Here is a 72,089-nt window from a genome sequence, read left to right as displayed (position 1 = left end):
GACCCCCATGGAAATAAAGCACCCATGGTTAAATGGAGTTGGTTACCCTCCCAACAGGGCTTGGCAATTTGGGCATTGTTAGGTAAAATTAGACCTTATGGTCCTAAAACTCAATCCTATTTTCCAAGAATTGGTATCATAGCAGGTTGCATCCTCTCGAGCTTAGTCTCCATCATCTCCAACACACATCTACTCACTTTCACCAATTTCAATGAGGTTTGGTGAGTATCAGCAAGTTGCAAAATACTTTGGGTAAGCTTGTAGAGCTTGGCCTGCTCAAAATTTCCATTTAGGCTCATTTCGACCTTCGTTTCCACTACATGCAATATTGTGTAAGCAAATTCGTCCTTTTGTGTAGAATTTTTGTTGGTGCCATTTTTTGCATAGTAGGTCCCTTAAAGTCTTCTTTGGGTTGTTCTATATATCATGCATTAGTTTTTCTTTGTTTTTCCTCTTTTTGGGTAGTATTCACATTAGGCACAGACATTTTCCATGGTTGACAACAAAAAAAATGTGTTCAAGATGTTTGTTGTTTAGGATATATTGGATGGGGACAATTACCCGATGCGGGCTTACATGATGCAACATGTTCTTGTGTCAAAGAGAATTTGGAATCTTGTGCAAGGCATTGATGTACGTCGTGGTTCTATGGATACATGCCGTGTTGAGGATGTTATAGGTTTTGGTGGCACAATTGTTGCTTCTAGAGTTTTTTTGCCTAAGGATGAGCTAGCTCGTTGGAATGTAAGAGATGCGTAGGCTCATGCATTGATTGCATTATCTATGAATTTGACTATTACTCCTCACATTTGTTCAACTAAATTTGCAAAATAGGCTTGGGATATTCTGCATGATCTTTATGCAAATCGCAATGAGGCTAAAATTGCATTGTTGTGTAAAGAGATGGAGTCAAAGATTATTCATGAGGAAGATGAAATGGATACTTTCCTTGCTAGTATCAAGGATATCAATGAGAAACTTATTTTTGTAGGCAAAGTCATTTCCGAAACAGTTTCCTTGTGCAAACTGTTCTTGTTGCCTTGCCAGATTCTTACTAGCTTTTGCTAATACTTGGAGACTTCTGACCCAAGGAGATCTTGAAGTTGTCAAGTTTGATGCATTATGCAAATTGCTCTTGCAAGATACACTTTCAAGAAAAAATAGGGCTAGACAACATACAGTTGAGCATGCCTTTATTGCTGCTCAAACAAAAAGTGGTAACATCAATGTAGCCACTTCTCATGGTTCTTCTACAAGTTGAAAGGCACCTATCCTAATGCTTCTGCTAGCAGCACTTTGTGTGAAAATTCTGGTGAAAAGGGAAACAAGAAGATGTGTTTATAAAGCTATTGATCACTTGATCAAACATTGTCAAAAATTGAAGGCAAAAGAGGCTACGAAGAAAGAGGTTGGTTCCACTACAAGTGCAGCTATTGTAGACTCTTATGTGAAAGGAGATTGTGATGTTGATGTAGATGTAGAATGGGATTTTAGTGCAGAGTGCACTTATGATCCTTCTATCCATGATGCATGTATGTTAATTGTTCTAGATGCTCATGTGTGGTACTTTGAGAATGGTGCTCAAAAGCACATTACCTCTCATCGTGAGTTGTTTACCTCTCTTGAGGATGTCCCTCACACAAATACAATTACTTGTGCAAATGATACAAATGATAGTTCTTTCACACTGTCAATGCACTTTATGTAATTGGGATAAAAAAGAACCTTTTGTTCGTATCTGCACTTGCTAGACTTGATCTTGTTGTCAAATTTGTGGATGATAGATGTATAGTTCATGATCTCAGTTTTAGTGAAATTGTTGCATCTAGAATTTTATGATGTGGGTTGTATAAGATCACTTTCTATGACAAGTGTGGGAAAAAAAATTGCAAATGCAATTGTTGATTTAAAGACTATTTCAAATTCAAAACTTTGGCATGCACGTTTTGGGCATCTGAATTTTTCCAGTTTGCTACGTTTGCAAAAATATGATATGGTTGTTGCTTTGCCACCTCTTGAAGCACCTTGAAGCATATTTGTGAAGGTTGTATTTTGGGTAAGATGAAATGTTTGAAGTTTCCAAAGGATGGTTCAATTAGGGCTACATGCAAGTTACAGCTTGTGCATGGTGATGTTTGTGAGCCCATGCAAACTTTGTCCTTGGGAAATTACCTTTACTTCATGACTTTCATTGATGATTACTCCAAGCATGCATGGTTATATATCCTTAAAAATAAGTCCAAAGTTGAAGGTTGTATTTTGGGTAAGATGAAATGTTTGAAGTTTCCAAAGGATGGTTCAATTAGGGCTACATGCAAGTTACAGCTTGTGCATGGTGATGTTTGTGAGCCCATGCAAACTTTGTCCTTGGGAAATTACCTTTACTTCATGACTTTCATTGATGATTACTCCAAGCATGCATGGTTATATATCCTTAAAAATAAGTCCAAAGTTTTTATGTGCTTCAAGAAATTTTTGGCTATGGCTAAAAATGTCTCTAACTGTACTATGGACACCCTCCGTTCTGATTGAGAGGGGGCCTGTTGGGAGCTCACAGCCCTAACAGGTAATCAATACAAGAATGATGCAGTGTAAAGAAAAACGAGTCAGGAGAATGCACATTAGACCATGGCTAATTAAGACAAAGTACTGCTCTACCCTGTATTCATCATCAACGTCCAACTACAGGCCCAAAACAGCAGTATGGTTGCAGGAAGACTGCAGATTGCAAACTGCAAACTACAGGGTAGTTACATCCAAAAATTGCTACTCTCCATGTGATCCTTTGGGTATTTCCAACTACATAGGCATAAAGACCTTGTGTAAACATGATCCTAAGGTTTAAAGCTAAGACCTTAGTTAAAAGTCCAAAACGATAAATGCCCTAACAGATGAGGCCCTAACACCTGGCACACACAGTGGGCAATGTTTCTCAAACATTGTGAGGACCCACAATTCCTTGATAAAAAAATTCAACATCAAGATGATCTTTAACTTCAGGCTACTTTGAACTTTCCCCTTCAATTGTAGTTTCCTTACTATCTTTACCAAATCCTACATCCACTTCATCTTCAGGTGCATAGAGTATCTCATCAACAATAGACAATACTGGAGCTTTAAAATGTTGTGGTCCACCAGCAACATCTGCTTCTTCAGCTGCAATTGCAACTGGAATTGTGACTGCACCTTTAGCTAACTATACCTGAACTTCAGTACCAATTTGCTCCATTATTGCAGTATCACCCTGAGCACTCTGTTGTTCAAGTTTATCATGTTTGTGCTGATCCTCTCGCTTTTGCAACTACTCAAACTGCTGTTTCAACTCATCATACTGCCTCTGTAGTAACAAATTCTCCTCTTTGGCTTCTTCTTCTTCTGCAAAGATTTAATATGGCTTACTGACCACATCATACACCATGACTTTGATTTTCTCCCAAACTCCCTTCATGTACTCCATCATTTCAGTCTTCATTTTCTCTGCAACTCTTGAATTGAGATACCTTCTACAAAGTAGAAAACTCTCCTCTTCTTCAAGTGATTTCAGGTCTTTTAGGCCCATTTTTATATTCAAGTACATATCCAAATTTAGTAGCAGGTTCAGGTTCAGGTTCATGTTCAGGGTTAGGTTCAGGTTCAGGGTCAGGTTCAGGGTAAGGTTTAGGGTCACGTTTAGGTTCATGTTCAGGTTCATGTTCAGGTTCAATTTTCCCTTCAAGAAGAATGAAGAAATATTCAAGATAGGATGCAAAATTTGCAACCATTAGACACTGCCTCTCGAACACATCCATTATCTCTACATGTAGATGCAACACTCAAAAACCCGATTTAGACTCCGCATGCCAAAACAATTGATTTCCCTGAAAATCTTGATTCAGAAAAAACCAAAACTGATTTTCTTCTTCATCAAACTGATATGATTCAAGGCTTAAGAATAACAAGTTGAACTCTCCTTCATAGATTAGATAAAACACCAAGATGGCTTGCTCATATCCCCTCTCAAAAATAGAAAGAAATTTACTTTGTAGTAGCTGCAAAACTGTCCAATCAGTGATATCTCCCTGAAACTGAAAACTTTTGACTTTTGCTCCTTGAAAAGCTTCCCTTATGTCATCAAGCATGAAGACATAAAACCAATGAGATATAAGAATATCAACATCATATCCTCCATCAACAACATCACATAGAAATGTAGAACCATTGTCAGGAAAAGCCACTTCACCATCGTCAAAAACTTCCAAAATACTTGCATAATCATCAGTCAAAATCATCTCCTCAGCATCAACAACACCATTCCCAACATTGATATCAGGATCTTGACCACAAGAAGAATACAAATCTTGAATAATACCATCAAGAAATTGAACTTCCCTGGAAAAAGGTTCACTTCCAATCTCCTTCACTGTATTTGCAAAAGCATCGACATCATAAAGATCATTGATGACAACATCATTATTCAAGAAGCCATTTGTAGCATCAAGATTTGAAGAAGACTTCAATTCTTAATTTGAGTAAGTTGAAGCTTCAAGTCCTCAATTTTATTATCCTTATCCAAAACAACTTTCTTAAGAGCATCATGAACTTCATAACAGTAAGAAATATGCAAGCCGGCTTCAATTTGAACCTGAGAAATCTTCACCATCAATGATGCCTTCTCTTCTCTTGAAGTTGACTAATTTTGAAAAGTGCTTCATTTGCTGCAACCATACTTGAATTCCTCTCATTCTCTAGCTCTAATGAGAGATTATTGATCATCTTCGCTTGAGAAAGAACAAGACTTTGAAATTCAACAAGTTCAAGTACATAATTTCTTTGCAAATCAATAATCTGCGGATTAGGGACCTGAATTCTGAAACTTTGCAAATCAGGGACCTTCGGTATCAAAACTGGTAATTCAGGGATCTGAAAGTCAAGATCCTTGCCTTCACAACCTGAATAACTCATATCCACTCCTAGAAATTGGCTTTGAGTCTTCAAAACTCCAAAAAACTCTTCTCCACCAACACAAACATCTTCCGGACTGTCACCTGTCAAATACTCCTCATCAAGATTCATCAAAAACTGATTCATCACATCATGCTCATCAGTAGCACACACTATGTCTTTATCTATCTTCAGCTCTTCCACTTCATTACACTGAAATTTGATGTCTCCTTGAATTTCAACCTCTTCAAGGTTGATGTCAAATGTTGGTATATGGGTTTGTATGGGATATTGGTGGCTTCTCTTGCTCACTCCCACTTGTATTCCCTTCTACTCAATTAGTAATTCTTCTTTTGGGCAACTCGCCTTCTCTTCATGCAAAGAGGCGAGTCTCTTCGATGTGAGGTTTGGGGATAGCTGGCAATCCTCTTGGCTCATTTGGCTCATGAGTTGCTCCTGGCTTCCTCCTTCTTCCACCAAGATCTTTTGGACTTCATCTCCCTTGCATTGAACAAATTCTCCTTCTTGAATCAACTTCTTCTCTTCAATAATCTGAGTATCTACAACTTTGATCCCATATTCAAAAACATCAAAATCAGGTTGAAAAACTTCAGGTCTTGAAAAATCAGATTCAGGCTTTGAAACTTCAGGTTTTGAAGCTGTAGGTGCCTGAAAAACTGTTGGTAACTGAAAACTGACAACTTGAGGTTGTTTTAGGTTGGAAACAATAACAGGTTGTTGAAAACACCGTTGAGAATCATCACCACTAAGTTAATCATCAAACTCATCTTCATACTTTTCTGAAATACATTCACACGCTTCTTGCAACCTTGATATTCGCCGAGCCGTAGAGCATGAATTCCTCTTCTTACCAACTCGATTATTATGCCATTTGTGTGCATCATCAAGAAATCCACAATACCAATCTAGATCCTCTTGAGCATCACAGATATCTTCATGACATGATGCATCCTCGAAACTCTGCATAATCTGATACAACTCCCTGCACAACTTCGACATGCAATACTTGACACAAACAAGGCTTACACATATAAGGACATCGCTTTGCAAAGTGTCCATCTTTTTGACAAATAGCACACTTTTTCTTCTTCTTCTTTGCCATTAATCACACATCAAAAGAATAGAGAGCATTTGTACCTCTTTAAATCCTGAACCTGCTTAAACTGCATTGCAAACTGAAATACCTGAAACTGCAGTCTATAAACTGAAAGACTGAAACTGCATTCTGCAAGCTGAAAAATTGAAACTGTATTCTGCAAACTGGAATGCTATAATCTTCAATATATAAACAGTTGAACTGCAAATTGCAGACTGCACATTTCCTAAAGCTGCAGCCTGCACAAAAATTGCACAAAAATTGCACAGAAACTGTCAAGAACCTGCAAACACCTGCAACTTGTCAGCAATTGTAGTTTTGATTTTCCCTGGCAGATTCGAAAAGAAATCCCCCAAGAACTTTGTTTCATACTCCTTAGACACTTCTTGTGGGGTTACCCAATTCAGGATTTCCTGCAAGTGGTCGAGGTCGACTAACATGTCAAGAACCTCTTGAATTCTTGGGTGCCATATGCTTCAGGCTGAAATCAAACCATTTGCAAGAACCGCTTTAGAGAGAAGGTGGTGGTTAGAGCACGAGAAAGAAACTTGGCATCATAACCGACTCATTGTTTGCTTTGAGAATACTGTAATTCACTCCCATGTTGATTAGGACACACACAACAGGATTGCCAAAGTGTTGGGGGCTCACAGTCCTAATAGGTAGTCAATACAAGAATGATGTAGTGTAGAGAAAAACGAGGCAGGAGATTTCACATTACACCATGAAAACTGCAGAATGTATGAACACAAGAGACCATGGCTAAGCAAGAGAAAGTACTGCTCTACCCTGTATTCATCATCAACGTCCAACTACAGGCCCAAAACAACAGTACGGTTGCAAGAAGACTGCAAACTGCAAACTGGAGGGTAGTTACCTCTCATAATTGCTACTCGCCATGTGAACCTTCGGGTATTTCCAACTACCTAGGCATAAAGATTTTGTGTAAACATGCTCCTAACTTTAAAGCTAAGACCTTAGTTAAAAGTCTCAAAAGATAAATGCCCTGACAGATTAGGCCCTAACAGGGACTATATGTGTCATCAATTTAATGCATTTTTGGCTAGTCATGGGATAAAACACCAATATACAGTGTTGTATACACCTCATCAAAATGGTCTTGCTAAGAGGAAAAATATGTCACTTATAGAGATGGCACGATATATGGTCAAGAGTCAAGCTTTGCCACATTATTTTTGGCTTTGCCATCATGTGTGCTACTTATGTACTTAACAAGTATCCTACAAAATTGTTGCAGTCTATGACTCCTTATGAAAGATAGCATGATCTAAAGCCATCTATCGATCACATGCACGTTGATGGAGCAAAAGATGTGGAGTGCACACTCACACACCCAGACAACTCCACACAACACAAGAAATTTACTTAAATTCCACCCCACGTACACCACCACTCAAGAGCTCCATGAAAATTCTACCCACAAGCTCAATTCAAACTCCAAACACCCCGACCTACAAGCCCTTGCCTGCCGGCAGACACTACAAGGTGAGTCGAGTTGATCAACACTTCAAATCCCACTTGTATAAGAAAAAGCATAAAAAAAAACTCCAGCCACAAAAGGCCTCTCTTACACCATTGCAAAAGCTTCACCAAACTCCACTATGTTGGACTCTTTGGAGTAGCCCCAACCCTAATGGCACTGATATAGGGTCAAATAATCTTGCAAAATGTCGCAAATTCTTCCCTCAATTCCTCGCAAACACACATCCATGGAAATCTCAAAACTTCCATACACTCCCCCAAGTGTAAAACTGAAGAGAAAAATCTCTCACTCACTCCTCCACACACTCTAAAACAGGATGTGAACGCGATGGTACTGCACAAGACCACCTGTGGAAACCTTGCTTCTTCCCACACACGGAGAGGTGAAAGTGCTGATATTTTCCTCCAAAAGTTCTCCCTTGGACCAAACCATCACGGAACCATGAATGATGTGTCAAATATCAGCATTTTCACACCAATTTTGACCATTTTTTACTTTTTTGGACCCAGTTTTGGCCAATTTTGACCCTCGACGGGCATTTTCGTGTGAAAAACCCCAAATAGACTCCAAAATATCACCAAATTTTGTAAGCTTGATTTTTGATATCCAAAGGTCTTTTTCCACATCCCTAAATTCCATTTTTAACCACTTCTAGGGTGGTGCACACATCACCGCAGATCAGGCACAACAAATAGACAGTTACCGCATGTGTCAAACTTCTCAGGTGCGATGAGGGTTCCCACACTTGTCACTTGCATTATTTACATTCTCAAAAGCTTAAACACATTCCCTAGAGACAAAAGAAGCCATTGGGACCACATACCCTCTCCAAGCACGTGCTTGTGCCCGACTATTGTTGCCATATATTCATCGTTCGCCATACTTGAAACCAAGTATCACATAAAAAATCTTTCAAATGCATGTAAGAACCTCTTTATAGACACATTTCCATAGATATAACCACTACTATGTACATACCAAAAGTGGTTTATCATCATTGTCCAACCCCAAGTTGCGCATTTATGTTCAATCCTTGCATCAAACCGTGACAAAAACCCTCAAAAGGTGACCCAAAAGCTCCTCTTGGATCATATGGAAACTCACCCACTTGCATAGCACCACCTATGTTTCCAAGCATGTTGCACACGTCAACAGAGAAAGAATCTATTTTCTTGCCAAAGTGCCGCCACCCAACTGGATCCCAAGCATGATATGAATCTTCTCCAAGGTTGGCACATGCCATGTTGTACCATACTTTGTTCCAACCAACCGAACCCCACAAATATCTCAAAGTGTATCTCATAATAACTAGATCCCACTTGATCGACAACCATAATCTCACATTATCTTCCTGATGCATTGACTAGTCTTCATTTCCCACTTCCAAGAGATCATCATTCCAAACATTAACATCTCCATCCCAAAATTGAAAATACTCTTCAAAAACACTATCACCAGCATCTACTTCCTCCACAAAGGGCATATTCCACTTAAAAATCTGAAAACATGAATACAAAGCCACACAAGACATCATAAAGAAGTCCTCATCATGCCAATCTTCCCCAAGAGTTACCAATAGCCAATCAGGATCTTTACAAATAGACGGATATGGCCCAAACATACATTGAAGAATTTGAAATGCATCCATCAAATCATCGTGCAAGTAAAATATCACTTTAACCTCCTTGTCTATCACATCCTCAAGATGTTTATACTGAGCAACGGAATATATTATATGTTTGGCATGGCGAATGAGTATAAATTCAAGCAAGCCCGCCAAGAGACCCCTAGCACAATTAGAATTCTATTTGATAACAAAGATGTAGGTTTTGAGCATAACAATTGAGATTGACAGATTATGTATAATCGCTACTATGAAGCATTGTATATGATCAAAACACGTTGAATACCAAATCTCTTTCATAATGGTTTTTGACACAATCCTGATTCTACTCTCAAGCTATATTGAATCTGTGAAGTTATTATCGTGTACTGATTCTGAGTATTGTGGGCCTTCTTGTAATTCAACTTCCACATCTATCATCAGATTCTCTTGTATTTTGTCTATAGTGCATTGAGATACACCAACATTGAACTCTTCTTCGTCTTTGTTTTGACAATCATACAACCAGAATTGCATTTCCTCCTCGTAACCATCACTTTTGATGTGATGCAATATCTTTTTGTTGCAAAACATAAACACTAATTTTTTTGCTATGTCTGCTAATAATCTATATTGCGAATAGTGCTATGAACATACTTGTACATACCCCAATTTTCCTCCGAACTTGAGTTTGTTGCACATTGCACTAGTAATTTCATTGGAAGGGGACATAGGGTTGACTAATTCTCTCCACCACATTCATCATCCACCACTTGCATGCAGGTTGCTCTTTTTCCTACAAAATCATTCACAAAAGGACCTTCTTTTAGTCTAAATGCACTCATTTATTTGATACAACCAATTCGATCCTGAACATTGGAGTAGAACGTGTTTACTACGTGATAGAAGACTCATTGACCACCTTTGTATTGGACATAAGTTTTAAATTTCAATACTCCGGATCGAGCATGTAAGCCACACTATAAAGTGAACTATGAGCGCTCTTCTATCTTGCATGAGAATACTTGGCCAAAACTCTTTGTTGTTTAATAGAGAATGGTAGTCGCCACTCCTTCTCTATTATAGACTAATCGCTTTGGGGAGTGCGGTTTGTGCTTCTTCTAGAGACTGTATTCAAAAGCTTTGATGCAATGATTTTTGACACATTTTGTCCAAGTCCACCCTCATCGTGACGCTTAAAAAAAACGCTTCTTGACATTTCCTCTCCCTGCGTAGACTATTCTGCAAGGTTAGTTGATATCACCAAAGGATCAGCAGAGTTAATATTTGGCTCTGACTACTCTTGACTTGCATCCATAATAGAGCTATGTATCCATTGTCTCTTGCCACCCTTTTTGGCGAGCTCTTCTCTCAAATGCTTTGCAAATGCATGTGCCTAAGGATGTTTATATTTCTTACAATTCTTTTTAATGCTACCCAAAAAATGATCCCTAATTCATGGTGCACCGCTTGATTTTGTTGTGAAGCAAAATTTACATTGCCACTCCATATATCAACCGCATGATATGTTGTGAGCATAATCCCACTCTTTTCCAGGGGCTTTTTTATTCTTTGCCTTCTTTGTACCACTTGTGCCGACATTTTGTTCCATTGCTTTCAATTTAAAGCTAAAGGCATATTAAGAACTAGATGTTCAGTTTTTAAAATATTTTTCTTCTTTTCAATATACATTAGAAAACCAATCACTAAGAAAGTAATCAAATCTGCATAATATGAGATTTACAATGCACTCTAGTCAATCCACATATCGATCACATATGTTGTGAGCAAAAATATATACATTGCAATGCACTCTCTACACGCTATTATAAATACAACAATGCTATGAATTTCTCAATGCAATTATTATTATGATGACTATTTATACATCCTCATCGATTTGCAAACAATAAGACACCTCTATTTTTAAATGCTACAAAGGATAATCAACTTCTACACTGAAACGATGTCAATTATTTTCAAAACTCACACGAAAGTAATAATATCTATGATTGATCATGTCATGCACTAACAATATTTCATAATACATAATGCACTCCCTATAATACAATCACACAATTAAAGACTACTTGTATCCAGTCAAGGATTGTAGCTCCTTTATGTATCTAGTTCAATATATAAAAGCTATTTTCACCCAATTAAGGATTACAGCTCTTATATTGTGCAGTAAAAATGTATATCAACTCAAATCTATGATGGTTAAAAATGCAAAACTTCAAGGATCTTTATATACTCAGTACACTAGTATGGAGCATCCAACCCTTGACTATTGACTCGTCATTTACATATGCTTGTCTTCTAAAACCAACTTGAGTCCTTTTATGGACCAATGGCTTCATCGCAATGAGCATGACTCTCCAAATTCTCAATTGTTTTGGTTTTGTACCTTTATGTTTGGTGCAGGATTTAAATATTTTTAGAATTGGTTACTGAATTAAGAATCACATTTGACCCAAAAAATGACCAATGACTCTGTAACCTTAGGTCAATTCACAAGGAGATGATTGTACCCGACGCTCGGATACACTCCCAAGGGATTTTCCTAGTCAAAGCACCACAATTAGCACAGGTTTTACTTTATAAAATTACGTCCACCAGGTTTTTTCATTTTCCTGAGAGGCCCGTTGGGCAATGTCTTTTTCCTTTCGGCCCACCAAGATATATAAAAACCTCGGTGGGCCCTGAGAAAATATATTGTTTATACTCGTCGGGCTAACCAGCTCTATTGTTTTTCAGATCATCATTAGGATCACGTTAACAATTAATGTGATCATGTATTCTTCTTGTGTAATTATTGGTGTTATTAACGTAGTCCAATGATCTTGATCACATCAATGAAATCCCTAGGTAGGAAGATAAAGTGTGCAAATGTAAGAGATCTTTCTATGGGTTGAAGCAATCTCCTTATGCTTGGTATGAGAAGGCTAACACTGGTCATTTGGTTAAATGAGGCTTTTGTAACAGTCCAATAGAAAGAACCTTGTATGGAAAATATGAGGGTGACATGTACTTCTCATCATTGTTCTACATGTAGATAATTGGCAGATCACTGGTCCAAATGAGACACAAATTGCTGAATTCAAGGCTGATTTGAATGCTAATTTCAAGAAGAAAGATTTGAGGTTGTTGAATCATTACTTAGCCATATAGTTTAAGCAGTGTGATGGTGGTATTGCCTGGTATCAGACATGCTACAAAGAGACATTTCTATGTAATTTTGAACTCAAGAATTGCAAATCTGTTTCCACTCCCATGGAAATAGGTTTGAAATTGGTTCTTCATGATGTTGGTGATCCTACGGATGTCACTCTTTACCAAACTATTGTTGTATACCTTATTTATGTATACAACACAAGGCCAGATATTCGGTTTGCAGTCTCAGAGAAGATTTATGCATAGCATCGGGTCTAAGCATTGGCATGATATCAAGCACATATTTTTCTACTTGAATGGAAATTTACATCTTGGGTTATTTTATTCCAAGGGGGGATCATTGCCGCCAAATTTACATGCTTTTTTGGACTCATATTGGGCTGGTTGTTTTAACATGTGAGTGTGCACAAGTGGTTTCTATTTCATTTTGACAGCTCATGCATATCATGGTTGAGCAAGAAGAAACCTACTGTGGCCACTTCTAGTTGTGAGGCTGAGTACAAGGCAACCTTCACAGCTATGGTTGGGTGTGTATGGCTCAGAAGCCTTATGGAAAATTTGGGTTTGCATAGGACAATACAAACATCATCTACATTGACAGGGAGAGCACATTGAAAGTTCCAAGGAACCCAGTTTTTCATGCACAAAGACCATTGAGGTGCATTACCACTATGTCAGGGAGAGACTCTCAGCAAGAGAGTTTAGCTTGGCTTATGTTCCAACACATGACAACTTCAGAAATATTTTTACAAAGGCATTGTCTCATGGAAAGTTCAAAGATTTTTGTAAAGATTTGGGCTTACTCCCCTTTGTGGACTGATCATGTCTTAAGGGAATGGCACTTCCCTATACTTTATGTGCCATCTTTCGTTCACCACATCACTCCCAAGGGGGATTTGTTACCATATACTTGTGGTAGTGATGTGTCTGAACACACTTAGGACCACCAAAGCATTTTTTCCCTCACTAGGAGATTTTTTCCCCGTGCATTGTATATACATCCATCACTATAGGGCTATCTTGTCTTTCCATTGAACTCTAAATAATACTACTCTCCGTTGTGTGCCTTGAGCTTCCTTCATCTTCTCCAAGCTGTGTGCATTTCTCTACAACCCTATTTCCAACAATATGAGCATCTAATTGAAAAGTAAAACTAGAGCATGGTTGAGAGGATCCAAGCCATGCATCTTGTAGCTGATGAGCAGAGACTAAGTTGTACCATGTGCCCCCCTCATCTCGATTCATTACCGAACCAATGGCGGTGGAGTCCTCCTTTCTCAAAACCACACTAAAGTCCCCACCAAGAATGTCCGCATGCAATTGCAAAGAGCCCAACCAATCCCACATCTACATGTGCTGCCTCATTCCATTAGGGGCATAGGTGTTCACAATGTGTAAAGGCCCTAACTCTGTTTCCACAAGAAATTTAGAGCATCTACCTAATGCATAGTCAAATAGCCATTGTGGCTTATATTCAGCTTTAACACATGTCAATACACTTAAATATCCATCGGTACCATGTGAGTAAAACTTATGATATCCTCTGTAGTGCATCATCCTACCAGATCCTTTATGCAATTTATGCTCATGAATACAAATAACATTAGCATTCATTGGTAACTTCCATCATGTGAAGAAGGTGAATTTGTGTGGGCAATTTAGACCCCTTACATTGTATGTCAAGACCTTCATGACTTAAAACTGGTAGTGTATTTGGGGGTGTAGAAAGAACAACTTGTGTTTCCTCTTCCATTTCATTCATCCTAACCTCTAGGTTAATAGGGGGGATCAGGCATCTTAGATGGTTTGTAATTACTAAGTGTGGAGTCGATGGCAGCCAATGTTTTAGGAGAGGGGATGTCATGTAATCTATCATACATGGTGGGTGAGATATAGGAATTATGAGCATGCCGATCTTTGAAGGTTCTTTTTGCGAGTTGAAACCCATCCACACCAACTGGCCGTTTCTCCATATCAATAGTTTTGGGGGGTTTTGATGAGGATTCTTGGTTACCTACATGCAATGTAGCTTTATGTACAGGTTTTGCGAATGTATTTCCTCCTGGGGGTTGAGCATAAGAGACTAATTTTTTGCCAATGGAGGGTGTATGAGAATTGAGATTCCCAACTGATATGGTAGCATGTTTACCAAAGATATGTTCTATAGGAACAAGATGCTTGCTTCCTGGCCCTACGAAGGGATGAGGTCAACATTGGGGACCATCCAAGTGGGACAATTATGTGGGAAGTGCCCCACTTGTTCACAGTGGAAACAACTACCTCCAACATCTTCACCCTCAATCTCAAGGGTGTTCGGCATGGGCTGATAAGTTTTCCACAGAATGCAAAATCTATTGTGGTTGAGGCAATGCAATGTAGGTGCAAACAATACCTTTCTAAGATAACCTTCAAGCTCCCCTATACACGGCCAAAGAAATGCAAGCAATTCCACAAAATCCACCCAGACTAGGCACTTATACATCAGTTCATCCTTGATGGGGAGAGATCAACTGTGATCCTCAATGCAGATCAAACTGTGATCCTTAATGCCTATGGGATGATGTAGCAATTACCTGTCGGGTCTTACCCCACAACAGTATGTACATAGACACTCCGTAGTGCTATAGAGAGAGCAGGAGACCCACACAAGTGAACTACCGATCTCGTATGGACAGCCATGCTGTCACAAATGATGGCTACGTCTATACTCCGTGTAGAGAGCAACTGATGTGAGTTTAAGATTATCAAAAACTCAACTTGAGTGTCGCATTGAAAACATGTAGTGCAAAAATGACACCTTAAACATCCGTAATGACAAGACTCTTGCTTGTCCATTAACGTCGATGTGTACTTCCGTGGGTATATCTTGAAAACAATCGCCCAAAGAATGCCAATAGTTGGGTCTTACCCTTATCCTAACATCAGCTCTTAGCCCTTATGCAAAATAGTGTTCAGTTAACGAACCGATGAAGACTAATTTGAGTAGCATCTTAGCCACATGTTAGCTGAGAGTTAGAGCACCTTGGCTCAGGCTGACTCATGAGCAAAACATGTATCAAAAGCTTCTTAGAAGATTTTCATGTTTCCTGGAGAGAGAGAGAGAGAGAGAGAGAGAGAGAGAGAGAGAGAGAGAGAGAGAGAGAGAGAGAGAGAGAGAGAGAGAGAGAGAGAAGAAGAGCATGCTGGGCTGAGGAACTTGCCTTAAGTTTTAGAGTGTGCACCCAAGCTGTGTGCTCTTACGCATCTTATGCCTGACTTGCAGCTTATCGTATAAGCATTCCACAAGTGTCCGGTATGACTTACTCATTGAGAGAGGTATCACATCTTGATCTACCTTCCATGTAGGGGTCGTGATTGTATGAAAATGACTTAGCATGGTGAAATGAGTGTTGTTGTATGTTGACAACAACCCCAAAAACAATCCAAAACGTATCTTATCCTTAACCATTTGTGTGCCTGGATAGCAACCGAAAATTATGGGAAACAATGCATAACTAATAGTGTCCTTGACAAAGTGATTTGTAAGAGCGTACTCTATACCATCTGGGTAGCATACCTTGCATACAAAAACGAGAGCCCGTGGCTACCATGATAACCGTTGAAGTCAACATCCTAAGTGCCTTGCACCGGTTAGACTGGTAAGGATTCGATGAGATGATATCCTGAATAATGTATGTGCCCCAAACTTGGGTACTGTCCGACGTAAATGCAAAGGGTGAGTTGTAGGACACGTGTATCATATAAACTCTAATTCAGTGATCTTGCCTGTATCTCAGAATGTTTTCGACAGATCATATAAGCCGAGATGATGTGACTAGTCGTGCCAAAAATGACTGTGGCAGAAAATAATTGGGGTTATTAACAGTACACAAATCAAAAAAACGTACAATACGCTGAAAATTCCAGTATGAGAAAATAACTACACATAACATATTGAAAAAGCCATATAACTACGGTGCCGTGCACCAAAACTGGAGTTTATGTCAAAGCACAAACTCATGCATCATGCTGAAGTTTTTCGACATGTGGGCATTGCTTTTTTTGATGTGTTCCTAAGCAAATAAAGCATAATTTTTGACTTTTTGCACGTTGAAATTCGGATGGTGATAGGCGCTTCTTGACCACTTTGGTCGTGCCCCAATGTGTTCCGACAACCGAAGTATTGTGGACATGTTGGACCTCTTTGGTCATAACTGGTAAATTGGCAACCCCCTCGGTTGCTGGCAAGTGGAGAGTTGATTCTGGTAGCATTCTGTAAATTAATTGTGTAATATTTTCTACTTGTGTAACCAAGATTTGAACCCTGACAGCGAGCTTGCGAAATCAGGCATCAAAAGTTTTCCAGTCCTGTCGAGTGACAAACTCCCTGGTATCTGGCAATTGACTATCATGCTCTAGAATGTCCAACACGCTCTGTGGAGGAGGGGTTGACAAACGAGGAGACATAGATGGATCACCCGGGTTTGCACCATCCATCCCTGTTGCCATGAGGGTACTCTCCGTGAGAGTATCTGGACCCATGACATCCACAGGTGGAGCCCATTCGATATATTCAAAGTTGAACATGTGTTGATCATCAATTTCCGCACTCATGGCGAATCTATGTTGTGCAAACAAAGAGAAAACAGTACCCGATGTCAATAGTACTTGTAAAGTATAGCTACTTCGTGTCGTAGCAGTGAATCGTCGTGCTAAATCGGCCTTGTTTTCCAAAAAAATACTCCCGTAGTTGTAGCTTACACCGTAGCCGATAATTAGCCGTGCTAATTAGGTTGGTCAGCAAAGCTTTAAGCAATCCGTGATGTTGGATACTTGATTGAAAACTTACAAGTTGTTGTCGACGAAGATTGACGTCCTATCGAAGAAGCTCTTGGCCACTCGATTACTGAATTAGTCTTGCCGAACAACGAATTGTGGTTGTTTACCTTTCACCCGAACACGCAGGTTCTGGAAATTTCTGCAGTATTCGAGTACAATTTGAAGCCGATTCGAATACAATTTGAAGCTGTGACGATCGAGGGGCTTTCCTCGACGGGTGTAGCTTGCTCGACTACCTTGAGTTGCTCGACTACTCGTGGGAAGGGCCGCTGAGAATGGCCAAGAGTCAATTGAATGGCCAAAGGCCTTTGTAAATGTGAATACTCAAGCCTTTTAGGCGCAGGCAGCGAGCAATCTTCAACGACGAGGGTGATGATGACTTGGTGGCTTGCACAGGCCGGCTATGGCCGCGAGCTTGTAGGTCTTTCCCCTTCTCCACAGGGCGCTCCGTTCAAGCCAACTCCCCCCGTTTTCATGCACCACACCATAGTTTCCAAAACGAGAATAACTACCCGATTAGGCAAGAAATCCGGCTAAATTTGGAAAAGGACCTTAAAAAGCAGCGGTTCTCACAAAAGGGGCATGTTTTTAGGGGCCAAAGATGACCACGCTTAGAGAGAGAGTGGAGGAGAGTCCCTGGCTTTGATACCACTGTAAGAAACTAGGCAACTAGGCTCTACTGGATCCTCCTCCTAACCTCCCTTTAGAGGTGGGCTCCTAGCCCCTTGCCCTAGACGGATCCCCTATCCACACTGCCTAGCCCGGCCCTTGGCCGTAGTCCTTGCCTAGCCTAGTTCTTAGGGTACAGGACCAGTGTCCTGACAGCCACAGTCCCACCAATTTTAGCGTATTTTTTTTCTTATTGGCCATAACTTGAACAAATTACTTCAAATTTGTCTGACAATAGTGCACTTGGATTGCATTGTTGAACACTTTCCATAGATATGCTACATGATATAGTTTTGAGGTACATAGATATGGGCTATCCATGCCTCCCCTTTTATACCCTATTGTTGGTTGTAATGTGATTGGTTTCTCTTACAAGGCCCTTTAGCGGTTCATATTTTTCTTAATGCCTTAAGCATGCTATCATGATTGGGCAAAGGTCAAAAAAGAAAAAAGACCATAAACATACAATACCATCGTTCTTGCACAAAATCTATGACCTCTCAAGCCAATTTCACTTACTTCGTTTCTAACACCCACAATATAAGAAGTACAAATTGGATATTAGCAAACTGCTAAAATTATTCAATAACCTATAGCTTGAAGGAGAAAATTATCCATAAAAATGGTGTGACAAGCTAAAATGCAAAAGGCATAATTAAAACACCTTTAAGTAGGAAAGTTTGGTATATATATGGCAAACTCAGCAGCACACACCAATGTGGGAAAGACATTATGTGCATAATCTAATTACTAGATCTCCAGGGATGCATCTCATTTCAAGGGTTTGTATGCCCATCAGTGGAAGGACTCCTCCCTTTTGCGTTATGGCTCACATTCGGTTGTGGATCTTCATAATCTATGTGGGAAATGCCTAATACTCGAGGACGAACTTCAACAAAATCCTACATCATCAAGAGCATCATAGAAGTTGATTAGGTGACAAAGAAAAAAGTACATCAAAAACGTCCTCGGGGACTTTAGGCCTCATTCTTGCTTTTGGTCCACAAGGCATCCAATAATGAAACTCACCATATTAAGGTGTTGAAGGTTTCCAACATTTGAATTTAAGCGTTGACGTGGATCATTGAGTGTACCTTTAGCATGCACATGAAGAGTGTTTAGAAGTGTGTGAGGTGCCATTAATGGTCACTTATTACAAAGGTCTCCACCAACTCTCTCTCTCTCTCTAATGTGTTCCTGCAAATACATAGGTATACACGTATCCAAGATTTTGGTCATAAATTGTTTTATAATGTTAAACATGGGCCTTTTCATGGTTTTGTATAGAGACTTAAGACCAATCTAGGCTTAGAAATGCTTTAGAATTAAGGTTGTTAGAAAATGTACCTGTCTTTGAGAGGAGAGATCTGCTGCCGTCGGCGATGGAGCACAACACGCAGGCTTGAAGCAACAACATGAGTACAACGAGAGACTCGGTCACCCTCTGATCCACCATACTTTCTCTCTATGCGTTGTTGTGCATGACACAGACGCGCACACCACAGAGAGAGAGAGAGAGAGAGAGAGAGAGAGAGAGAGAGAGAGAGAGAACATGGGCTCGTACTATATATAGGACAGGTTGTGAGTTTTCTTCACACAAATCACTGTAGTTTATACAAAATGACGGCAGAGTATGATTGAGGCCCGAGGGTCTCTCTCTCTCTCTCTCTCTCTCTCTCTCTCTCTCTCTCTCTCTTGGTTGAGTGTGTGAATAGTTCAGTGAGTTTCGACGAAAGGGCCGCTGCTTGACCGTTTGGCTACGGCGCTCACCAGTTCTGAGGTTTCCTGCGAATTGAACCCACATCATATCTCTCTCTCTCTCTCTCTCTCTCTCTCTCTCTGTGTCCAGCTTTGAACCGTCCAAGTTTGCTTCCTGCAACCTCACTGCCCGCAACTTTGAAGTGATATTCTATAATGCTTGTGGGTTCTTTTCCGCTTTCTAAACTCTTCGATGCGCACCCCTGTACTTGCAAGTAGTGGCTTGCACCCCTTCGATATCATCGTCAAACATACGCGGCCTTTGCAAGGCCTACAAAGAGGTGTCTGCCCGCAGCAGCTAGAGTCTCTCTCTCTCTCTCTCTCTCTCTCTCTCTCTGCGCCTCTGGGCCTCTGTGAAGCTAATCCGCATGCACGCATGCAGAAGCGTGGTGCATGTTACCTTGCGGCTCGCGTAGCTGTACTGTTCCCTACGCAAGCGCTCTGAGCTCCTCTTTCTCTCTTTTTGGGAAAAATCATTATGTTACAACATCATAATCTCTCCAAGATAAGGCCCCTGTCATGCAGGGCCCTAAAAGGCACCTTTGGGCGCTTTCGCTGGGCAGACGGACATTAAAATATTATTTATTATTGAATGCATTCATCGAATGGGCATAGCCCAGCTGGTATAGCGTGTGCATCTGCTGCGCGACATCGGTGGCTTAACTCCGCTTAGCTCTCTTCGCGCTTCTGTTTTGGAGCATGTCCACCACATGAAGGAAGGATGGGCAAGGGGTCTGCCTCGGGTGATTTCACAGTCCAACGGGCACATACTTCCGCGAATCGCTTTTTGCCACCTCAATCTCACACACGATACGGCGTATGTGTGACACCAACCTAAGCTGGTAAGTGGGATGGCCCTTTATCAACTGCTATGACGTCCTCGATTATGCGAGTTTTCCACAAGGTCCAAGGTAACCTATATGGAAAGGGCGTAATATGATCCATGGCTACTACTGCATTCTGAGTGTTCCATATGAAGGACACGAACCTGACCGTTGGAGAGGGGGAAGGGAATGGGAAATACACCTAGCACACATGTAAATGCCTCTCTATAGCCTAGGGTATTCACAACACCGAGCTATCCTCTCAAAACACCTCAAAAAACACAGTTTCCACCAATAGAATTCGGTATGCACATCACTCAACACGTACCCACTTGGCAAGACATCATTCAACACAAATGCGCCATAATGGTTCATTCCACCTCTCCGGACACACACAACACCTCTACCTCACTGTCCTTGCAAACCACAAAACAGTTCATGGGCTCACACATCCACCGGCACCGGCCCACATAAAAAGACCAAGAGAAAAGAGGGCAGGGGGGAGGGGAAAACAACACCAGGAGGGGGGAATGGCTTGATCTTACTTAACAGAACACTTACAATCAAATGGCGAGCATCACAAAAAAACAATCCCTAAGGCTCCTCACTTTGGCTCTCAGAGATCCCCACCATGCAAAAGGCCCCTAAAATGATAAAAAAGGTTTGTTTTTAGGAGTTATCAGTCCATTTTTAGCAACTCAACGAGCTCCAAACACTTGTCCATCCTTTTGAGTAACTTTGCATGGGAACTTCACATTGTGTGGCGGTGGCAACTTGGTAGACCCTTCCTTGCTCTCTCTCTTTCTACTCATGGGACGGGCCCCCTCTCCGAGGCACTAGCGCGAGTGCTAGTGGGGGTGGGCCTTTGCCTTCAAAAAGTGCTTGGGGCCTGCATGTCGTGTGAACCAGACCCTGGGTGGCAGGGCCTACCATGTCATCATTGTGTCTCATTGTCGTGCCCAACGATGCTCGGCAACAACAATCACCGTCAGAGCGCCCTCATGGGCCATCAAGACACCTACACACAACGTCAACAAGCAGCGCCATAGCCCAGGCCCATGAGGAGCTCTCTCTCCACTTTGGTGCCTTTGTGAAGGGCATATGGTATTATTATATATACCCTTCATACCCCCTTAGCAACCCCGCACGTGGGATTGTTCACGTCCACGTGGCGCTCTCTGAGTTGCGACACCCTCCAATGTTCAAAAAGACCCTATAAAATCTCATTAAATATCAATGCCCCCCAACTTTGGAGAGCTCCAATTCCATGTCCATAGACTCAATGACTAGTCTGCAAAGCCCAAGTGAAAATCAACTTGACTAGCCTCAAAAGCCTCAAGTCTTGCCATAATTTCACTTTATTCAAAACACAAACCACCGTTCTAAAAAGGGGCAAAAAACATATAGCTTCGTCTCCCTAGCAAATGCCCCCAACTTTGACTAGCCGTATTTGGACAACTATGCTTTTGATTGACATGTCGTAACTTCATATCACCTTCACATTCCTCCAAGGCTAAAAAGATCCCTAATGGCACGCCTACTGTGGCAATCAAACCGGCACATATTTGGCCCCCCACAAAACTTCAATCACTTTATAACTTTCCCATTCAAGCCTCGATTAACGATCCAAAAAGACTAACATGCTCCACAATTTGAGCACTATGCATTTTTCCAATGACATCAGCTCTTGTCATCTGTCTCCACTGGCCATGTCCATCAAGGATATGTAATGCCTTCCACATTTGAACTTGAATTTATTTCAGTATAGAGCTCCGCTCGAGGAGCCGTTTGGATCAGCTCGTGGAGTACTTCGAACATCACATCCTAGGATACAATCCCAGCAATTAGATATTTGGCGTAATCACTCTGATTGGTCCTCTGTGGAACTCTCTTGGCCTAAACAACCACGTCAAGCATACATTTCCATATCCCAATGCTTAACGTGGCTCTTCTTACCTATTTTAGCATCCTGCCATACACCTATCAGCATATATACCCATGCTTGTGCCCACTCCTAACACAGACCAACTTTGGCTCCGCCATCATTGCCCAATGCCTTGTTGAACATTCATGTTCAATTAGAAAACAAGATTATTGAATTCCCAAATTGCACAACTATTAAATGAAGACTCTGTACAAACAAAACCTGTCATATGAACAAAAACTAGCCCCTGCTACCCGTCGCCCTGCCTGAAACAGGTTGCCCAACCCCCTGCATTATAGCATAGCTACCACCTGGGTCAAATACATGACTTTGATGACATCCATCCACCTACAACACCTTCCTTTAGTGATGTACCATTGCACATAACCAACCACACACCCAAACTACCCACGGTGTACCTTCTCTGCTCCAAGAATCCATTGGTATACTGCCCACTCTAAATAAAGCATCATCAAGGAACCTAGTATAGTCCAAATATATACCATCATTCTCTTGACATAATTGACCCTCCCTCCCAACCATGAAAAACTAGGTCCTTGTGAAGCGAACACTATACTCGATAGATTACCACTGCACACTCGCACTCACCAACATAACTTTCAACCATGACTCACGTACCTCCATCAAAAGCCTGGATAAAGCCTCTCAACCTCGGATTCTCCTTCATCCACTATAGAACATACATGTTGCTCCGAACACTCTTCCACTTCCTGCTCCATGATTATGATCCACACTTGTAACACACTTAATCTCAACATATTCAAGCCCTTCCTCATCAACAAGCCCATCAAGTTCAATCAGCACCTCTTGTCTATCGACTTCCTCTACCTACCCCTTCTATCACATGTACTTCCGCTCCATGCTTAGTCAAAGAAGGGAGAAACTTACAACATTATCCATTTGCTCTTCTTCCATACTCGAGGCCGCGCTATCCCTCCTGGAAGAACTTCATACCTATTGCACCATTGTAGCACGCTCCACTGCACAGCTTCGTGTGCATAGTCATCAACATGTCACCCACACACCATCTTCAGTTGCACGTCTTCACATGTAGGCCTGAACTCCTCTATTTGGCTCATGTCCACCACACTGGCATGCTCTTCCTTTCCTGCTTGTCATAATAATCAATATCTAATTCTCCTAAATGATTTTCTCATATTAAACTGATCATTTAATGTGGGGAAGGCCAGGGGAGAAAAAGCTAGAATATTGGTTAAGCTAGCAGACCGGCCACAGTAGGGATCCAAAGGAGGGAAAATAGGGATCCAAAGGGCGGGCCATCTGCAAAAGAGCCATGTGCAACAATGGGCTAAAAAGACCCTAAGGTTCAGCCCATTAAGACTTCCAAAATGCTAAGGTTCCAAAATTCAAAGATTGTGCCCAAAGGTCAACCCTAGGGAAAATTGGATGCTTTGTGTGTGCCCTAAAAGTCTTTGCACCTCCCTACAGGCGAGCCCTAAAGGTAGGGGATGAGAGAGAAAGCCACACACACACACACAAGCTCCCTTTACACAAAGGGAATGAGGGACACATGTCAGCTCCCTAGGCCAGATGCCCACAAGGTGTGCCCAATTTCTATTGGATGACCCTTGAAGTGGACCAATGAGAATTAAGCTAGAGTAAATCTAGTTTAATTAATTTAAAAACATTTAATAAAAGAAACCAATGAGAATTAAGTCTCCTAGAAGACTATTGGGCAGTCTCCCAAAAGGTCGAATGAGCATTCAGGAGCCCCATGGCTTGCCTGATTCCTATTGGCCAGGAGGCAAAGGGGTCCAATGAGAGTTTAGTTTAATTATTTAATTACCTAAAGCTCTCACAAAAGGGGAAAGGGGGACACATGTCAGAAGGCTATCACTTATGCTGCTTAATTGTAATTGGTTTGACTTGGGGAGGGCCAATGAGGCTTCAGCAAGAGCAATTAGCAAGAGGGCTCACCCAAGAGAGAGAGGGGGCTGATTTTTGCAAGGCATTAACACACACACACGCACACAAGCTCATGTGTGAAGAAAGAATACTCTATCTCCTCCCAAGCTTTAATGGAGAGCTCATCACCTACTCCAAGCTTGTGAGATAGAAGCCTACATCAACACTCTCTTGGCATGTGGATGCAAATCCAACCAAGATCCAAGCTTCAATGCATGCTCATCTTCTCTACCAAGCTAATTACTAATCTAAGCTATGCTAATATGAGTGATTATGTGAGGAGATGCACATCTTTCTCGTAAGATACTCCTTCTTCCTCTCAATCTACTCTCATACCCTACTTGCTCTCACCATCTTCGAAGGTGTATGAGGTCTTGGGTCTGAGAACGGGGATAATTCAAGTTGTGTTTGATTAAGTGTTTTGCTTAGTGCATGAAGCTTCCATCTTCATTGCACTAGCTAGTCTTGAAGGAACACAAAGAATTGTATTGTACAATGTCTCTCTTGATGGGAGAAACCATAATACAAAGCCTTTTGGAGGGGGGACCGGCTCGATGCAAATCCGGTCCTCAACTGTTGTCAATAGCTTAATTTCTCTCTCTTTTGAAAGCAGCTTCGTGCTCATGGGATTCTCCAAGCTCATCACCATGACGAGAGAACACCTAGCAAGCCTCCTTGTGAGACTACCAAAAGAGGTCTCTCTCCGATTCGGGAAGAAGAAGAGAATCCATATGAAGGGCTCAAGAATTTACTTCTTGATGATGCATCTCCTTCCCAAAGGAGAACTCAAGAGCCTCCACCGAAGGAACGAGAAAGAAGCGAGTCTCCCGCCACCTCAGCGGAGATGGCTCCACGAAGATGGCGGGCTAAATGCTCTCCATCACCACCAAAGCGGAGAAGACCATCATATTCTTCTCCCCACCACAATTCAAAGAGGGATGATAAAAAGCAAGAGAAGAAAAAGGCGAGAAAGAGGACACCCTCTTCTCCATCTTCTTCATCCTCTTCCTCTTATGAAAACTATGATGAAGATGACAAAGATCAAGACAAGAAAAAGGCGAGAAAGAGGTCACCCTCTTCTCCACCTTCTTCAAATTCTTCACCCTCTGAAGAAAGTGATGGTGCAACCTTTGAACCATCAAAAAGAAGAGGCCATAGGAAATCCTATGCCGCATGGAAGAGGTCGTCCAAGTTGAAGAAATTCAAAGAGGGAGGGAAGAGCATCTCTTTCCTTACCTATGATGGTACCTTTGGTGCTACGGACAAAGTCTTGGCCTTTATCCAACAATTCAATGCGGCGTTTGGAGATGAGGGCTTCACGGAATCCTCTAAGCTACGCCATGTAGCTATACACTTTCAAAAGTCCGCCAGACAATGGTGGTCTAGCCTACGAGCCAACGGTGAAGCTCCACGAACATGGAAAGCTTTAAGAGCTTCCATTATGAAGCAGTTTTTGGCCACCGATGCCAAAGACAAAGTACTCACCGAATGGCGAAGCTTAAAGCTCTCTCCCAATGAATCTATCCACAAATATGTAGACAAGTTTTGGGACCTACAACTCAAAGCCACTGTCTTCAAAAAGTTGGATTTTGGAGAGAAAAAGCAACAATTTTGTGTAAGCTTAACCGAAGAAATGGCGGAGTATGTCAACTCCCAAAGACCACGTACCATATCGGTGGTAATACACCACACTATGGTCGCCTCTCGAATCAATTTCCAAAAGGGGGCAAAAAGAAATAATAAGCCCCCGAAAAATAAGGGTTCCAATGAGCCTAAGGGGAAGGACAATGTCCAAAAGTCTCCTAAGGGCAACTCCAACAAAGCTAAAGAGAAGGGAGTTTACAAAGGTAAGAATAAACTCTCTCCTGAAGAGCTTGAGCGTTATCGTAAGGATAACCGGTGTTTCAAGTGCGGCGAACAAGGGCATGCGTACCGCGCTTGCCCCCAAAAGAACAACCGCCAAGATCCTCCTAGAGCTTCCTTGGTTGAAATCCAAGAGGAGGAGACTCACCAAACTCACCACAAAGGATCTCCTCTATGCCATGCTTGGGGAAAGGTAAGAGAACATGATGCTTTTATTCTCTTTGACCCTGGTTCTACTCACAATTTTATATCTATAGAGTTGGCCACCAAGCTTGGAATACAATCCTACGAGATGGGAGATGTCCTACCCGCAGACAGTGCCTTCAAGGGGCAAGAAGCTTCAGTCACTCCCTTAATCGGGAAATTGAGGATTCATGTCCAAGGCTATGTGGACAAAGAGTACTTCTTTATCTCTCCTCTCAAGCATGAGGATGTAATCCTAGGGGCACCATGGTTTGACCGCCTGGCTGCCGATGTTAAATTTCCTGAAAGGAGAATCTCCTTTAAGTTCAGGGAAAAAGGCATGTATATAGATGCTAAGGAAATGGGTAACACCATCCCCATTGTACATACACCAACTTTCAACAAGTCAATAAAGAGCTCTATTTCCGTGTACATGATTTTTGTTAAAGACTCTCAAAATGAACCTAATGCTTTAGCAAAAGAAAATAAAAGCAACCAAAAGGAATTAGAGTTATCCAATTTTCTCAAGGGGTTTCAAGATGTTTTTATTGACGACATCCCTTGTGAGCTACCTCCTAAACGAGGTAATGATGACCATGCAATTGAACTTCTTCCAGGAAGTTCACCGCCTAATAAACCTCCTTATAGAGTTTCTCAAGCTCAACAAGAGGAGATTATGCGGCAAGTGCATGAGTTAGTTGAGAAGGGTATGGTTAGGCCAAGCTCATCTCCATTTTGCTCACCTGTGCTATTAGTGCAAAAGAAAGATGGCACATATCGTATGTGTGTCGACTATAGAGTACTAAATAGGATCACTATCAAGAATAGGTTTCTCGTTCCACGGGTAGAAGACCTATTTGATAACCTACAAGGATGGACCTACTTCAGTAGGATTGACCTAAAAAGTGGCTATCATCAAATAAGGATAGTTGATCAAGACATTGTAAAGACCGCATTTCGTACTACATTTGGTCTTTACGAATACATTGTCATGCCTTTTGGCTTGACCAATGCACCAGCCACATTCAACCGCTTGATGGAGAAGCTATTCAGGCCTCATCGAACCTTCACTGGAGTGTTCTTTGATGATATTATCATCTACTCTAATTCATTGGAGGAACACAAGCAACACCTCCAGGTAATATTTCAAGTTTTAAGAGAGAATAAACTTTATGTTAATCGAAAGAAAAGTGAATTTTTCTTGCAAGAGATTCAGTATTTAGGTCACATTATCTCTCAAGATGGCATCCAAATGGATCCATCCAAGTTAGAGGTAATAAAAGGATGGCCTAAACCAAGGAATCTTCATGAACTAAGAAGCTTCATAGGTATGCGTGCATACTATAGACGCTTCATAGAAAAGTTCTCACAAATTGCGGGACCATTACATGACCTAACAAAGAAAAGCGTTAGGTATACATGGTCTGCTAAGGAGAACAATGCTTTCGAAAAGCTTAAAGAAAAGCTTATCGCTCAACCTGTGCTTACACTATCGGATCTCTCAAAACCATTTGAGGTCCAATGTGATGCTTGTGGTGATTGCCTTGGAGCTGTTTTGCTCCAAGAAGGGCACACCATAGGCTATGAGAGTCGAAGGCTCGACCCTGTTGAGCAAGCTCTAGGCATATACGAAAAGGAACTCCTTGCAGTTCTACATGCCTTAAACTCATGGAAGCACTATTTATTGGGGACTCCTTTCATTCTGCGAACGGATCACCAAAGTCTTAAGTACTTCATGACACAGACCAAGCTCTCCGACAAACAAATGAGGTGGGCAAATTTCCTTTCGCAATTTCATTTTCATATTGCTCACATTGCTGGCAAGCATAATCAAGTAGCTGATGCACTCTCAAGACAGCCAAGAGTGAATGCGGTTTCCATAGCAACTCACAATGATCTATCTTCAGTGATAGATGAGTATGCTATTGATCCCGATTTTAGAGATGTGATTTCAGCCCTTGCATTAGGGAAGAAAGAAGAACCATTTACTTTACAAGATGGTTATCTTCTCTATGGCAATAGACTATGCGTTACTAACTCACTACGTGAGAAAGTAATGTATGAATCTCATGCTCCACCTTATGCGGGGCATAGAGGGATTCAGTCTACCTTAAAGGGAATTGAAACATATTTCTATTGGCCTACCATGAAAGTGAGCATACAAGAGTATGTTTCCAAATGTGTGGTATGCCAAAAGACAAAATTTGATAGAGGGAAGCAACTTGGATTGCTTCAACCCTTGCCAATCCCTAATTCACCATGGGAGAGCATATCCATGGATTTTATCTTTGGATTCCCTAAGTCTATCCATGGGAATACGGGAATATGGACGATAGTAGACAGGTTCAGTAAACAAGCTCATTTTATACCTGTCAAAAAGACTATCAAAGCCCATCAAATGGCAACCCTCTTCATTTCACAAATTTTCAAATACCATGGCTTGCCAATGTCCATAGTGTCGGATAGAGATCCTAGAATGACCAATAATTTCTGGAAGGGTCTCTTTGAGAATTTAGGGACAAGGCTAAATTTCTCTTCGGCCTATCATCCACAAACGGATGGCCAAAGTGAAATAGCTAACCTAACCATTCTCGATCTACTAAAAGCCTATGTAACGGAAGTAGATCAAAGATCCCAATGGGAGAAGTACTTACCCTTAGTGGAGTATGCTTACAATAACACTGTACATACTTCCACGGGAAAAGCACCTTTCGAGGTAATTGAGGGAAGATCAAAAAGTCCCTTGCTACTTAAGGTACATGGGAAGATCTTCTCTGCAGATGAGTATAGCCGAGACCTACAAGACTCTTTCCAAAAGATTAAGGATGCTATCTCTATCTCACAGCAAAGGCAAAAGGCTGCTGCTGACAAGCATAGAAGAGCCCAAGCCTTTAAAGAAAACGATTGGGTCTTGTTAAAGTTTCCCAAGGCTCGATTAAGGCACACGACGGGCAAGAATCCTACGGGCCACCAAAAGTACTATGCTAAACTAGCAAAAAGGTACTATGGTCCCTTCCAGATTCTTAGGCCAATCAATGACATGGCCTATCAACTTAAGTTGCCCAATCATTGGCTCATACACAATGCTTTTCATGTGAGCCTATTAAAGCCTTACAAAGGAGAGCCACCTCAAGAACCAACTATTGAAGACCCACCGGAGATCGAGGACCAAGAGGAGGTGCTGCAGCCCGAGTCCATTCTCCGACATGAAGACAAGGTATTAAGAGGCGGTAAGACTATCCGATGATATCTTATTAAGTTTAAGAATCATCCTTTTGAAGATGCTAGATGGATGCAAGGCATAAAATTAAAGGATAACCTAAACCTTGTCAATGCTTACAATGCTTCCCAAGAGTAAGCACATGTACAAAATGTTAAAAATGAACAAAGTTTTTGTCTTATAAGACTCTCTTTTTCTTTATTTGTGCACAAAAATAAAGTAGTATGCATGCTTAGATCAAGTTTGTGGAGACGACGTCTCCCAAACACCAAGTAGAGCTTGTCACTCTACTATGGAAGACTGATAGGACTGATGTGCAGACATGCTTGCGGCAGCCTCAGGCTCTCAAGCGCCAAATGGACTAGTCATCCATTGTGGAATGATGTCGTAGGGTAACATAGGGATCCTCTACCCGCTAAGAAAAGGACTCATGAATATGCTTTATCTTCTCTACACCATAGTCGAGGACGACTATGATTTCAAGAGAGAGGTAATGTCATAATAATCAATATCTAATTCTCCTAAATGATTTTCTCATATTAAACTGATCATTTAATGTGGGGAAGGCCAGGGGAGAAAAAGCTAGAATATTGGTTAAGCTAGCAGACCGGCCACAGTAGGGATCCAAAGGAGGGAAAATAGGGATCCAAAGGGGGGGCCATCTGCAAAAGAGCCATGTGCAACAATGGGCTAGAAAGACCCTAAGGTTCAGCCCATTAAGACTTCCAAAATGCTAAGGTTCCAAAATTCAAAGGTTGTGTCCAAAGGTCAACCCTAGGGAAAATTGGATGCTTTGTGTGTGCCCTAAAAGTCTTTGCACATCCCTACATGGGAGGGGGCAAGCCCTAAAGGTAGGGGATGAGAGAGAAAGCCACACACACACACACACACACACACACACAGGCTCCCTTTACACAAAGGGAATGAGGGACACATGTCAGCTCCCTAGGCCAGATGCCCACAAGGTGTGCCCAATTTCTATTGGATGACCCTTGAAGTGGACCAATGAGAATTAAGCTAGACTAAATCTAGTTTAATTAATTTAAAAACATTTAATAAAAGAAACCAATGAGAATTAAGTCTCCTAAAAGACTATTGGGCAGTCTCCCAAGGGGTCCAATGAGCATTCAGGAGCCCCATGGCTTGCCTGATTCCTATTGGCCAGGAGGCAAAGGGGTCCAATGAGAGTTTAGTTTAATTATTTGATTACCTAAAGCTCTCACAAAAGGGGAAAGGGGGACACATGTCAGAAGGCTATCACTTATGCTGCTTAATTGTAATTGGTTTGACTTGGGGAGGGCCAATGAGGCTTCAGCAAGAGCAATTAGCAAGAGGGCTCGCCCAAGAGAGAGAGGGGGATGATTTTTGCAAGGCATTAACACACACACACACACACACACACACACACACACACACACACAAGCTCATGTGTGAAGAAAGAATACTCTATCTCCTCCCAAGCTTTAATGGAGAGCTCATCACCTACTCCAAGCTTGTGAGATAGAAGCCTACATCAACACTCTCTTGGCATGTGGATGCAAATCCAACCAAGAGCCAAGCTTCAATGCATGCTCATCTTCTCTACCAAGCTACTTACTAAGCTAAGCTATGCTAATATGAGTGATTATGTGAGGAGATGTACATCTTTCTCGTAAGATACTCCTTCTTCCTCTCAATCTACTCTCATACCCTGCTAGCTCTCACCATCTTCAAAGGTGTGTGAGGTCTTGGGTCTGAGAACGGGGATAACTCAAGTTGTGTTTGATTAAGTGTTTTGCTTAGTGCATGAAGCTTCCATCTTCATTGCACTAGCTAGTCTTGAAGGAACACAAAGAATTGTATTGTACAATGTCTCTCTTGATGGGAGAAACCATAATACAAAGCCTTTTGGAGGGGGGACCGGCTCCATGAAAATCCGGTTCTCAACTGTTGTCAATAGCTTAATTTCTCTCTCTTTTGAAAGTATTGTTGATGCTATCTAACTAGGTGTTATGCTTTTTGTTGCTCTCTCCACTCAAGCACTCTTGTAATTCTCATTAGGAATCTATTCTAATGAAATTCCCACTATGTCCATGCTAATTTCCTCTACACATAAGTTATTAGGCCATTAATTGTTACAGTGCTCCTCGCACACATTCACCAGATCCCCATCTACATGCAAGAGAACAAATTCCTCATACCTTGAGCTGTATGAATCCGTCTTCCAAGTCATATCCGCATCCATTGAACTTCTATCACCCGCTTCTACCCATTAGGAAAAATATGAACCCCAAAAGGTCCCTTTAGCTTAAGGGGTGTTTGAGCATAAACCAATAGGAAGAGGGTGGTGGCCATAGCTATATCCTCTCAAAAGGTAGGGTAGTAGAGGGCATGGGGGCTTATTTGTTCATGGAGGTAGCCATGAAATTGCAAGAGGAGTGGAGGGTTGGCATTGCACTGTCTTTAAGTTGATGTGATAGATCAATGTAACCGGCTCTAATGCCATGTTGTAAAGCATTCTGTTTAATGGAAATTCAAAACTTTTTTGTCGTTATAGTATCACCTTCATTGATTAATTTTTATAGATTTTGTTTGGGTGTTTGTGTGTGCACCCACGTGTGTTTGTATGTATATCAAAGAGCTTTGGGATGGTATCTTTTTCTGCAGTGGGCCATGGCAGGGTGGGGAAGAAGGGGGGGTGTATATAAAGGGTAGGGGCTTCTTATTTTTATGTCAACACTTGAGAGTGAGACGGAGAGAAAGAGAGAGAGAGAGAGAGAGAGAGAGAGAGAGAGAGAGAGAGAGAGAGAGAGAGAGAGAGAGAGAGAGAGAGAGAGAGAGAGAGAGAGAGATTGCCATGGCAGCACATGCTAGCGCATCCTCCTCCCATGCAACAACATCGTTGGAAGAGCCACACACCCCCTTTTGTGGTTTCTTCCTTTCTTAGAGGACACTGAATATGTTGGACACAATGATATTCACGGCTTCTTTACCCGCACAGTGGATTTAAAAAAACATTCAACTCCACAATGACACTTTTCATGACATTATAGAGTATAAGCATGTGCATATACTCAAGTATGTTGTGAACTTTGAAGACAACACCATATTGTGGTTGCCATGTGATCTGCTTTGCTATGCAATGTTGAGATAGGCATGTCCTTCTTCAACGACTATGGGAAACACCTCTACATGTGCATACCTTTTGCTGTTGACATTTAGCCTATGAGTTGTAAGCTTCTAAGAAGGGCTACATGGAGAGTTGTCAGTTATCCGTGAACTTTGAAGACAACACCATGTTGTGGTTGCCATGTGATCTGCTTCGCTACGCAATGTTGAGATAGGCATGTCCTTCTTCAACGACTATGGGAAACACCTGTACATGTGCATACCTTTTGCTATTGACATTTAGCCTATGAGTTGTAAGCTTCTAAGAAGGGCTACATGGAGAGTCATCAACCTGATAGCCACTCCAACTTTGTACATAAATAAAGCCCAAGCCTATGTTGTATATACACTATGAAAAAGTATTATTATCCCCTTTTTTGTGTATTGAGTCTATCTTTTCAAAAGTGTGTGTACTTCTCTCTCTAACTGTGTAAGCTATGTCTGCGCACACACACACAAACCTCCTTGAGCACACAGACACACACCATCAGTCCCAACAATTGGTATCAGAGCTAGTGAGCATCACAACAAGCTTAGCAATCCTATTAGCATCACACAGAAGCCCAATTTGTTGATTTTCAAGTGTATTAATCACTTGATAAAGAAGCCCAAATCAGCCCCTTAACCGAAGAAAATTGAGAGCATGGCTTGAAGTTGCTTTGATCCGAGCTTGAGGATGTTTTTCCCTCACTAAGGTGCTCTCTTCTACAACTTAGGATCATGCAAAGCTGACTCATTTCAGCTTATCACCTTATTCGACGACTTCGGCTTCGCTTTGGAATCTCTTCCCGGCCTTGGAGATTCGCCGATCAGCCCCTTCGGATGCACTCGCAGCTCAAAAACGACCTCTCTTGCAATACCTCATCGCGGGATGGCTTCAAGATCACCAAACTTCGCTTTAGACGGCAACTGCTCATCTCAGCAACTCTCAAGTCTCGTTTTCTTAGTACATAATGCCTTTTTTTGAATTATAGTAGCCTTTTGAACCTTTGATTGGCTAGTGGAGCTTCATACCAACATACTACAAAAATCCAATAATTTGCAAAGCTCCCATTATAGTCGTTTTGTTGATTTAAACCTGCGAGTTTACGCACACTCGAAGTGGCAGCCAAGCTCGACATCGACAACAGGCTCGACTTCGTCACCCAGCTTGACATGGTCAATATTTTATGGTCGTTTTGTATTCGATCAAGCTTCTAAGCTGTTCGAACTTCAAAGCGTGATTTTCCAAGGCACATGCACACTTCCACACATGTAATTTAATCACCACTTGTGAAGAGAGGGTTCACGCAAGTGAAGAGTGACTTCAGACTTTCAGCTTCCGATCATTGTGTACAGGGCAAGACACTGCCATAGAGAGAGTCTCTCTACTGGGAAGACCAAGTCCCTTTCTGTGTATAACCATTTTGCACCATGGGAGAAAAAGGGATTGAAAATTTTAATGGGGATGGTTTCCATACATGGCAGACAAAGCTACGTGGATACCTTATGAAAAAGCAGTTATGGTCTGTTGTAAAACCGAGAGTAAGCGAACCATCCACTTCTGCTGAAGGCACTCTCACTAGGGCCCAAATCGCACAAGAACAAGCTAAAGATGAACAAGCACTCATCATAATTATCACATCACTCCACGATAATTATGTGCACTTTATAGATAGTTGCACCATTGCAATCCAAGCATGGGATACTCTGGAACATAATTTTGGTGCTAAACAAAAGCAAAGTAAGATTAGCTTAAAGAAAAATCTTTATAAACTTACTATGCTTCAAGAGGAGAATGTTTTAAGCCTCATTAACAGACTAATGAGCACAATCACTCAACTCACTTACATTCAATGCCAAATCCCAGAAGAAGATCAAGTCGCTGTGCTCCTAAGTGCTCTACCTAAAATTTTTGACAACATAGTCACAGTCTTAGAGCAAAAAGAACCCATACCTTCTCTACAATATGTTACAGGGGCAATCCATGAAGAAGAAAAGAAAAATAAGAAGAAATCTAAATCAATGGGAGGAGCTTATTTTACATCGTCGTCATCATCATCATCATCTAGGGTGTCATCATCATCACCTAGATTAAATAACAAGAAGTGTATGAGTGTGGAAAGCCTGGACACTTCTCCAAGGACTGCTACAAGAAAAAGTATTGTAGCAATTGCGGCATCAAAGGTCATCCACCATCAAAATGCCAAGGAAGAAACAACAAAGACAAAAGGAGAGTCAATCTTGCAGAAGAAGAGGACGGAGATGTAGCTCAAAAACCAGAGAATTGTCTCCATGTGTGTGCCGCCCCCAACTACTTTTGCGAGTGTAAATGGTCTTCCACCTTCTTTGTTTAAGGGGAGGATCTCTTAGTCTGTGTGACACCATGTGATAAGACCACTCAGTCTGTGTGACTACCATGGTCTGTGTGACTATTAGCATGTGTGTCTTTAGGTCTTGATCCAGCTTCATTCAGTATAGTCCATGCCTAAGGGGAGGATTGTTGAGATAGGCATGTCCTTCTTCAACGAATGTGGGAAACACCTCTACATGTGCATACCTTATGCTGTTGACATTTAGCCTATGAGTTGTAAGCTTCTAAGAAGGGCTACATGGAGAGTCATCAGCCGGATAGCCACTCCAGCTTTGTACATAAACAAAGCCCAAGCCTATGTTGTATATACATTATGCAAAAGTATTATTAGACCCTTTTTGTGTATTGAGTCTACCTTTTCAAAAGTGTGTGTACTTCTCTCTCTAACTGTGTAAGCTATGTCTACACACACACACAAACCTCCTTGAGCACACACACACACACCCCATCATCCCCAACACGCAACACTACATTTTCATAGAGACTATCCCGCTTTGAGGCGATTGCAAAAGAGGCGAACCACTTTCGCCAAGTGGCAAAGGAAGTTGCAGACTCCTTCAAGAAGCACAAAATTGGGCAATATTTCTTGTCCAACATTGCCACTCTCTTCTTCTTGGTCAATGAGGAGCCCTCCTTGGAGAAGATGGAGATATCGCATTTGGCATTGGGTGGGGTGTTTCTGGATCATTAAAGATCCCAAGGCCACTCTATACATGTCCAAAGTGAGCGAAGATTGCAAGCTGCCAAATATCCCCATGGCTTGGAAGAAGCAGCTGTAGTAAGAGAGCAGATTGCTAGCACCTCTGAGGTGCCCAACTGTGAGAGTCGTGACCCTGCTGTGCAATTCCCGAAGTGGAGCCATCTCAGCATCATAATTATAGAAGATGAAGATTATTTATTCTTACATGATCTGGAAAATGCTTTTAGTGTCCAACTAGATGAGTGTCTTAGCCTCATATGCACCAACATGGAGTTCCCCCAGAAGCTACAAATGACAACCTGCTTCCATAGGGGCAATTTGTTGCTGACACAATTGCACTAGTGACAGCGGATATTCTAGCTGCAGAGAAGAGTGAAGTCACGGATGAGGAGTTCATTGCTACACAAGCTAGGGTTGTTGCCAACCAAACTCCTATCTGCCCCGATTCGCATGGTTTGCGGATCCCCCGTAGGTTGATGAGAGAAAATCCTCTATCAAACTTGAAGCCACACCAACTATGGATGATGAGGATAAGCAACAAGAGGTAATGCTAAGCATCTTGTACGTTGATAATTCAATCTTTCACTACAACACGTCACGCGAATACCGGCGCGTGTACCGACGGGATTGAGTTTATTTTTAAAATGAACTAAGTCGGTATACGTGTCGGTATCCGCCTCGGAATCAACACGCTTATATACGCGTCAGTATATTAAGCGTCGGTATAAACGCTTGTATACACGTCGGTATAAGCGCTGAAATACGCGTCCAAATAAGCTATTATATATGTGTCGGTATAACCCTCTGAATTGACGATTATATATGCGTCGGTATGTTCGTCGAAATACGTGCTGGAAATTATAGGTCGTTTCTGATGCGTATATCGGCGCCTATACAAACGCATATAGCAGCGCCTATACCGACGCCAAAACCTGCAAATTCTTTTTAGGCAGAGAGGACTGGCTGTTGCTGCTGCATATACTGCAGCAATAGAAACCAACTCTCTCTGCCCAAAGGAAGAGTGCAAAAGCAACCGCACTTGTAATGGAATTAGCCTATTCAACTTGAGAATAGCGGAAATTAATGAGAATACTTTCGAGAAATAACTTTGTGAGCATAGCGGGTAGACATAATTGAAGATAGCAACATAATCATAGCAATTAGTTAACTTGGCATGAACAATACTTTTGCAAGAGAGAGAATTTAGAGAACATGACAACAGTTGAGGACCGGATTTATGTGGAGCTGGTCCCCCCTCCAATAGGCATTTGTATTATGATTTCTCCCATTAAGAGAGACTTGTTACAATACATTCTTTGTGTTCCTTGTGACCTAGGTGATGCAATGAAGATGGAAAGCTTCATGCATCACAATCATAGCATAACATGAACTTGAAGAAAGATTTAATTGTCCCAAGCCTCAGTCCCAAGACCTCAAACACCTTCGAAGGTGGAGAGAGCTAGCAGGGAATGAGGGTAGGGAAGAGGAAGAAGAAACATTTCATAGGAGAAAGAACTAGTTCCTCACTTATCATACTCTTGTTGCTAGCATACATAATAGCATAGTAATGAAGAAGAAGGAGATGTCAAGCTTAAGCACTGAAGCATGGCTCTTGGTTGGATTTGCACTCCATAGCCAAGAGTGTTGGTGTAGGCTCTCAACCTCTACTTGCTTGGAGAAGGAGAGGGAGCTCTTGCACTTTGCATAGTACACAATGAGAGTGCTTGTGAGTGTGTGTGGGTGAGTATACCCCCTAAGAACCCCCCTAGCTTGCTTGGGTCGACCCCCCCTTGTAGCTCATGCTTGAAGCTCATTGGACCCCTCCAGGCCTAGCCAATCACAAGCAGGAGCCATTACAAGCGACATGGGTAGCCTTGGGACAAGTGTCCCCCTTTCCCCTTTGAGAGAGAGGACTTGATAAATGCTAAAACAATTAGATAATTCATGTAATTTATCATTGGACCCCTTTGAAGCCTAGCCAATAGGCTTCAAGCAACACATGAAGGTAACATGGGTAGGGGCCTGACATGTGTCCTTGCTGCCTCTTCAAGTTGGGGCTTCCCTTGTGTGTGTGAGTGGGTGTTCTCTCTCTAGCCCCTAGGAAAAGGGCTCGCCCCCCCTCTTGTAGGAATGCTTTTGACTTTAGGTGATCAAGCACCTTACTCACCAAGCATGACAAAGCACTTGAACTAGGGGGTGTTCCCACAAGCATCTCAGGCAAGCTTCTCAAGGCACCTCAAGTACCTTAATCATGCAGCAAGTCAAGCACCTCAAGCATGGAGCCAGTCAAGCACCTCAAGCATGACAAACACCTCAAGCACGACAAGCACCTCAAGCAGGACGAGCACCTCGAGCTTGGGCCGGGTTCCCACCTCAAGCTCAGCCCTGGCTTACCTAAGGTCAAAGGACTTTTACACACATTTATTGGAGGTCTTCAATGAAGCTAACCCTAAGGTCTTATGCTCCATTGGTTAGCCTTGCTCTTTGATAGACCATCTCCCTTTTGGGCCCCTTTACCATTGGCCCCGTGTTGAGATAGATCTATAAGCACATATCTATATCTTAACACTTGTTCTCGTTTATTCTCCCACATTAAGTGATCAATTTAATATGAGAAAATCATTTGGGTTGGTTAGATATTAGATTTTATGACAGCACTCCACCTTTTCGATTTTTGGACAGAGAGAAGTAATGAATGTTGCCGCATGTGCTGTAGGCAGCAAAAAGCAACACTCTCTATCCAAAGAAGAAGTGAAAAATCAATTGTACTCCACTTATGTGCAGAGAAAGCTAGTTGCTACTGATACATGTACTGAAGAAGCATAAACCAACTCTCACTACTCAAAAGAGGAGTGCAAAAGCTACGACACTCCACCACTCTGTTTCTCGCTAAAGAGCGAGTTCAAGAACTGTTGATCAAGTACTTATTCAACATTACAAACCATAAGCATAACCATAAGCATAAAACAATAAGCATAACCATAACCATAACCATAACCATAACCATAAGCATAACCAAATCTTTGTCAACCCTACATAATAAGCATAACCAAGTTTTTGTCAACCATAAGCATAAAACAATAAGCATAACCAAGTCTTTGTCAACCATAAGCATAAAACAATAAGCATAACTGTTACCATATACATGTGGTAGTGATGTGTGTGAACACACTAGGACCGCCGGGGCATTTTTTCCCTCTTTAGGAGGTTTTTCCCCCGTGCATTGTATATACGCCCATCACTCTAGGGCTATCTATCTTTCCATTGCACACTAAGTAACACACTCTCTATTGTGTGCCTTGAGCTTCCTTCGTCTTCTCCAAGATGTGTGTGTTTTTCTGCAACCCTAATTCCAACAATTGGTATCAGAGCAGGTCACGTCCTCCCGGGCTTAGTCGCCAGCTGCTCCAGCACACGTCTGCTCACTTTCTCCGATTTCAGTGAGCTTTGGCGAGCGTTCATAGGTCGACAAAAATTTTGGGAAGCTCGAAGAGCTTGGTCTGCTCAGAATTTTGATTTGGGCTCATTTCGGCCTCCGTTTCCACTACAGGCAGTACTGCACAGGCTATTTCGTCATTTTGTGCAGATTTTCTGTCAGTGCCGTTTTCTGCATAACAGGTGCCTTATAGTCTTCTACGGTTTGTGCTATATAGCACAAGTTGTTCCCGCTCCATTTCTCCTATTTTCGGGCAGTTTTCACATCAGGTGCAGCATTTACCATGGCTGACAACAACAACACAGATGTGTTCAAGATGTTTGCTGCTGAGGACAGGTTGGATGGGGACAACTACCCTATGTGGGCTTATATGATGCAACATGTTCTTGTGTCAAAAGGTGTCTGGAACATTGTGCAGGGCATTGATGTACGTCCTGGTTCTGAAGATGTAGGCGATGTTGAGGATGTTGCAGGTCTTGCTGCAAGGATTGCAGCTGTTAGAGTTGTTTTGCCTACGGCAGAACAAGCTCGTTGGGATGTTAAGGATGCGCAGGCTCATGCATTGATTGCGTTGTCTGTGAAGCGCACCATTATTCCTCACATCCGTTCAGCAAAATCTACAAAACAAGCTTGGGATATTCTAGCAGGTCTTTATGCAAGCTGCAATGAGGCTAAAATTGCTTTGCTGCGTAAAGAGCTAGAGTGGAAGATTATGCATGAGGAAGATGATATGGACACTTTCCTTGCTAGTGTCAAGGATATCAATGAGCAACTCATTTCTGCAGGTGAAGTCATTTCGGACAGTTCCCTTGTGCAGACTGTTCTTGATGCCTTACCAGATTCCTACCAGACTTTTGTTAGTACTTGGAGACTGATGACCCAAGGAAATCCTGAAGTTGTCAAGTTTGATGCATTATGCACATTGCTGTTGCAAGAGTCACTTTCTAGAAAAAACAGGACTAGGCAGCGTGCAGTTGAATAGGCTTTTATTGCTTCTCAAAGAAAGGGTGGTAACAGTAATGCAGCCACTTCTTATGGTTCTGCTGCGAGTGGCAAAAATTCTGTTCCTAATGCTTCTGCTGGCAGCACTTCGTCTGGCAATTCTGGTGATAAGGGCAAAAAGAAGATGCGTTGCCATTATTGTAAAGCCAATGATCACTTGATCAAGTCGTGTCCTAAGTTGAAGGCCAAAGAGGCTAAGAAGAAAGAGGGTGGTTCCACTGCAAATGCTGGTTCCACTACAAATGCAGCCATTGTTGAGTCTTCTGTGAAAGGAGATTGTGATGCTGATGTTGATGCAGAATGGGCTTTTAGCGCAGAGTGCACTTACAATCCTGCTGTCCATGATGCATGTTTGTCAGTTGCTGCAGATTCACATGTGTATTATTTCGACAGTGGTGCTACAAAGCACATTACCTCACATCGTGAATTGTTTACCTCTCTCGAGTTTGTCCCTCATGGGAATTCAGTCACTTGTGCCAACAACGCCTCTTATCCAGTTCATGGAGTTGGAAAGATTGTGCTCACTGTTGCTAATGGCAGTTCCTTCACACTTGTTGATGCACTTTATGTACCTGGGATCAAGAAGAATCTCTTGTCTGTATCCGCACTTGCTAGACTTGGACTTGTAGTCAAATTTGTGGATGACAGATGTACAGTTCATGATCTCAGTTTTGGTGATGAAATTGTTGCATCTGGGCTTTTGTGCCGTGGGCTGTATAAGCTCACTTTGTATGACAAGTGTGGACAAAATTTTGCAAATGCTGTTGCAGATTCAAGGGCTATTTCAGATGCAAAACTTTGGCATGCAGGTTTTGGTCATCTGAATTTTGCCAGTTTGCCGCGTTTGCAGAAATCTGACATGGTTGCTTCTTTGCCGCCTCTTGAAGCACCTGTCAAACATGTTTGTGAAGGCTGTCTTCTGGGTAAAATGCAGCGTTCTAAGTTTCCAAAGGATGGTTCAGTTAGGGCCACATGCAGGTTGCAGCTTGTGCATAGTGATGTTTGTGGGCCCATGCAAACTCCGTCCTTGGGCAATTACCTGTACTTCGTGACTTTCATTGATGATTACTCCAGGCATGCATGGGTATTTCCGCTTAAAGCGAAGTCCGAAGTTTTTATGTGCTTCAAACAATTTTTGGCTATGGCTGAAAATGTCTCAAAATGTACTATGGGCACCCTCCGTTCCGATCAAGGGGGGGAGTATATGTCTCATGAATTTAATGCATTTCTGGCTAGTCATGGGATAAAACACCAATGTACAGTGCCTTATACACCTCAGCAAAATGGTGTTGCTGAGAGGAAAAACAGGTCACTAACGGAAATGGCACAATGTATGGTCAAAAGTCAAGCTTTGCCGCATTCTTTTTGGCTTGAGGCCATCATGTGTGCCACTTATGTACTTAACAGGTGTCCTACGAAAGCTTTGCAGTCTATTACTCCATATGAAGCATGGCATGATAGAAAACCTTCTATTGAGCACATGCGTGTTTTTGGCTGTTTGGCATATGCTTTGGTGCCACAAGTGCAACGCAGAAAATTGGATGATAAGGCTGTCAAATGTATTTTTGTTGGTTATAGTGCTGAAAGCAAAGGTTACAGTTTGTATCATCCGCAAACAAAACGTATTCTGGTTTCACGGGATGTAGTGTTTGTGGAAGATTCTGTTCAGCCCTTGCTGTCATGTACTAGAGACAGTAATGTAAGCTCACAGGACATTTATGACACTTTGTTGCCTCTTTTCAGTGGTGGAAATACGAATGTAAGTTCCAATGAGGCAAATGTACAGCCTATGGGGGTTTCTAAAAATGTTTTAGAAAAGCCTATCACTGATGCAGATGTACATGATGTACTTGATGAGGAAAGGGCTGAAAATGAGCAGGCTAGAGGTATGCCAAAATGGCTGGTGCACACTTTGCGTGACAGTAAATTGGATGCACCTTTATCTAGTCATACTCGTTCAGGCTCTCGCCATGCATCTTATGCATCAGATTGTTATGCTTTGGCTGTGTCTAGTTTACATGATGTTGAGGAGCCTCTGTCTTTTGATGAAGCACAGAATTCAGAAAATTGGATTGCTGCCATGAAATCAGAATATGATGCACTTATAGAGAATGACACATGGACTTTATGTGATTTGCCTCCTGGCAAAAAGGCCATTGGTACGAAGTGGGTTTACAAGTTGAAACGCAAGCCGGATGGTGAGATCGATCGCCATAAGGCTCGACTTGTTGCAAAGGGTTATGCACAACAAAAAGGCATAGATTATGAAGAGACTTTTGCTCCCACTTGTCGTATGACTACTGTGCGTTTTCTATGTGCATTGGCAGCTCATTTTGGTTGGGATGTACATCAATCAGACATTGTTACTGCTTTCTTGAATGGTGACATATTTGAGGAAGTTTATGTAACGCAGCGTCGCGGTTTTGTCATAAAAGGACAAGAGGACAAAGTGTGCAGATGTAAGAAGGCTTTGTATGGGTAGAAGCAATCTCCTCGTGCTTGGTATGAGAAAGCTGACACTCATTTGGTTAAACGAGGCTTTCGTAACAGTCCAACAGAAAGCACATTGTATGTAAAGCATGAGGATGATGTATTTCTCATTGTGGTTCTTTATGTTGATGATTTGTTGATCACTGGACCAAATGAGAGACATATTGCTGAATTTAAGGCTGATTTGAATGCTACTTTCAAGATGAAAGATTTGGGGCTGTTGCATCATTACTTGGGTATACAGTTTAAGCAGTGTGATGGTGGTATTGCCTTGTGTCAGAAAAGTTACATAGAGACATTGCTATGTAAGTTTGGACTTGAGGATTGCAAACCTATTGCCACTCCCATGGAAACAGGTTTGAAGTTGAGTCTACATGATGCTGGCGATCCTGCTGATGTCACTCTTTACCAAACTGCTGTTGGCTGCCTCATTTATGTATGCAACACGAGGCCAGATATTCAGTTTGCAGTCTCGCAGGTCAGCAGATTTATGCATAGCCCAGGGTCTAAGCATTGGCAGGCTGTCAAGAGGATTTTCTGCTACCTTAGTGGCACTTTACATCTTGGCTTGTTTTATCCCAAGGGGGGATCATTGCCGCCAGACTTACATGCTTTTTCGGACTCAGATTGGGCTGGTTGTTTTGACACGCGAGTGTCCACAAGTGGTTTTTGTTTCATGCTTGGCAGTTCATGTATATCATGGTTGAGCAAGAAGCAACCTACTGTGGCCACTTCGAGTTGTGAGGCTGAGTATAGGGCAGTCTTCACAGCTACGGTTGAGTGTGTATGGCTCAGACGCCTTATGGCTGACTTGGGTGTTGGACAGGACACTGCCAACACTATCTACACTAACAGTCAGAGCGCATTGGCAGTTGCGAGGAACCCAGTTTTTCATGCTCGCACAAAGCACATTGAGGTGCATTACCACTATGTCAGGGAGAGGCTCTCAGCAGGAGAGATCAGCTTGGCTTATGTGCCAACACAGGACAACCTTGCAGATCTTTTCACAAAGGCATTGTCTCGTGAGAAGCTTGAAGCTTTCCGCAAAGCTTTGGGATTACTCCCCTTTGTGGACTGATCCTGTCCTCAGGGCATGGCACTTCCCTTTACTCATGTGCCAGCTCTCGTTCACCGCATCACTCCAGGGGGGATTTGTTACCATGTACATGTGGTAGTGATGTGTGTGAACACACTAGGACCGCCGGGGCATTTTTTCCCTCTTTAGGAGGTTTTTTCCCCCGTGCATTGTATATACGCCCATCACTCTAGGGCTATCTATCTTTCCATTGGACACTAAGTAACACACTCTCTATTGTGTGCCTTGAGCTTCCTTCGTCTTCTCCAACCTGTGTGTGTTTCTCTGCAACCCTAATTCCAACAATAACCAAATCTTTGTCCACCATAAGCATAAAACAATAAGCACAACAAAATCTTTGTTAACCATAAGCATAAAACAATAAGCATAACCATAAACATAACCATAACCATAACCATAAGCATAACCAAATCTTTGTCAATCCTAAACAATAAGCATAACAAAACTGAATTACACCAACAATCGGGGAAGTCCGTCTACAACAAGTCATACCATAACTTCATTTACCAATCCAAAACCATATCATAAATTGATTACAAACACTTGAGCAAGAAGAATTTTCATGACTTCATTACATAACTCAATCCATATATAATCACAACAGATAACAAAAAGTAAAATCATGTAACTATAAGTGTAAATGTCGGTATATATACAATCATGAATATACACAAAACTAGCTACCAATACAAATCTATGAACTATGTCCCTCAAGGCAAGGCCTCCCAATCGACGGCCTCTCCCTCCTCCGCTAGCTGTGTCAAAAGAGCTACAAGCCCATGCTTGTAGCCATACTTATCCTCTCAATGTGTAGGAGGACGCTTCATTGCAAGTTCGTGCAAAACCAAACACTTAACAATAAATAAATATGAAAATAACACATATACATTTATTTAATCAAAGCGTTTTTATGATACTTACAAACTCGTGGTGGCGAAGCGTGTCGTATCCTCCACTCCCAAGGTGTGATGATCCAGCAGAATCTAAACATGCTCTGGCTGCCTCTTTCTGCTGCTGGAATCGCTCAGGATGCTCCGTCAGCTCTCTACCAATCGCTGTCCACTCCTCTGTGTCCAACCATGCCGATTTCGGCTCATTGTTCCTGAATTTGTTTCTGGCCTCTGATCGACGATGTGACATGGTGCCAATCGCCACGCCCAAGATTCAGTCATTCGAGACTAATTCGTACCCCTCTGCCGGCATGTACTCCCTATGAATGGCCTCAACGATGTAGTTTTTCCTCTCCTGATCCTGAGCATCCCAATGCTCGATCAAAGAACGGCCAAACTGCACTGTGCAAAGCTGTCGTATCCTCTGTCGCATGGCCTTTCAGGCCGTATCCATGACCACAGCTCTGTCTCTGGTCGTATACACCTTGCTAGGATCATGCTCATGTGATCCCCAAGGTGTACGTGGTGTGCTCACTGGTGAAATGTCTATTGAAGAGAGCGATGGACGCGCTCTCGGTGGTGTGGAGGCATCGGTAGCACTGTCACCACAACAACCACCACCTCCAGAAGAGACACCTGAACGACACCTAGACCCTCTCGAAGAAGACCGGCCACTCCTCGGTGTAACTCGTACACTCGTCGGAGGTGTAGTGCCAATCGGACTCGGGGGCACACTAGTCAAGGGGGTAGGAGGCACACTAGTCCTAGGTGTAGGACGAGATGTATTGGGTCTGGAGGTGCCTACATCCCAAAGAGCTTGCGCCTGAGCAATCTGCTCAGGTGTAAACTACAACAAGAAGCTACCCATCTACTCGGATGACATGCCGGCCGGAGTGACTGGGAAACTAAATTCTGGTGAGTATGTATAGTCGTTGTCGGCCATGGCTGCAAAACTTAAATTCAAAGAACAACAGAAATACGTCAATTCACTATTCAACAACTTAAGCAATACAAATAACATAAAAAACAAAACTGTAACAAAAATCACTATATTTAATTGATGTCGCAAGTGTTCATTACAAATTACATCTTAACAAAAATTAGTGGTCACTCTCGCATCTTCTATGAGAGATGGTGCGCCAAAAATATCTATATCAATTTGTACTTCCGCATCTTCATCATCAAACTCCACTTCGTTATCGCTCTCCGCATTTAGCTCCGCATTTACGGTTTCATCTCCATGTTCTTATTCTGGCATTTTTTGGTCGCTGACTTCTACTTCAAAATCCTCATCCGTCTGTTGTGCCTCTGAGTCTTGCAACTGTTCAACCTCTATATCCAATCCTTCACACACTTGTTTGCTCCGTGGATCAACTTGAACGACAAACAGCCAGCGTGGTTTAGACAAATTTTCTTCATCCTTCTCATTCTGAGGCAAGCTTTTCCATGCATGGAAACCCCCCATATATTTTTGCCCTTTTACCCAAATATTTCCTATTATATAAGTTACTTTCGATTTTTTCTTCCTTTTTCACAAACGTTTTAGCCTTTATTAAATAAATAAAACTTATGCTAATCAATCACGATGTAGCATAAATAAGTAAGCTTTCTTTGTTGATATCTTTTTTGACCTTAAATATTAAATATATACATTCTAAATTACATTATATAGTTTAGTATTTTCTAATATGTTTTTCATGTATATATATTATTCCACCCTACCAAATATTTTATTCACTAGTTTTCATTTTCAAATCTCAACCCCACTTTCAAATTTCAATAATACCTCCATCTAGATGATTGCCAATCTTTTCAAAACTCTAGGTCATGTTTTCATACACATGAAGGAGCTTACACTTGAAGGCAAGAGAGAAGTCCACTCAAAGGGGACCACCAAAAGACCTTTGCAGCCATAAATAATACATTATTTGGCTGAATTTTTTAAGTAGAGAAGAACCCCGAATCTGAAGGATCGTTCAACATAAAAGATGTAGCTCATGATCTCAAATTTTAGCTCAAGTTTTTTCAGAATTTTTGGAGTTATGAACACGGAGATATGATTTTTGTAGTGGACCCCAGTTTTCTCGTGTAATGGTGACACAGGCCATCCCCAATTTTCTTCCCTCTAGAATGGCTATGGTTCTACAAGTCTTCAAGCATGATTACAAGAGACAAGGCTCTTTTAATGAGGTCTTGGCAAGTCTAGAGTGATTCTATCACCATTTTTGGAGGATCCATCCTCATCAACAATTTTTGGAGGATCCATCCTCATCAACAATTATCCACCTTCGACAACCTCTCTTATAATTTTCTTACCTCTCTCTTCTCTCCCTAATAAGCTTATGTCTAGCCAAAGCTAGACTATTGTAAATATCTCCTATCCTCTACATCCTACCCACATTCTCTCTTCTTCTCTCTCTATTGACTCTGGTATTTTGAATAATGAGGAGACAAGATGGGAGCCACAGTCACATGCACCCCATTTTCCTAGTCACCACAGTGGGACACTCACCTCAATTAGAAATATTGCTAAAACCTTCCCTCCTTCCCTATATAAGGAGGCCATGAGAGCTCACTTGGGGGGAACACACACACACACACACACACACACACACACACACACACACACACACACACACACACACACACACACACACACATACAAAAACACACACACCTATCCATACACACTTTTGTGCTACATGCTTGTAGCATGAACCCTAATCACATAATCACAACACCATCATCATGATCATCACCATGCACAAAAGATGAGCACCACACCTCCACACCACTTGTAATTAAGGGTTGAAGGCACAATTTCAAGAAGAAGAAGGGTGGACACACTCATGATATTCCTCGCCATCAACTCCCATCTCTCCATTATGCCTCCTACGATCTTGTCCCCTTCTCATTTTCCTGCCATACGCTACTTATTGTATTTATCTTTTGCAAGCAATCAACACACTCCATCTTGGTGCTATACTTTGTGTCGCTTTGGATACATCTCATTGTGAGTATGGTATTCCTTTCCTTTTTTTTCTGCTTATGTAAAGGTGTGCGGATTCGCCACCATACACACACACACTCTCTCTCCCTCTCATATTTCTATCATCTTGCTACTTCCATCTTGAGGTGTAAAGGTGTGCGGATTCGCCACCATACACACACACTCTCTCTCTCCCTCTCATATTTCTATCATCTTGCTACTTCCATCTTGAGGTGTGCGGATTCGCCACCTCTTGTATGATAAGTGAGCATACTCGCAAGTTTTCCCTACCTCATTATCTTCCTTACTAACATGCACGAGTAGCAAGCCCATTCTCACTCATTCACCACTCCTCTCACCTTACTCTCCGACCACCCCATTCCACATTTGGGCGTGGATCTTGAAATTGTTTTCCATGGCATGCTTCATTGTGTATATGTATGCGTCCTAGCCGCATATCTTGCTAGGTGGTGCCCCTATTGTGTATCCCCCATTATGAGGCCATTGTGCATAGTCTTGGTGTAGAGGCCACCAGGTCTATTTTTTCACTTCCCCCTCTCATTTGGTGCCCCCACTGAGGAGGGCTCTTGAAACCTTCAGTTTACAAGGCTGACATGTTTACTTCTCTTCATGGACGAGTGGCTTCTTGAATTCTCTAATTGCACCACTAAAGAGGAGGAGCTTCAAGAAGGTTTGACTCAAGTCATCAAGACACTCTTGCCATGGTGTTGTATTGTTAGCATAGAAGAGGTGGTAAGACCCTCTTTCCCTACTCAAATTGTTTACATTTCTCATCATCCCTGCAAGCGTAAAAGCAAGGCACAAGCTGCATCATGCTCACATTGTATCCAAAAACCGCACCTTCGACATGAGTGCAACCCAAAGTGAAGAAAAGGCCATCATTTTCTCCCTCGACATCCGCACAGGCGTTCTCACAACGGTAGGCTTTCAAGTAGCACCAGGCTTCTCTACATCTACGTCCCCATCTTTGCCACCTATTCCACCTACGCCCACAACAAGCCTTCACAACTTGAGGAAGCTACTACGAACAAGTGGTCCCTCCCTCTCCCTTGCACCAAAAGATTCAAGGGTTTTCTAGCGCCGACAATCACCCCGTCTCAAAAACAAAAGGGTAAATCCTCCAAAGTCTTTCTATACCTCACTCTCATCTCATGAGCCAGGAACTAGAAACAGCAGCATGGATTCTACGTCGTCTACCGAGTGAAGTGGCGGAGCTTGTCATCGACAAGGTCTTTGACACTGGTTTTGCTTGGCGGAAAGACAAGACCCTCCACCTTCAAGGGGTGTTGCTTGTGGATCAAGGCTATGATGACGACTTTACAGCTTGCTATGTATTCATCCAACTTGGATTAATACAAGTGGTAAGACTCACCACCTACCTCATCACACCTGTGTATACACTAGATGGCACTCTATCTTGCAGGAAAGTGAAGTTGCTCAAAGAGAGAGAGTTCAAGCTTTTCCAAGAGCTTGCTAGAGGGGCAGTCCTAGAGCTAGAAGACGAAGACAACCTTGTCCTATGGTACTATAAATTTGACCTCGACTACCAAGAGCTCTACACCTCCCACTATAACCTTCCACCACAAAGGAGAGAGCCATTCCGAATTATCATGTGATGGACCCAGCGCATCAGCTTTTTGCAAGGAACCAAACTTATGCACCACAACGAATTCGATCAATCAAAGTAATCTTGGACCACAAGATGTTTTATCAGCAGATCATTACAACCATGTTTGGTAGAGAACGACTGCAAGAGATAAACACCTCTTCTCTTCCCTTTATCCTCCCTATTATTAATCATGAAGTGTCTTTTGATGTAGTTATTTTCATCCTTGTATAGTATGTTTTCCATCCACCGAGAACCCATGTATTGAATCTCTATAAAAAAAAAAAAAAAAATCTAAGTCGAGTTAATTTTCTCACTCTCACAATGGCAAGTGTAGCATTTCCAACATTTACTGGTAAGGTGAGTGAGGATGCTGCAGACTTTCTAGACAACTTGGAAATAGCATGTTTCATCTCTGCGAGAGATGATGATGCTTCACGCTTGCGCATCTTCCCACTTCTAATGAAGGTGGAGGCAAGATCATGGTACAATGCCTTGGCACAAGAAACCAAGGAACAGTGGGAATTATTAAGAGCAGCCTTTGTCAAGCGTTTTGGAGAGGGCACAACATCAGAGAAGCTATGGCAATTGTTGACAGAGTTGAAGCAGGGCAGTATGCTGGAATACGCATCATATGAGTCAAAGTTTGTAGATTTATGGGGGTGATGGGTTGCATCGCTAAGAGAGGATGAGGGGGCACCTGATTTCCTAAAGAAGGATCGGTTTGTGGCTGGGTTATGGCCAACTCTTAAGAGAAGGTGAAGGGAAGGTTTCCTGCTACGTATGAGCTAGTAGTTGAAGTGGCCCGCCTTAAAGACAAGAAGTTGCGCCTACAAGCCAAGAATATTGATGAAGAGAAAGCCGTTAGGACCCGACCACCTCTAGCACCACCTACAACAGCCGCCCAGAGGATTCAACCACAAGAACCAATTGAAGATCAACAAGAACTGCTCAATCGAATCACCAATCAACTTGAGAATCTCTCAGTCCATTTGATACAACGAGGGCATGCACACAATCGCAACCAAGAGCAAGGAAGAGGACAACGAAGGCAAAACCAAGAATACCACTGCTACAATTGTGGGGAGGATGGTCATGGCATGTACTACTATCCACACCCAAGGAGGCAGAATTTCAATAGAGGAGCCAGGCAAAACCAGGTTTCACCACCGAGAGCAAGACCACCACCACCGAGGGCACCACAACAAGCACCACCCGTGCAAATCCTACAACCACCCATTCAACCACAACCACCACCACCACCACAACCTCTCATTCCACCCTTACCCCCACCACCAGTTGGTAATCAAACAGTAAGCGTCATCAGTCTTGAAGGTAAAGGAAAGGAGAAAGTGGAGGAGGATAAGACCAAGGTTAAAGGAGTAGATGCCATAGGGGTAAAACGCGCTAGGCATGGTGAATCTTCCCAAAAGGAAGAAAAGATGAAGACTAAAGGGGAGTCTAGCAAAAAGCCGTCCAAGTCACGATGTAAAATTGACATTGTAGATTTCTCTTTGGGTGAATGTTCTAAACCGTATGATTTGGTTCAAGATGTTTCTGTGCAGGGCCCAAAAATCACCTGGCCCAAATTACTCCACCTAGAACCTAGGGTGAGGAGACAATGGACAAAGATGGTTAGCACGAGATGACCAAAGCCAAAGATAGCTGGGGCTATCTCTGGGAGGAATCTAGATGATATACTACCAGTGATGGATTCTTACATCAAAGGTCAACACATCTCCAATATCTACATCGATGTTGGTGCACAAATATGCGTAATGAGTGAAAAAATGATGCACCGTTTGGGTTTACAGGTGAGTCGTCCGGCACCATGCCGAGCCAAAATGGCAAATAATTTAAAAGTTCAATGTGTTGGTGTCATAAATGCAGTTAGGATAAAGGCATTCAACACCGAGGTAGATGTGGACATCTTTGTCATGCCACACAAAGGGGAGGGCTATCCTATCATTCTAGGGAGGCCTTGGCTTATGGCAATGAGAGCTAAGCAGGACTGGGACACCGGCATAATCCAGATGAAGGATGCAAAAGGAAGGCCAATACTTTACGACATGAAGAAAGGTCGGCAATGCGACATGGATCTAGAAACCTCTATGGATGAGTTTTCTAGTGGTGACTCTTCAACCACTTTAGAGGAGGAGTCAACAGGGAGTGAAGGAAGTGATAGCTCCATTGAGGTAATGGGCCTCACATTCAACCACAACAAGGTGGACCCTTCAAATTTGCAACCACAGGTGAAAGTGGTGAAGACACTTCAACTACCCCTATGGCACGAGATTGGTGGAAGACGACCAAAAGTTATATTGACGACCACTTGGCAAGTCCTTTCTAGAGAAAGACTCATGCAGAGAAATGCAATTGAGGTCTAATGGAACTTTAGGTTTTCCTTTCTAATTGTGAACATTGTGTGTAACATTAATTTGGGAAGCTCTTTAAGTTGGGTTGCGACAAGAGTGGAAGGGTTGACATCAACAACTGGTGGAATCAATCTAGGACACACCCATCAAGGAAGAATGGTTTTGCATACTAGTAGTAACATGGAGTCATTTTTCAAAATGTGGTTTGCAGTTTATCTTTTGTACATGGTGGGCTCTCTTGTGCAACAGGCATCAACCATGCAATCTATCCATGTGGGCAACAGGTGTCTATCAATTTGGAATCAAGAAGGACAACAAGCAAGATATGAGGATTATGGCTTCTTACTCCCTTTAGGCTATGTGTCTGGATGAGGAAGCCATGCATGGTGCCGCTTTGGAATAATTTCAAGGACTGATCAAGTTCTTTCCATACCTTCTATCATTTATGCAAGAGTTAACTCTTGTCCAGCTTGTGGACTCAAGAATCATTATAAATGTGATCTTATGAAGAAGGCATTATTGCATACAATGGATTTACGCTTAGTGTGGGACCCAGGTGGACATCGAAAAGAACTTTGGGGAGCCTCATGCTTCCAAGGGATCCATTATTCCCTACAAGGATCTACCAGCCACCAAGGAGAAATCCTACTCTATTTCAACATGCTCCAGAAGAAGAGCTAGAGACATGAATACCTCTAGCCTTAGGGGGAGGGCTAATGAGGCAAGCTTTTCCATGCATGGGAACCCCCCATATATTTTTGCCCTTTTACCAAAATATTTCCTATTATATAAGTTACTTTTGATTTTTTCTTCCTTTTTCACAAACGTTTTAGCCTTTATTAAATAAATAAGACTTATGCTAATCAATCACGATGTAGCATAAATAAGTAAGCTTTCTTTGTTGATATCTCTTTTGACCTTAAATATTAAATATATATATATTCTAAATTACATTATATAGTTTAGTATTTTCTAATATATTTTTCATATATATATATTATTCCACCCTACCAAATATTTTATTCACTAGTTTTCATTTTCAAACCTCAACCCCACTTTCAAATTTCAATAATACCTCCATCTAGATGATTGCCAATCTTTTCAAAACTCTAGGTCATGTTTTCATACACATGAAGGAGCTTACACTTGAAGGCAAGAGAGAAGTCCACTCAAAAGGGACCACCAAAAGACCTTTGCAGCCATAAATAATACATTATTTGGCTGAATTTTTTAAGTAGAGAAGAACCCCGAATCTGAAGGATCGTTCAACATAAAAGATGTAGCTCATGATCTCAAATTTTAGCTCAAGTTTTTTCAGAATTTTTGGAGTTATGAACACGGAGATATGATTTTTGTAGTGGACCCCAGTTTTCTCGTGTAATGGTGACACAGGCCATCCCCAATTTTCTTCCCTCTAGAATGGCTATGGTTCTACAAGTCTTCAAGCATGATTACAAGAGACAAGGCTCTTTTAATGAGGTCTTGGCAAGTCTAGAGTGATTCTATCACCATTTTTGGAGGATCCATCCTCATCAACAATTTTTGGAGGATCCATCCTCATCAACAATTATCCACCTTCGACAACCTCTCTTATAATTTTCTTACCTCTCTCTTCTCTCCCTAATAAGCTTATGTCTAACCAAACCTAGACTATTGTAAATATCTCCTATCCTCTACATCCTACCCACATTCTCTCTTCTTCTCTCTCTATTGACTCTGGTATTTCAAATAATAGGAGACAGGATGGGAGCCACAGTCACATGCACCCCATTTCCCTAGTCACCACAGTGGGACACTCACCTCAATTAGAAATATTGCTAAAACCTTCCCTCCTTCCCTATATAAGGAGGCCATGAGAGCTCACTTGGGGGGAACACACACACACACACACACATACAAAAACACACACACACACACACACACACACACCTATCGATACACAATCTTGTGCTACATGCTTGTAGCATGAACCCTAATCACATAATCACAACACCATCATCATCACCATCACCATGCACAAAAGATGAGCCCCACACCTCCACACCACTTGTAATTAAGGGTTGAAGGCACAATTTCAAGAAGAAGAAGGGTGGACACACTCATGATATTCCTCGCCATCAACTCCCATCTCTCCATTATGCCTCCTACGATCTTGTACCCTTCTCATTTTCCTGCCAGACGCTACCTATTGTATTTATCTTTTGCAAGCAATCAACACACTCCATCTTGGTGCCATACTTTGTGTCGCTTTGGATACATCTCATTGTGAGTATGGTATATGCTTGTTCCTTGCCTTTTTTTTCTGCTTATGTAAAGGTGTGCAGATTCGCCACCATGCACACACACTCTCTCTCTCCCTCTCATATTCCTATCATCTTGTTACTTCCATCTTGAGGTGTGCGGATTCGCCACCTCTTGTATGATAAGTGAGTATACTCGCAAGTTTCCCCTACCTCATTATCTTCCTTACTAACATGCACAAGTAGCAAGCCCATTCTCACTCATTCACCACTCCTCTCACCTTATTCTCCGACCACCCCATTCCACATTTGGGTGTGGATCTTGAAATTGTTTTCCATGGCATGCTTCATTGTGTATATGTATGCGTCCTAGCCGCATATCTTGCTAGGTGGTGCCCCTATTGTGTATCCCCCATGATGAGGCCATTGTGCATAGTCTTGGTGTAGAGGCCACCGGGTCTATTTTTTCACTTACGCCTCTTAATTCCATAGTGGATCTATTGTGAACACAACTTGTTCACAATGCTACGGAAGTACAAATGTATCCCGAGCATCTGTCCACACCGGCCCGGAGTTCACTTGAATTAATCCACTCTTATCTTTGCGTATAGTTGCATTAGGCCCACTAGTAATAACTCTGAACCACTTGACATCAAAGATAAAAGTATCAAACTTTCTGAAGCTAATCTTCAAAATGTCTTGGATGTAGCCAAAGTATTCATGCTGACCAATCTGTGTGTTTTCATCACTGGCACTGGCCCGAATTTCTTGGACGAAGCTTGCTCTAACCCCACTATCGAAGGTCACCCTTCATTCGTCTATCCGCTACACTCTGAAGTGTCTCCCATGGGACCACAAAGCTCCGTATTTGTGATACTACAAGCACATAAATCACATAGTTTAGGGTTTACTAAAGCAATTTAGACCATATGGATTGTTTAAAAAGAAGTTGTAGAAATACTTACATGCCAGTCCCAACCCCTCGACATCTCCTCTTCTTCTTCAGTAATCAACACTCCGTTTCGCTTTGCCTACGAAATTGTTGCATCTAACCATCGACCAGTAGGAAAGTCTGGCAGCTTCTGAAGATGGTGAGGATAAGGCAGGTTTCTAGTGGCACGATTGGGCTTGAACTGCAAACGTTCTGTAATACGTCGTTGCTTTTCCTCTTCATAATTCTCTAACCACTTTTGCATTGCCTCTGAGTTGAGTAGACAGAATCTCATAACCTTTTCTCGCATTCTGAGATCCATCTTTCTCACTACTCCTTGTCCTTGCGGCTCGTCCCCTGTAACCTTGGCGTTGGTCTCATTAGTCCACAATCGGGGCATCTCTGGATCAAACTGATGAAAAATAGAGACTCTTGCACAAGCCATCCTTCAGCCATGCTACCCTCAAGATGAGCTCTTTGATGAGAATGAACCCCTTTAAAGTCTTCATGAATCTCTCCAAGAAGAACATCCATCTGCTGTTGAAGGTTCCAGCAACTGCAACTTCATCGATCACATGCACAAGCAAATGCATTTGGATGGTAAGAATGTTCGTTGGAAAATACTTCTCCACCATACACACTGCTTCAATTGCATTCAAGCGAGCTGCATCTATGTTGTCTTTTCTTATCTGTTTTGATGAGATCCAACGCACTAGCTCACTAATTTTATAAATGGTACATCTGATGTCATCTGTCAGACAATCTTTATGGCAATTGGTAAGATAAACTATAAAAATTTGTGCTAATCATGCGGCTTAAGACCACTAAGATTGTCATCTCTAGTAAAGGCCATTTTCAATCGCATGCACCCAGTAGGAGTCTGGAAAGAAGATATGGTCTTCTTCACTTGTTGCTCTTCAGCACGACTCAAAACCCATGGACCTTTTGGAATAGCATACACTCCATTGGACTTTAGTCGAGGCCACATCTCTGGCATTTGACCCACAGCCTTTAGGTCATCTTTCTGAGCTTTGCTCTCCCTTTTTCCAGTAATGGTCTTCCATATGATCTCTCCCACATTCTTAAAAATGTGCATTAGGTCAAGCAGATGCTTAATAAGCAAATCACTCTAGTACGGCAGTTCGTGAAAAATAGACAATCTCTTCATGCCGGGTGGGTTAAAATCTCCACTTTGTAGCCACATGTTCTTCCAATCACTCGCCTTTAGTGGATGCATGTCGTGTTTACATATGTTTGGCCCACGTACCTCATGCCCTTCAGGCAAAAATCGACCATGCTCTTCGTAGACTGTCTTGCCTAGGTAAACAGAGCGACGAAAGCCAAGTCGAGGACCACATTTTTGACATGCATGATTCCTAGAGTAGCTCAAGCCTGTAAACAGTAAAGAAAGAAATTAGCAGGGCACAATTAGCGATGATGCAGATTTGTATATAAGTTAAGGTTTCATGATAATAACCTGAACACTCACCAAAACCTGGCCAATCGTGCATGGTCCACATAAGAATGCCTTGCACATGGGTATGTCGCCATCCAATCGGTTGGGACATGTCAAGCACATTAATCCCTGACCACAATATTTGAAGCTCTTCTATAAGTGGTGCCAGATAGACGTCCATGTTCTTTGCTTTGTACTTTCCTGGGACAATGAGTGACAGTAATAGATGGCCTTTCTTGATAGCCATCCATGGAGGAAGATTATAATTCACCAAGGAAATAGGACATGTGCTCCATGATGAACTACGTAATCCAAATGGGTTTACTCCATCCATTGCTAACCCAAAATGGAGTGAACGAGGCTCCTCCACAAATGTAGGCCATTGTTCTTCTATGTGCTTCCATGCACAAGAGTCAGCTGGCACGCACATCACATCATCTGTGGATCTAGTGTTGGTATGCCACATCATCAAAGATGCTATAGACTTGCACCTGAACATGCTCTTTATTCTTGGAATGATAGGAAAGTGTCTTAGAACCTTTGCAGGGACAGATTTGCCTTGTGTGTCCTCTCTATATCTGTTTGATCCACACTTGGGACACTGTACTAGATCTACGTACTCATTTCAAAAGAGTATACAATCCTTAGAACATGCATGGATTTTATGATAATCCATGCCCAAGTTGGTAAGAATCTTCTTGGCAGCAGGTTGGGAGGGAGGCATGTGATTGCCTTCCGGCAAAATTTGCTCGTTTCGCAACCTGTCAATACATCACCACATCAAAATCCACGATTATTGGTTTTAATTTTGTGTCCATACTAAGCATACAATAGATTTACCTGAAAAGCTCTGTGACACTCGTGTCAGACCATCCATAAATAGACTGTAGATTAAGCAGTGCCAAAGATGTACGAAGAACTGAAATGTTTGCACCATTGTAAAGCGGTGTTCGTGCAAGTCTCCGCATCATCTCACCTTCTGGTTCAAGGTCACTCTCATGTCGTCGATGTGGATGTGATGACTGAGGTTGATCGACATAGTTTCCTTGGATGGTTTCTCCACCTTGGTTTTCAATAACTGGATCCATGTCATAAAACGCATCCAACATTTGATCCATCTCATCTTCTTGGAATGTGACATTCTCTGTTGGTGGGGTAGATTCCACTGGTGGTGGTTCGTTTGACATTCGTCTTCTCTGTGATGAAGTTGGAACATATCTATTTGTGGGGATTGATCAACTACATCCTGACCATGAGATCGAAAACGCAAATCTTGTAGTTGCTCTGCAGAGAAGAGACCGTTGTTGCGTATGTGCTGTTCACATATCTTTCGTTTTTGAAAGATCTGGTGCTTTCATCGCACAGAAGGACACGCCATCCTATCGTCCATAATTGATCTGTGTCTATCGTATAATAAATTAACAGTAAGGAGCATAGATTCTCTTTAGCCTTGTATATATAAATAGTGTAAACTACCTCACATTGTCTAGTCATGCCCGATCTCCACACACCTCGGTCTAGAGGTGCACGGAGATCAGGACCACCGGGTAAATCATGTCTTTATTGGTCAAATTAAAGCCTATATTTGTGGGTGCAACATACATACACACACACACACGTGCTCTTCAGACAATCCATGTAAACGGTCTCAAGATGGATTGTCTTATCTTCGGATCCATCTTCTTCATCTCCACAGTGTAAACTACCTCACATTCTCTAGTCATGCCCGATCTCCGCACACCTCGGTCTAGAGGTGCACGGAGATCAGGACCACCGGATAAATCATATATTTATTGGTCAAATTAAAGCCTATATTTGTGGGTGCAACATACGTACACACACACACATGTGCTCTTCAGACAATCCATGTAAACGGTCTCAAGAGTGTTTTTTTTATCTTCGGATCCGGATTTGACCTACGACTTGTGTATTTGGTATTTTTTCTGTCCGTTTGACCTACGGCTTTCCATAGGCGCTCTTGACATTGCCTAAAGACTACCTAATCGACTACGAATGGTTTCGGTAACCGTAGAATCAGTTTCCAAAGTCCGTTTGCGTTTTTTCGTAGAAAAACGTAATCGAATCTGACCTACGGCTTGTGTATTTGGCGTTTCTTCTGTCCATTTGACCTACGGCTTTCCATACACGCTCTTGATATTGCTTTAATACTACATAATGGACTATGGATGGTTTCAGTAGGCATAGAAGTCATTTCCGAAATCCGTTTTCGTTTTTCCGTAGAAAAACGCAACCGAATTTGACCTACGGCTTGTGTATTTGGCGTTAATTCAAACCCATTGACCTACGGCTTGCCATACACGCTCTTGACATTTCTTTAAGACTACTTAATGGACTATGGATGGTTTCGGTAGGCATAGAAGCCATTTCCGAAGTCTGTTTGTGTTTTTCCGTAGAAAAAAGCAACCGGATTTGACCTACGGCTTGTGTATTTGGCATTTCTTCTATCCGTTTGACCTACGGCTTGCCATACACACTTTTGGCATTGCCTTAAGACTACCTAATGGAGTACGGATGGTTTCGATAGGCATAGAAGCCATTTTCGAAGTCCGTTTGCGTTTTTCCGTAGAAAAACGCAACCGGATTTGACCTACGGCGTAAAAGCCGTTTATGAAGTCTGTTTGCGTTTTTCCGTAGAAAAACCCAACCAGACTTCAAAAGCGGCTTGTTTTTTGGGCGTTTTTTCTATCCATTTGACCTATGGCTTGTTATATGCCCCCGCCCAACCTTTTTTGAGGAGGAATCTTGTCTCTAAGAGCAACGACGGCGCTGTTGTTGCTCCTTAGAGGACTTTCATGTGTAAAGGTGAGAGTTGAGCTTCGAATGTATTTTGAGCTGGTCAAATGAAGTCAAAGAAGCTCAAGAGGAGTGCCCATGTCGGCCGGTTATTAAAAATGCTAGAGGAGAGTGAGAGAGAAGCTCTGTGGAGCGCTGTGATGGTTTTTGAGCAAGCAATGAGCCACCATCTTTACCTTTTGTGTTTTGTCGCTCCTCCCTTCCCCTTTTCTTCTTCTATTATGCTCTCGTACTAGCCGCGGCGTCGACGAAGCGTGTGTACGCCCAGGCTGTTGGTTCTTTGCGCACACACACACACACACACACACACACACAGATTGTGTGTGGAGAGAGAGAGATTCTGTGTGCTTTACATGCTGTCACTAAGAATGCCGAATGATGACAGCAAGATGCAAACGTTTCCGTTGGTCATGCAGGGCAAGGCCAAAGTGTGGTTCGAAGCACTGGAAGACGAGCGAAAGTAAATGTGGCCGGCATTACGCACGAGGTTTCTGCATGACTTTTGCAAGGAAGTGTCCCCGCTCGACATGGACACCAAGCTGAAGGCTTTGAAGCAGGATGTGGGCGAAGATTTCAATGTGTTCTTGGATCATTTTGAAGCTTGTCTTTATTCTCTCTCTTTCCCTCTCTACCTCTCTTTCTCTCTACCTCTATCTTTCCCTCCTTCCTTCTTCCTCTCTCTTTCTCTATTCTCTCTCTTTCCCACCATCTCCTTCTTTACCTCTTTTTCTCTTTCCCGCTATCTATCTCTCTTTCTCTCTTTACCTCTAGCTCTCTCTCTCTCTATCTTTTTTTCTCTCCCTCTATCTTTCTCTACTCTCTCCTTCTCTCTATTTCTCTTTCTTTCTCTCTTTTTCCCTCTCCCTTTTTTTATGTTTAATCTTGTTTCTACTCTATTTTTTTTACTACTTTTTGTTAATGTATTTAAAGATTTTTTATTCTATTTTTGGATATACAAAACCCTAAAACTAATTAACTTTAACCCTAAAATTAATTTCAAGAAACCCTAAAATACAATTAACAACAATAACAAATTTGAATATAAAATTAAATAACAATAACAAATTAAAATTAAACAACAATAACAATTTGAATTTTAAAATTAAATAACAAATTTAAATATAAAATGAAACCAAAATTAAAATTAATGTGTGTGTGTGTGTGTGTGTATGTGTGTGAGCAATGAGATTGTGCACTCACATACACTCATATGTGTGCACAAAAGCTTCCCGAGTAGCTTCCACATCTGCAAAAAAAAAAAAAAACACACACACACACACAAAAATAACCAAAAAACAAGGACAATAGGCTTACCTGTAGCAAGTAGAGAAGATGTGATGGTCTTTGCCCAAGCCCGCAGTAGTCCAAAGGTGCAGATCTGGTCGCGAATTGAGCGAAGAGAGAGAGAGAGAGAGAGAGAGAGAGAGAGAGAGAGAGAGAGAGAGAGAGAGAGAGAGAGAGAGAGAGAGAATGAGTTTTTGGAAACGCGCATAAAATAAGCCCGCGGTTTCGTTTTTACCAGTCGACGTCGGTACACGCTGCTGGATACGCGTCGGTATACACTGTTGGATACATGTCGGTATACACTGCTCGATACGCGTCAGTATCTGCGTCGGTATACGTGATGGAAATTGAAAATTGATTTTTTTAAAAATCTGAGCTCCCTTTAGTATTGCCGATGCACATAGCGACACCCGCCAATGACGTCGGTAAGTTGGTGTCGGTATTCAAGTGATCTCTAGTAGTGTTTCTTCTTTCCTTTTGGTTAATTACAATTTTGTAGGATGTTTTGGACATGGACTTGTGGGCTAGCCGGAAGGGGGGAGAGTGCACGGTGTTTGGGCCTCAGGTAGCCCTAGCACACTACATTGGCAAACTACTAATGCAGGATGTGTGCCTCATAAACAAGGATTTTTCCCCGAACGGCCATTTGTTTTATGGGTGCTTAAGGCCGCAAGTAAAGTCATATGCTTAGACACCATCCCTCAAACAGTCCATGTAATTATTCTTGTGAAAAAATCACTTGCAATTGCCACTTTTGGCATTGGTTTTCGTGGCAAGGTCATGACATGCATAGCTCTTCGTCGAGCCCTGGGGGTTGACAATGCCCAAGCTATAGCTGCTTCTGTACTTACATCCATTATACCCATAGCTATAGAACATCGTACAGAGAATCGCAAAGCGCCTCCTATCAAAAGATAGTTAAGCCGGATGTACAAGCTTTTAAATAAAAATTATCTCTCTTGTTCATATCTTTTGCAAAATTCCATTTACTGATTTGATCATGTTCAGTGACAAGGCAAACTGTGAAAATTCTACCCATTTGTAATATGTATTAACTATTTGAATGTTGATTTTGTACATTGACAATAACTTGACAAAAAAATAGCATATAAATTTTATTTATTTTTATAAATTTTTTGTGAGTTTGCTCACTGCTGCTGTCGCGTCCACCTTCTCGCCATTGCTGCCCCCCTGCCCTCGCACGCCATCACTGCCCCCCTCCCCCCCTGCCCTCGTTGCTCGCACCTGCTGCAAGCTTCCTCCAACATGCTGCCCAACCCGCCTGCTGCCCCCTGCCCCCTTGTCACCCCGCCCGCTGCCCTTTGCCCGCGTGCTGCCCTGCCCGACCTTCGCCGCTGCCCTACCCGCCTGCCGCCTAGCTTTTTACCTCAGCCCCACCTCCCAATCCAGCAAAACGACGGCCATCCTACTTGTTGGGCCTCGCCAGTACCATTGACGAGTTCGGTCTCGCAAAAGCTTCTCTTTTTGACGACGCTGCTCCGCCCTTTCCTCACAATAGCAGACACAGATGGAGGCTCCAACTCCACCACAGAGGGACTCTGATGAAGTCCCCTCGCCCGACCCCGTTGAGCCCACCATTCGACTTACTCTTACTCCGATAGAGCTAGCGAGCCTAGCCGCCGCAGAGGTGGATCGTCTGCAACCTCAGTCATCTGCAAGCTTCTCGGCCCCAGACCCAGCAGAGGAGAGTTGAGTGACCTTCTCCAGGCCCGCCTTCTTGCAGAGGTGGGGAAGATCTTGGACATTCAGATCCTCGGACGAGGCTACTACCAGATCAAGTTCGAGACCCCCAAGATGGCGTCCAAGGTCATCCCCATGGGTCCACTGACCACCCAAGCAGCTCGAGCCCACTTTCGACAGCAGTGGAGATATGGTTTTGACCCTGCTTCAAATGTTTTGGTACAGGAGGCAGACATACCTATCTGCGTCTGCTTTCTTGGTTTGCGGAGGGAGTACTTACCATTTTTATCCAGGATAGGCTCAACGATTGGGATTGTCCTGGAGACACCTCGCACGGCAGCCTCAGTAGCTGCCAAGGCGGCCAGCATTCGCTCAGTTCGTGTTCTTGTTAGGGACACTCACACTCTCCCAAAGGTCATTCTTCTGCCTCGGGTGAGTGGGGGTGTGTTTAGACAGAGCGTGGAGTATTCGCGCCTCCCGAACCAGTGCTTCATTTGTCAACAGATGGGCCATCTTGCAAAGGCTTGTCCATAGAGGAGGCCTCGACCTCCACCACACAGACTCAACCCCAACCTGTAAGGGCTGGCCAGCACCCACAAGCAGAGACACAATGCACACATGCAGAGCCACCCTCTGTGCCTGGGACTCCAGCGGAGGAGGGATGGCAGCAGGTCAATGGTCGACAATGGCAGGGACCATAGTGACATCCTAGCACTCAGAGTGGTCCTCACGCGCCTGTCGAGCAGCAATGGGTTCCCACGGGGAACCGTTTCGGTCCTCTTGAGTAGGATGAGGTCCCTGCTCCAGCACCCACCTCAGCTTCACTCTCGAAAGCCCCTCCCCCCCATAGTTACCCCCTCCTCATCATCCTCCCCCCCGCCTCCTTCTCCGCTCCTGCCGCCTCTTCCCCCCCCCCCCCCCCCCCCCCCCCCTCTACCTTTGCCGCTCCCCCCCGTCCCTCTTCTCCACCTCACCCCCTTGCTCCTACACCCCCCCGTCGCGCTCCAGTTCCACAGTCGACCCAGGGGGCAGGGCCATCTCCGGCTGCTAGGAGATCTCTTGGTAGTGCCTTTTCCACGAGTCGCTTGGCAAGAGAGGGACAACCTTTCTTGCAACCCCCTCAACAGGTACAGACGTCTCCCTTTGTAGCAGTCCCCCGTGGTCTGAGGAGCTTTGACATTCGGCACCGATGGGACTTCTTTGACTACGACTTTACATGTTTTCTTGGCGACCCCTCAGCAGACCATGAGGCGGCCTGCTTCAAGGTCCATGTTATGTTCCTTGCAGCTAGGGGGATAGAGGCCTTGGACTCAGCGGTTGGCTTTTCTTTTCCCCTTTGCGGCAGGGACCAGACTGAGTGGACTCTCAACTCAGTGTTGGAGTGGTTGCATACACAGGTCCTAGAGTTCTCTCACCACATGGGAGAACTAGGAGTTACAGACATGCTTCAGACTTTGTGGCCATTGGCCAAGTTTGTGGTGACCCCTCTAGATACAGCATGATGTAGACACATTGTGGTTTATTTCTTTGCCGATACGCAGTGCTTGCCATGCTATGTCCACATTCATGAGGACTCCTAGACAAAGGAGGTTGCTTTATGTATGGATCGCTCTACTTGGGCTTGGGCCAGGCACTCGTTGCAGTCACGCCTATCTAGAGGACGCTCGGATGCGGATTACTCCCCATCCAAGCCAGCCTCAAAGATAGCACGTTTAGCTGCTGCGGCAGCATTTGTTCTCTCTTGCTCCCCATGAGGATTGTCTCATGGAACGTGCAGGGACTAGAAGGGCCCCAGTTTCAGCGTCAGCGGGGCAGACGCATCAGGAGCTTCAATGCTGCCTTGTGGAAGGAGAGATTGATCTCCTTATGCTACAAGAGCACCATTTGTGTGAGAGCCGCATTAGACCTTGTGGTCAGCTCTTGCATGGACAATATGATACTTTTCGGTCAGCTGCTTTTGGACCTGGAGGCATCCAGCGTGGGTATGTATGACTATTGCGAAATCTTTGCAGCAGGCCATTGTGGGCAAAGGGATTATTGTGTCAGGCAGGGCTTAGTGGATCACTATGCAGATTCAGGGTTGCCTTGTGGGCTTCTTGAACATCTATGCGCCCAATGTGGCAAGTGCACGAGCAGAGTTTTGGTCATAGATAGTTGAGTCTCTGCCCGCAAGCAGACCACTGGTGCATATGGGGGACTTCAACATGTTGGAGGACCCTTCGGACAGGATTGGTGGTAGCCATGCTACTGTGCATGGAGTTGAGATGGCAGCTTGGGAGAGGTTCTGTATGACTCTGAGGGTCTTGGATGTGTGGCATCACTCTAGTTTTGTGAGGCCCCCAGACAACCTGGCCTTCTCTCGTTCGGGTCGTAGAGTGGAGGGAGTGAATATATTGCGGATAGATCACTTCTACACTAGTGACCATTTCAATGACTTCGGTGGGACAGTTGGCATTCTGGCAGGGACTTCCTTCTTGGACCATGCACTAGTGATCCTCACAGTGGCAGACCAGCAGAGGAGAAGGAGCACGATGCTTTGCATCCCAGAGAGTGTCTTGCTGGACTCTGCACTCAGAGAGTGAGTAGAGGCTCTCTGGATAGAGAGCTTGGACATGCAAGATTCTCCAGCTGACAGAGTGGCCTCAGGACTAGCTCAGATTAGCCGTTTCTTTCTACAGGAGTCTTTGGCTCGCATGGCTGCAGCGAGAGAGAAGGGGCAGCATCTCAGACGGGGTGTTGCTTTGTTGCAGAGGATGCAGGAGCAGCATCCAGACAGTCCTTGGCTGGAAGAGTAGCTACAGCAGGCTCGCCAGGAGCTTGTTAGCATAGAGGAGCGGCGCCATGAGTTTGCTTTCCATCGACGCGCATCTCAATGGACACAGGTGGGTGACAGAGTGGTTGTGCTTTATTCAAGGAAGTGGGACCTTGGCATACGCATGCCAAGGTCAGTCAGTTGAGGAGGCCCGACGGGTCAGTTGCTTCTAAGCCAGAGCACATGCGTGCACTTGCTACTAACTTTTATCGTGAGTTACTGTCTCTAGAGCCTCAGCCAGAGACTCGGGATGCATGTAGAGAGTAGGTGTGGGCGCAGATGCCTTAGGCTTGTGACTGAGGAGATGCGTCAGAGGCTTGAGCTACCACTTCAACTGAGAAGCTGCACACGGCTCTTAGTGCACTCTCTCGTGGTAGCTATCTAGGTGAGGATGGATTGACTCCCAGTTTTTTCTTGGAGTACTAGGACTTGCTTGGCCTAGATCTCTGTAGTGCTTTTCAGTACATCTTGCCACATAGGAGTGATGCCTGATAGCATGAGTGAGGGTCTGATCTACCTCATTCCCAAGGAGTGTGGCTCCTTGGATAAGATTCGACAGTGGCGCCCCATCACCATCCTCAACTCAGCCTACAAAATTCTTGCCAAGGCTATGGATTTGAGGATCCAACCACTTCTAGAGAGCCTTATACATGGGAATTAGACAGGTTTTGTCAAGGAGTGCAGTATCCTTGACAACATCTTTACTTTTTGGGAGGCTTCTGCCCAAGCGTGGCTCCTTGGTGAGGATCTGGTGATTCTTCTTCTCGATTTTGAGAAGGCATACGACAAAGTTGATTGGGACTTTCTAGAGGGCACTCTACGCAGGATGGGCTTCTCAAATGCTTGGAATAGAGGGGTGTCAGGTTTGTACAGACAAGCACATAGTCAGGTACTTTTGTCAGGAGGTAGAGGTGATTGTTTCATGCTCACACATTTGGTCAGACAAGGCTATCCTCTTGCCCCCTTCCTCTTCTGTTCTATGCTAAGGCGATGAGTAGGTTTTTGGTGTCGCAGGTTGGTCTACGGGGCTTAGCACTCCATATTCTGGGAGATGAGCTACTGGACGTTGAGTTTGCTGACGACTCATCTTTGTACTTGGATGTCCAGGAGGTCAACCTTCATAGGTGTGAGCGGGCTCTTGAGACCTTCTGTTGTGCATCTGGCGCACTGATCAACTGGAGAAAGACAATGGCTTTCTTGGTTGGTAGTGCTTGTGTGCGCAATTGGACGCCATGTGAGGGTTTCAAGTGGATTCCCCCGGGGATTGCAGTTTGGTACTTGGATTGTCAAGTTGGTTTGGAATTGTCTCCCGAGCAGCATATTGCTCCCCTCCTCATGTCCATCATGAGGAAGTTGTTACATTGGAGCTCCACACAACTTTCTTCGGATGGCAAAGTTGTAGTGGCCAACCAGGTGTTGTTGGCTACTATGTGGTACATCACTTCTTGCTGGATCATCTTGAGTTCTTGTATCAGCCAGGTACAGTGACTGATCAAGAATTTCCTTTGGTCGGGGCAAGACACGCTGACTGCCTGAGTCAAAGTGGCTTGGCAGGTCATCATTCTTCCTTGTTCATGGGGAGGGCTTGGGATCATTGACCCAGCATAGTAGAGCAAAGCCCTTCTTGGGAAGTTCATCATCCAAGGTCTTCTTCTAGGTGAGGATCCCTGGAAGGCGTTCTTGTTACAGCGGCTTCGAGCTAGGATGTCTCAGGTAGTGCATCAGGCAGGAGGCCCTTGGCAACCTTTGACTAGATGGATCTTCACAAAGATGTGTAGAGTTGGTTTGAGCAAAATACTGGAGGATCGCTTTGTTGTGGGTTTGCTTTGATCTTGGAAGCACTTGCAGCGAGGCCTGGAACAGCGCTAGCCTACTTGCATGGAGGAGCGCCTGCAACGACAGCCACTTGTTTGGAACCCCATGGTTAGCACTCAGAGAGGGCACTTGCTTGGTAGTTGGCCTCATGTTTCCTGGGGTTCCATGGCAGTGGGTCCAGCACGCTCTTTAGGTGACTGGTTACAATTTTCAGCCTTGTCAGAGGAGCTACAAGGCTTTCGATTGCAAGGCATGAGAGGGGTGCAGAGCATGTGTCAGGACATCTCAGAGACAGTACTAGCTGAGTGGCTCACGCCTCTCGAGTCAGCAGCACCCAGATGGATGGGAGCCTTCACACAACTGGAGGTTCTCATTGCAGTTCGGGCTTGCTGAGAGACTGTTCCCTCCCTGTTTTTTGAGCTACAGGATTAGGGACACTTACAGCGAGTTGCAGTAGAGGCCCCGCAGGTGGCAGAGTGCTGTTTTCAGAGGATCCGAGTGGTGTGCATCTATGGGAGGACTTGTTCATTGATCCGGACCCAGTAGCTCTTGAGATTGGACATCGGAGGCTGTGGGCTTGGGAGTGTTGTCCACTGGCACGAGTACAGTGGGACCCTGGAGAGTGGCTCTAGAGGGACCCTTTCTCTTCTGCAGACCACCCAGGTGTCCCTTTCTTTCAGTACACTGTTCGACTAGCACATCACATACTGGCAGCACACAGAGAGGCTCGCCCCGCTGCAGCACCTCATTGGCAGAAGGAGGGTATCACTGTTGAGTTCTTGGCAGCTTTTTGGGAGAGGTTGTGGGACTCCAGATAGCCGAGGCGAGTCACTTTGCTTCAGTGGTGGCTGGTCGCACACAGAGCTACAAGAGTGAGGATTTGGTTGGTGCATAGTGGTCTTTCGGCCGCATGTGAAGCTTGTGGCCACCTTGTGGAGAGTCAGCGTTTTCAAGATTTTTTTGGAGCAAGGGATTGTGCATATGTACATATACATGCATGGTGCATCAAATAAAGGATTGCCCATTTTCCTTAGCCAGGTGGTTACGTGGGGCCCACATGTGTACAGGTAGGACAGGGTGTACATAGTGCATCGATTTTCACTATTACCAGTACCACTGTGTTTTTCTACAATAATGAGGAGTTTATAGTGTGTAAAACTTCTCGAGGAAGCTATCCGCGGGCCGACGACATGAGGTCAACAGGTGCGTCAGATGGCATCTAGTGGTGTCAGGAGGGCGAACGAGGTCAATATTTGCACGCAGATGAGGACAGACACAACTGGGTGTTTTCTTGTGAGAATTATGCGGAAAGGTCATCATTAGAACCACTTTTTGGGGCCACTTCACGTGGTGGCGGGACGCATTATTGGAAAAAGCTGAGTGACAGGTGTGCGTATGGATGCAAAAAGGTGACAACTATGCACTGCGAGGTCAGTTTTTGGCCTGTTCGGGGTCCGTTTGAGGTCATCTAAAAGGCCAAGGGTGCCCAAGTAAAAAAGCAAAGTGTGGGAACTGAAAAAACAGAGAGAAGACCAGAAAAAACGTGGAGAAGAGAGGAGGAACAGCCGCAAGTGTGTTTTTGCTCATTTTGGAGCCTGTTTTGGCCGTAAACTGCTCATCCGAGGTCGGATTTGAGCACTTTGACATTGTAGACTGGGGTTTTGGGCCATTCCGGACGCGGTGGCACTGTCCATTTTGCCAAATTCCTCACTCTTTTCCTGCTGTTTTTCTGTGTAATCTTCTCCGGTGAGTGAAGCTTCTTCTCCAATTTGTGATTGTATCTGGTATCTTTTACCCATATTGTGTGAGCTGTTTGCCCCATTGGCATTGGTCCAAGCTCATTTGTATATAAATATCAGAAATTCTCCTCTTTTGAGCTGAGTTTTTTGGGTGTGTGTGTGTGTGTGTGTGTCTGTGTGGAGTGGGCAAGTGGATAGTCTCTCTCCTGTCACTCCAGAGGTGTGTTCCCTGTCTCGGCCAGGTGTGTTGTGTAAGCCGAGTGGTGCCCCATAGTGTGTGTGTGTATCTTCCCAAGAGTGTGTGTCGGGTCGTTATAGAGGCGCTGTGTGTGTTTTCATCCCGCTCACATTCTTTTGGCGCCCCCACGGAGGATCTTCTTCGAGTCCCTTTTGCTTCGAGCTTCGGGATTACAGGTTGCAGGTTACAGGTTACAGGGACAGGTACAGGTACAGGTGATTCACATAGGTACAGGTAGCTGGAGTACAGTGATATACTAGCAGTGATGTCACTTGCAGTTGTTGTGGGAATGCATCACTTGGCGCCTATTTGAGCGCATTGTCTACTGGATTGTACGTTACTTGTGGAAACTGCCATTGTACGCATTTGTGGAGCCATACTTGGTTGTATTTGGCAGTCCCAGCCATTTCTGAGACTTGGTCTGGAAGATAGTCATTTCTGAGACTTGACTATATGCGATTTGTATTAGCCTTCGTGTGAGGGTCGATAGCGTGAGGTTTTTATTGAGCTGGGGGATTCTCAAATGTGGAGATCCTTTCGGTGATACAGGTAGCTGGAGCACCCTTTTTGTGACCTCGCCATAGGCTATGTACTAGTTAGTCCTATTTGATGCTCGGGTTCTATTGTTGGCAGTTTATGCATACATAGATAGTCTATATTTTGGGTTCACACTGCTCTACTTCTGGGGAAACTCTGCCAAAATTTTTCCAAGCTATGATGGCTGGTTTTTTGGTATTTTGAGCCATTTATGCTGCTGAAATTTTGGCAAAATCAGAGGTTGAGTCAGGTGTGCCTTCTTGGGAGCTTCATGGTTGGCTTTAATGGATGATCAAAATGGCCCTCAGTTCACTCCTTTTCATTTAACTCAAAGAATTCAGATTAATGTTCATGTGTCCAGGAAGATCTTTTTCCAGCAGCGCATAGTCTTTATGTTTGGGCCAAGAAGATTGAGAGAGATCCTGGAATGTCCTTTGCCTGTTGTCATTCCGATGATTAACTATGAAAACTCATTTGATGTGCATGTGTTTGTCCTTATCTAAAGTTGAGCTCCATTGAAGTTTCTGGGGATTGGGTAGTGAAAAGTTTTGGGTTCTTGCACGTGTGTTTGAAGGGGTTCTCTAGCCATGGCTTTCTCTTATCCGGAGTTTCATGGAAGAAGTGATGAAGATGTGAAAGAATTTTTGGAAAAGATGGAGGTTGCCTGCATTAGCAACCAGATTCATGACCCTACGCAAATGTTACGCCTTCTCCAAATTTGTTTGAAGAGTGATGCACGAGTTTGGTCCAAGGCATTTGAAGAGGAGTTGCGTGCAGCAGATCCACCTATAAGATTGAGTTGGGACAATCTAAGGCATGGATTGGAAGTGAAGTTTGTGAAGATAGAAGATCCTGACAAAGTGTGGCAAGAAGTACAAGGTTTGGTGCAAAAGGAAGGTGAGTCAGTAGATGCGTACATACGTAAGTTTTCATTGGCATGGGAGCGAATGTGCAAGGCTTTAGCACCACAGGTACCCCCGCCTGACAAGATGAAGAAGGACAGGTTCTTGGCTGGTCTTTGGGAGAATATACGTTGGAGAGTGGAGCTAAAGAAGCCTAGGACATATGAGGATGCACTAGAGGTAGCAAGGAACAAAGAGTGGAAGCTGAGGAAAATGAGCCAGTTAGGGGTGGAGTCTTTGCCAATGAGGTCTGAATTTCAGCCTATAGAGTCTTTACAAGGGCGCATGTCAGGGGTTCATCATGAGCCAGTAGTTCGTGTTACTACTCAGGTTATGCCAGCAGTGGTCACTACAGTAGTGCAAGATGATGGGCTAAGGCAAGACATGAGGCAAATGGTAGATTTGATGAAGAATCTCAGCCTAAACATGCTAGGTCAAGTGGGAAATAATCGAGGTCGAGGGAGGTTTGCAAATCAGCAAGGAGGTGAAGAAAGGCCTAGGAATGGTGTTGGACAAAGCAATGGTAGGTTTTGGAGGCAGACGCCCACATGTTATAATTGTGGAGAGTTGGGTCACATCAGCCCGCAATGTGATAAGCCACCAAGGATGGGGGGAGACATGTATCCATTGCCAAAACAGGTGCTAACTAGGTCGCATGATTATGGCATCGAAATTAAGGGAGATGAAGGAACCAGCGGATTAACCCAGGAGGAAAAAGGGAAGACAAAAGTGCTAAGTGTAGTCACCTTGGAGAAGGCATCAAAGCTAGAGGATACATTAGTGATGCCTATTGGGAAGAGGACCACAGAGGATAAGGAAGGAAGAAGTGCCCCAGGTCCTAGTAAGAAGAAAGGAAAGAGACATGAAGGCGAGGATGTCAAGGCCAAGAGGAAAAGGAGAGCTCGTCGAAAGTTTCATGTTTCAGATTTTCCACTAGGGGATGGGCAATTAAGCTATGACTTGAGGGAGGATCTGACGAGCAGGAAGGCAGATGTTACTTTTGGGCAACTCATAGAAATGGTTCCTAAACTAAAGCGACAGTGGAAGAGGATGGTTAACCCAATGGAGAAAGAGCCAGAGAGAGGTTCAGTAAAGGTGTTGGCAATGGATGAGCTACCAGACATTTGTCCAATAGTAGATGTGTGGCATAAAAGGAAAAATTTGGGACAAGGTTATGTGGATGGCGGAGCCCAAATATGCATCATAACACACTCATGCGTTGAGAAGATGGGTCTCACAGTGGCTGGGGTGTCAGGGTTTCGGATCAGATTGGCAAACCATCAAAAAGTAAAATGCTTGGGTGTTGTAAAGAGCTTAGAAGTGGAGGCATATGATGCAAAGGCAGTGGTTGATTTTCATGTGATGCCAGCAGGGTTGGGAGCATATCCTATTATACTGGGCAGACCATGGTTACGTGCAGTGGGAGTTGTTCAAGATTGGCGACATGGTACGATTAGCCTCTATGGAAAGACAGGTACCAAGAAGCTTTATAATATGGACACAAGGAAACGATTAGAGGAGCTTTATGAAGATGAGGATGAGTCTAGTGATGAAGACTCTTCCACGGTGACAGATGAGGATAGTGATAGCACTACCAGCAGTGATGAGGATGCTGATGTTGCATTTCTTTTGATGGACAAAGAAATTCAGGAGATTGGTTTAGTTGCATTTGCGAATCAGGTTGAAGATGAAAGTGAAGGGCCTTATGAAGTGATTGAAGGGCTGATGCAAACCAAAGTTGAGTTGTCAAAGAAGCAGGAATTAATGACGCAAATGATTAGTGGAGACCTCTCAGCTATGGAGAAGGATATATTTTTGCATATGCTGGCTAGTTTTCCTGATTTGTTCATTACTTCATATGAAGAGATCAGAGGGTTCAAGGGTGAAGAGATGCATATAGAGCTGAAAGAAGGTGCTAAGCCAGTGCGGAAAAGGCTAAGAAGGATGGGTCAAGAGCAAATGGAAGCCTTGCGGGTAGAGGTGGACAAGTT

The 72,089-nt window shown here is 43.2% G+C and overlaps 1 protein-coding gene and 1 pseudogene across 1 annotated transcript; both read right to left on the bottom strand.

The window, feature by feature from the left end:
* Positions 1-18,366: 18,366 nt before the first annotated feature.
* On the bottom strand, positions 18,367-19,372 carry LOC147453937 (uncharacterized). The gene is made up of 3 exons (XM_086517230.1): positions 19,153-19,372; positions 18,835-18,899; positions 18,367-18,707 (listed from the first exon to the last, which is right to left on the bottom strand). The coding sequence occupies exons 1-3, from the start codon at positions 19,259-19,261 to the stop codon at positions 18,582-18,584; spliced, it is 300 nt and encodes a 99-aa protein (XP_086373356.1). The 5' UTR covers positions 19,262-19,372; the 3' UTR covers positions 18,367-18,581.
* Positions 19,373-45,884: 26,512 nt separating this feature from the next.
* On the bottom strand, positions 45,885-55,122 carry LOC147453936 (uncharacterized; annotated as a pseudogene).
* Between the last annotated feature and the right edge of the window lie 16,967 nt (positions 55,123-72,089).

Source organism: Adiantum capillus-veneris, chromosome 7 (genome assembly GCF_014529385.1).
Source record: "Adiantum capillus-veneris isolate H3 chromosome 7, ASM1452938v2, whole genome shotgun sequence".
NCBI lineage: Eukaryota > Viridiplantae > Streptophyta > Polypodiopsida > Polypodiales > Pteridaceae > Adiantum > Adiantum capillus-veneris.
The sequence above is the reverse complement of the archived record's forward strand: the minus strand, read 5'-3'. Positions and strand labels throughout refer to the sequence as shown.

Bases quoted from the DNA above. Each gene is read 5' to 3' on its own strand.
- LOC147453937 (XM_086517230.1), bottom strand. From the start codon at position 19,261: ATGGTGGATCAGAGGGTGACCGAGTCTCTCGTTGTACTCATGTTGTTG. The intron at 18,900-19,152 runs GTACATTTTCTA...TGCATGCTAAAG, and splicing joins ATCTCTCCTCTCAAAGACAG to GTACACTCAATGATCCACGT. The intron at 18,708-18,834 runs GTGAGTTTCATT...TTGATGATGTAG, and splicing joins ACCTTCAACACCTTAATATG to GATTTTGTTGAAGTTCGTCC.